Source organism: Monodelphis domestica, chromosome 2 (genome assembly GCF_027887165.1).
Source record: "Monodelphis domestica isolate mMonDom1 chromosome 2, mMonDom1.pri, whole genome shotgun sequence".
Lineage (NCBI taxonomy): Eukaryota > Metazoa > Chordata > Mammalia > Didelphimorphia > Didelphidae > Monodelphis > Monodelphis domestica.
In genome coordinates this window covers 230,951,726-231,013,403 of record NC_077228.1, presented here as the reverse complement: position 1 = coordinate 231,013,403, position 61,678 = coordinate 230,951,726, and the positions used below count along the sequence as shown (strand labels likewise).

General features: G+C 42.3%; 3 protein-coding genes across 17 annotated transcripts; all 3 read right to left on the bottom strand.

Annotated features, from left to right (window-relative positions):
* Positions 1-6,839: 6,839 nt before the first annotated feature.
* PCYT2 (phosphate cytidylyltransferase 2, ethanolamine) lies at positions 6,840-20,371 on the bottom strand. Of its 14 annotated transcripts, none has more exons than XM_056817325.1 (14): positions 20,274-20,371; positions 16,144-16,232; positions 15,458-15,619; positions 15,085-15,151; positions 12,823-12,907; positions 12,385-12,429; positions 11,785-11,838; positions 10,953-11,091; positions 10,497-10,579; positions 10,182-10,259; positions 8,998-9,063; positions 8,622-8,687; positions 8,189-8,277; positions 6,840-7,997 (listed from the first exon to the last, which is right to left on the bottom strand). In XM_056817325.1, the coding sequence occupies exons 1-14, from the start codon at positions 20,348-20,350 to the stop codon at positions 7,871-7,873; spliced, it is 1,227 nt and encodes a 408-aa protein (XP_056673303.1). In that variant the 5' UTR covers positions 20,351-20,371; the 3' UTR covers positions 6,840-7,870. The 14 variants fall into 14 exon arrangements, with proteins under 14 accessions (XP_056673303.1, XP_056673304.1, XP_001379677.1 ...); XM_056817326.1 differs by having other exon boundaries at positions 6,840-7,994; XM_001379640.4 differs by lacking the exon at positions 20,274-20,371 and adding an exon at positions 19,829-20,116 and having other exon boundaries at positions 6,840-7,994.
* A 390-nt stretch (positions 20,372-20,761) lies between these two features.
* On the bottom strand, positions 20,762-29,860 carry SIRT7 (sirtuin 7). Its single transcript, XM_001379626.5, has 10 exons — positions 29,702-29,860; positions 29,479-29,616; positions 28,903-29,007; positions 27,023-27,093; positions 26,790-26,862; positions 25,790-25,888; positions 25,470-25,706; positions 25,268-25,348; positions 24,383-24,489; positions 20,762-21,537 (listed from the first exon to the last, which is right to left on the bottom strand). The coding sequence occupies exons 1-10, from the start codon at positions 29,792-29,794 to the stop codon at positions 21,327-21,329; spliced, it is 1,215 nt and encodes a 404-aa protein (XP_001379663.4). The 5' UTR covers positions 29,795-29,860; the 3' UTR covers positions 20,762-21,326.
* Positions 29,861-29,929: 69 nt separating this feature from the next.
* Positions 29,930-42,038, bottom strand: MAFG (MAF bZIP transcription factor G). Of its 2 annotated transcripts, none has more exons than XM_007482845.3 (3): positions 41,548-42,038; positions 35,740-35,801; positions 29,930-35,622 (listed from the first exon to the last, which is right to left on the bottom strand). In XM_007482845.3, exons 2-3 carry the CDS (start codon positions 35,773-35,775, stop codon positions 35,170-35,172), a joined length of 489 nt encoding a protein of 162 aa, XP_007482907.1. In that variant the 5' UTR covers positions 35,776-35,801; positions 41,548-42,038; the 3' UTR covers positions 29,930-35,169. The 2 variants fall into 2 exon arrangements, with proteins under 2 accessions (XP_007482907.1, XP_007482908.1); XM_007482846.3 differs by lacking the exon at positions 41,548-42,038 and adding an exon at positions 38,887-41,363.
* Between the last annotated feature and the right edge of the window lie 19,640 nt (positions 42,039-61,678).

Below are 61,678 nucleotides of genomic sequence, written 5' to 3'. Positions count from 1 at the left end.
GGAGCAGCTCCTTGAGTGTTGGCTCTGCATACATGCCATGGCTTTGCCAACAAGGCTCTAGAGAATCAGTAATGGAACTCAAAGCATTTTAAAAAATGAATGCTAAAGAAGTTTTTACATGCAATAGGGAAAAAATAAAAGATTACTTTTTTAAATTTTATTTTATTTTCAGATCCCATTCTCTCCCTTCTGATTCTCCCTCCATCCCTCCCTGCCCTCCCTCCAATTTGAGACAGTATATAATCTGATATTGGTTTTACATGTTTTACATTTACATTTGCCTATATTCTATAATCCTTTTACAGAAGAGATCTCAAAAGGAGAGAGCCCTAGATCTCACTCAAAGGAAGTTCTTCCAAGTCTCTAAGGTAGCAATCTGGGGACAGGGACAAGATGGAGACTTCTAGTTTCTCTTGTGGTAACCTCTTCAGCAGTTTTGAAGTGGGACTGGCATCTTCCAACTTCTCTCTTGAAGCCCACCCTTCAGACACTTCAAGTCTGAAAAGACTCAGGGTCTCAAAGCTTAAAGGAGATTGGAGTGCTCCTCTCTCCAGCTCTAACCAACACCCCGTCCACACATATACCCCATGCAGACTCAAGATACTGATCTTCTTCCCCGCAATTGGGGAAATTGACTAAACAATATATATTTTAAAATTTATTTTTACACATTCATTTAAAACATTTTTGAGTTCTAATTCTCTCTCTCCCTCCTGTACCTTCCCCACCCAATGAGAAAAAAGCAATATATCAGGTTTTTGTTTGCTTGTTTTTGTTTCTAAACAAAAACCTTTACCGCCCTGGAACTTAGTGTTGATTCTAAGGTGGAAGGTAAGCGTTAAAAAAAAATGGATACTAAGACAGAAGGTAAGGTTGTTTTTTTGTTTGTTTGTTTGTTTTTAAGAACTTATGTTTTATCAAGACTAGGTTTTGTTGCTGTTTGGATCTATGATTTAATTAGTGTAAGGCAGAGGTGTCAAAACTCTGTCCCAATCGTGCAGTCCCAATCGAATTAAAATGTAATACGTGGAGAGGGGGAGCAGCTGAGTGGCTCAGTGAATTGAGAAGGATCCTAGGCTCAAATCTGACCTCAAAAGCTTCCTAGCTTTGTGACCTTGGGCAAGTCACTCACTGTAAAACCTAGCCCTTTACTCCTCTTCTATCTTAGAACCAACACATAGTATTGATTCTAAGACAGCAGGTAAGGGTTCAAGATCTATATCTATATCTATCTCTATATATATAATTGGGAAATATTTAACAAAATAAATGAAAATCAAATTTATCATAGATACCGTTAACTTATGGTTTTCAAAGTCAATACGTGGCCTATAGAAATCCATTTCTATTTGAATCTGACACCACTGATTTAGGGAAATCCCAGTGAGGAGGAAACTTATTCTACCAAAGCAGATCAGGAATTCCTTAATGCCTGTAACCTCTCCAACTCCAGGGAGAATAGACTGGAATCTTTGCCCTCTGGTGGTTTTCTCTGTCATGGCAGGAGTCTCCACCCTGTGTCCAATCCTCCCTGATCTGATTGGTATTTCTTTCACCTGCTCTACTGCTTCAGGCAGGCCCCATCCCCTGTGTCACCTGTCGCATCACTCTGGGATTGCTCACCTAAGGGCAGCACCTACGACTTTGTCCCCACTCCCATCCCCTCATGTCCAGCTCTGGAGCCATGATCTCATCAACTTGGCTCAATCTCCCAGCTACAATGTCCAGGAAGTGACAGGACATGTGGACCAAGGCTAGCAACAATGTGGGATAAAGATATAAAGGAAAAGAATAGGAAGAGGAAGCAAGACTCTTGCTACATCTTCCATAAGCTCACACGTGGGGAAGAGACAGTTGGAAGACCAGGAAGGGGCAATTGGAGAGTCAAGTCAGTTAGCACCTAGCAGATTCTTGGATGGGAGATCCTGAGTTCAAATATGACCTCAGACATTTCCTAGCTGTGTAATCCTGGGCAAGTCATTTAACCCATTGCCCAACCCTTATTGTTCTTCTGTCTTGGAACCAATACACAGTATTGATTCTAAAACAGAAAGTAAGAGTTTTTTTAAAAAGTGGATTGAGTGGCCCAGAGACTGGAGGTCCTGGGTTCAAATTTGACCTCAGACATTTCCTAGCAGTGTTATGCTGGGCAAATCACTTAATGTTCTTCTGTCTTAGAACCAATACACAATATTAATTCTTAAGACAGAAGGTAAAGGTTTAAAAAAAAAAAAGGATTATTAGTCCTTCACAGAGGCAGCAAGGTAAGGTTCAGTGATTAGAGAGCCAGGCCTGGCCTCAGACATTCTCTAGCTATGTAACCCTGGGTAAATTAAGTTACTTAACTCCTATTGCCTAGCCCTTACCACTCTTCTGCCTTAAAAGCAATTATTTAGTACCTATTCTATGAGGGAAGGGAAGGGTTTAAAAAAACCTCAAATGCCATAATCTTCCAGTTACTCAGTTTACCCATTGTCCAACTGCCTTCTACCTCAGCACAACTATATACAAATCCATTTTATATTTATGAACTCTGAAATTCCTTTATCTATTGTCATTTTACCTCTCCTTCTGTCTTACACTCAAACAAACCCTTTTCTTCCCTGATCCTATGTCTGGTAAATATCTTAAAACTCAACTGTCCAAGACTTGCATTCATTAACTTTCCCCCAAACCCTCCTTTTTTCCTAATTTCCCTGTTACTGTTAGGAGCACCACCATCCTTCCAGTCACTCAAGCTTATAACCTCTTAAGTCATCCTCAACTCTTATCCTCTTTCCTGCCTCAATATCCCATCTGATGCTAGGGCCTGTGGTTTCTGATTTCATAATATCTTCTGTACATGCCCCATCACCTCACACCTAGACTACTGTGGTAGCTTTCTGATCAGTCTTCTTTTCTCTAGTCTCCTTTCCAGTGGTGAAAGTAAATTCTTGGTTCTCTTTGTCTATTCTGAGTTTGCACTGGTGAAAAGGGAATCCTTTGTTCTCTTTGCCTAGTTGGAGTTAACACTTTGGAATAACTATAACTTAAAAGTACCCTTACTTAGTACCTCCCTAGACTGAAGGCAGGATTAACTCTTTTGTCTACTTTTAAATTAATCAACAAAAGCTAATACACCCATACTTAACCCTAAAGTAAGGGAAGAATCCTGCCAGATACTTGGAAGAGCTCCACCCTTTTTTCTAACTCAGAAACTTTTGAATTCTTTGAAGAGCTCACACACTGTGTGGTTCCAAAGGTATGAATCCTAGGAGGAGAGTTGCTACCTTCAGAGGATGAGAGGTCTGACAATTTTGGAAACTGTGATTGACCCCTGTGAAGAGAGGCAGGGATAGGAAACCAACACAAAAGCCACAAAATCCTTGGGCTGGCAGTCTGGTGAAGTTGTCTTGTGGACAATGTCTCCTGGAGATAATCTTCGAGGGAACCTCATTGGAGACTGCCATGTGGATCCTGACTTCAATTTAGAATCTGACTTCTGGTTGGGCAGGTGAAAAGGCTGACTCCCTTCCTAGTTTCCTGAGACTAGCATTGGTCTTGGAGGAGGCTGTGTACCAATACACAGTATTGACTCCAAGATGGAAGGTAAGGGTTAAAAAAAAAAAAGAGTGGTGAACTTAGGAGTTGGGAAGAGTTGAATTCAAACAATGCCTATGACATCTCCTATCTGTAAGACCCTCATAAAGTCCTTTAAATTCTGACTTTTAAGCAATTCTCTACCAAGGGAAACAAATGCCCACAGAAATCACAGGTCCTTAATATATTCAGAATATTCCAGAAGTTGGTAGTGCTGTTTTAACTTTTTAATAATTGTGTTCTCCCTTCCCATATCTAGGGGCCACTTATTCCTTCACCCATATAAAAATATCCCATTTAAATATTAAAAGAAAACAGTGTAAAGGGAACTCTGTTCTTGCTACTACAGCAATAAAATCACATACTATTTTTTAAACCCTTTCTTTTCTGTCTTAGAATCAATACTAAATATTGGTTCCAAAGCAGCTTTTTAAATCTTTACCTTCTGTCTTAGAATCAATGCAGTATGAGTTCCATGACAAAAGAGCAGTAAAGGCTAGGCAATGGGAGTTGTGACTAGGAAGTATCTGAATCCAGATTTGTACTCAGGACCTCCCATCTCCAGGTTTGGGGCTCTATTCAGAGGTCCACCCAGCTGCCCCTTGTAGTTTTGCTACAGTAAATGTAGCTTTTGTCACAGTTCTTGAGTTGTTGATATTCTTGGTTGAAAAGACAACTATTAAGTAGGATAAAGATGCTAAGGAATCTAGTCTTGCTATAGGCTCAAGGATAGTCTCATTTTCAACTCCTGTCCTAAACCAATTCAGTTATTTCGGGTGATGACTGAATTAATTTTGCTCCCTTGAATCCAATAAACTGGACCTTGGAATTAAGATCCCCATCTCCATATAAACTTAGGGGCTTCATACACTCTACCAGTAAGTCCAGATCATGTTCCCTCTTCTCTGTGGCTTCTGGCTGACTGGATCTTAAATTCAGGATGTTCTGCCCCTGCCTCAGGCTCCCCCAGTCTATAAATGCAAAGGAAATGTTGGGAAATGCAGATGATTTATGGGTTTCTATCTAGGGTCTGGGCTGTGAACTTTTTTTAGGAGGGAGAAGGAAGAGGTGGGAAGTTGACCAGCACAGAGGGGTAACACCATCAGGGTAGAGCTCTGGTCTAGAGAACTAAAGACCTGGATTCTGGTGTCAACATTGGTGAATTATATGAACTAAGAATATGGCACTTTGAGCTTTTAGCCATTCCATCTCAGAGAGTACTGCACCCACTAATAGCCTCTGACTAGATCTTGGAGCTGGGATTTCATCATGTTATCAGATAATTGATGGAGGAAAGCTTGGAGGTGCTTTGGAATTAGTTTTGTATGCGGTGGAGAGAGTGCCGAGAACACACTGTGATGGCAAAAGGCTGTGAATTCATTTAACTTGTTTGATTTATGAACAGAAATTTCCATCTTTACAAATTTACATAGCCCTGGAGTCTCCCACCCTCTTGTTTTGTTTTACTTCTCTGCCTTGGGGCATGAGGGCACAGGATGTCCCAGGTTTGTCTAATGAATTGGTCTTGGCTGTATTCCTGGGGAAGAGAGACTTCCAATTCTAAGCTTGTCTTTTCCAGGGAGGTGCAATCCTGAGCCCCTTAACCCTCCACAGACCAGAGACACATATATATGGAAGTACCTCTTCCACATCTCTTGTTTCATCCAGTGCACCCTCTCTCTACCAGGCCAGTGACAGTAAATAGAAACAGGGTTCTTCAGCTTTTATGGGTCCTGGACCCCTTTGGTAAGTTTGCTGGAGTCTCTGGATCCCATCTCAGAATGTTTTAAAACATATAATATAAAGGAATCATAGTGAAATAAAAAATTTAAGTTCCCCCCAAATTCAGATTCCCTGGAATCTATCCACAGATCTCCCATGTGCCCTAAATTAAGAATCCCTAAATTAATAAGTTGATGCACCTGAGGGGATTAGTTCTAGATCATGGCCATTTCATCCTGATAAACCTTAACCCAAGCTCCTTTGCCCTGGTCCTTTATTAGGTCCCTTGGGAAAGACAGGGAAATTGGAGCCTAGGTCTCCCTTTGTAATTCCTAGAGTCTAACATTCTAGGTGCTGTCTGAAGAGAGCTGGTGTCTCCCTGGCACTAGGGTCTTGGGTATATCATTGATTATGAGGGCAGAGTCAAACTCACAAAGAGCCACCACTGAGTCTCTGCTGGCCAATTCTTCTGATTCTTCAGCCCAGAAGCATGGCTCAATACTTCTCATCCACACTGCCAAAGACCCTAGGGAACTTTGTCATGAGAGGAACAGATTTTATAGTATAAACTTGACTAAAGGGATTATTAGGCACACAATTGCTTGAACAATGCCAAGTCTTGGTCCAGGAACTAGTTGCCCCTGGAACCCAAGATGAGTATCCTGGTTGGAATACAAACAGGTGAGGATGGCTGATTTAGACCCTGCTGTGTCAGTTTCTTTGGCAGTGATCATGACAGCCTTGTCCTGCAATTCCCTCCACACCATGGCTGTTCAATGCATAAGATCATAGATGTGTATTCTACACCCTTAACACTTGCTATAATGGGCTAGCTGGCCTACAGACCTCAAGACCTTAGAAAGTAAGGTAGATGATCGTTTACTCTGGGACCATCTCCTCTGTGGGAAAATGGAATACTCCAGAGATGTAGAATAGTTTAAACCCTTAGGATCTAAATCATTAGAAAGGATGAAAAAGGGGCAGCATAGTGGAACATAGATGTAAGGATCAATGTCCAGTTTTAGAAAGAGGGGAAAAAATAGCTGTCCATCAGGGCAAAATAGATTCTATTACTGGGATTGCTAGAACTGAAAGAAGTATTGGCCATGGTAGGAAAAAGAAATAGTCTTAGTGCATCCCATACATGGGATATCCAATAGGCAGAACTAGTTCCTTGCCAAAGAAGCCAACTCTAATTGGTTGGTTTTCTAATTCCCTTTGTTGTCTGAAGGAGCAGTAGGAAGTTCAGTGCTGAAGGGTAAGCTGGATCCTGTTTGGTATCTGGAGAGCACAAACTCACTTGTTCTCCCCGCTCCTGTTTAATAATCAGACACTGCTGGAGTAGTGACAGAGTCCTAGGGGAGACTGGCATTTCTGTGTGGTTAATTAAATAGCTGTCATCAAGGTAACATCCATGGCAACCCAGAAGGGGCTCTCAGACAAAGAAGAGTATAGCATATCTGTCACCTCTGGTGCCATATTCTTTCCTTGTTACTCCTCAAGGGTTGGTTGGAAGAGAGACTAAAAACTGAGAAGTGTTTTTCTTTCTTTATCCAGGACAGGGATACTGTGGGAATGCTTAGTGGATCATGCATCCCTATCATATTTATTAAGTTCCACTGACAGAAATTTACAACAGTAAGTTTGATACAAAAATCAGAATACAAAGTCTACACAGGGAGCAGCAAGGTTAGGGGAGGAAAATGGAGCCCTGGGCAGCAAAGCTGGAGGTGAACATGAAAGGTCCTGGAGCTTAGGCTGCAGGCAGGAAGCTTTGGAATATAACTTGCGTGAAAAAAAAGATGGAAATTGAGGAGGGAAATCTGGGGAGGTGTGAGCCCCCTTCTAATAAATTATGGGAGGTCACCATTTGGATCATTCCCCTTCTTGTATGGCTGACTCTCTTGCTCTCCCTGAATTGCCAGGAAGCAAGTTTCACCAGGGGTTACCCAGCCTGTAGGGGACAGTGAAAGAAGGCGCTTCATAAGCCCTAGGGTTGTGCTTAATGTCATGAGAGCCACATGGCAGCTGGGACTTACATCCTTCTCCTATCCCACAAATGTTTCAGCTCATTTCACTTGGGGTGGCCAGTGCCAAGCAAAGGGAAGCCAGGATTAAGAGCAGCCAGAGTCTGCTCATGGCTCCTGCCAAAGACCTGATGTAGACACCCCTCCCTCCCAGGTGGATTTCACAGGCTCATAGTGCCAGCGGGGTCTGTTTTCCTAAAAGTCAGATCAGTAGAGCCTAAGCAGAAAAGCATTATTAGGGAATACAAAGTCTCCAAAAAAACAGGAGAACATAGTACCAAGTGTTCATTTCTGCCAGTACCAGGCAGCTCCGGCTGGCCTGGTTGTATAAGGTTCCAACAGTTACTCCAAAGTCAGGGTAAGTTAAAAAGGGGGCCTCAGCTTCATTAAAACGGTGGGTATGACATTCTAAAATCAGAAGGGCAAGAGAAGGTGAGGAGAGCAAAGGGGAAGGCAGGCCCTCAGGCAAACCTCCAGTTTAGGATGAAGGCAGGTGGAATGGAGGGACGTATGCTGCTCCGGCTGGTTTGTGATTAGGCCTCCTAGGATCGCTCCACTTGCACTCCTGCCCCTTCGGTCATTGTCATTGTCTCCTGTTTTTTTATGGCCTCCAGGGCAGCTAGCTCTCGTGCTTCTTTCTTTTGATTTCTTGCTTCATACTCTAATCTGCTAGGAAAGAAGTGGAAGTATTGAACTCTGAGGTCACAAAGTCCAGCCCCACAACCTGGATTCCATGAAATAGATGGCCTTATAAAGTTCTCCTTTAGTTAAATTTTCATTCCACTTCTGAAGCATGAAACACTTAAGCACAGAGATCCCTGTGAACTACCTCCTGGAGACTGGTCATGGAGGAAACTCACCTGTTTTTAATAATTCTCTGTACAATGAGGTCTGTGGTAAGGTCATTACCACTATCAATCTGATGGAAGATCCCCCTTCTCTTGGGTTCCTGTGGATACAAAGGGATGCCACCATGGAGTGACTCATGGACTGCTGAAGGCCAAACCTCTCCTATTCCTTCTTGCAGTAAGAGTATGTTTAAAAAGAGCAGAGTGAGAGGTGGGGACAGAAGTGAGGGAGGGAGGAGAAAGGGAAGGGAAACCCATTATTCCCCTTGAGGAAAGATAGTAAGTTTTCATTCTCCCAAGAAAGGACAGAAATGTATGCCCATGAAGCCCAACCTACCCATGCATGTGGGGGGAAATGACTGAGAGGGTCAGTGGGCAAGGAGAAATCTGGAAGGGGGAAGGTTCATGAGAGGTAGAGAACCAGCAAGCATTCTGGGGCACTCACCTCATAGGGATCCGAACCGTCCTTATCAGGAATCACTTCGGTCTTCCCGTGACACACTAGGTCTACCTGAGGAGAGGAGCTGTGGGGGTCAGGAGTACCACTCCTGCCTAGAAACTCCAGGGGCCCTGAGAGCAGAGGCTAGTCCCTGACAGAGGTGTCTCATGACCCACATGGGCTCCTTAGTGCCTTGGTCAGACATTCTGCCCCTACTCTCTTCAGGGTGGGCTGCTACTCTTGGGCAGGCAGCGCTGAGGATGACGGGATGGATATTCTTAGTAAACTCAGAAACCCTTGGACACCTTTTTCCTTCCCTCAAATTAAGATTCTGGCAACCTTCCACTCTGCCCTGTGCTCCTGAGTCACCAGGATGACTCACCTTGAAGTGATCCAGAAGGTCAGCTGTGACAGCATAGGGAGCTCCAATCACCACCTCAGCCACATACTGGGGAGACAAGAGAGAGCAGTGACCTAGCTTTTCCTTCCCTGTTCCCAATGCCAGGAAGTGGCTCTGAAGACCACAAAGTCCCATGTTAAGCACTTTACAAAGCAAGAAAGGAGCCCAGCTAGTCATAGACAGTTCCACAGATAGCACCTCTCTTCAAAGGCTATTAAAACTAAGGGGAGTCCTAGAGATCAATGAGTATCTCCCCTTCTCCCATCACACTGATGAGGCTTAAAGGAATTAAATTAGTTTCTCAAGATTTCACAACTAAGCTGGGCCTTGAACCCATATTATCTGAATCCAAGTCCAAAGTTCTAAGATAGTTTACAAAGCGATAACCCTGATAAGGATTGTAGTTGCAACAGCTATTCTAAATTTCCTCTCAAACCTTCCTGGGAAGAACAGATCTATTTTAGGGTCTGGGACAGAAAGACAGGAAACTGGTCATAGGAATCACTAGAGAAAGATGCAGAGAGGTTCAAGAAGCAGCAAAATGAACGGTAAAGGTAGAGAATGTCAACTTCTTCTGAATTCTTCCCATCATAGCCCCAAAACAGGTCTCTGTAAAACTCAGGGATGCCAATGATCAAGGACACCAGCAGAAGGTGTTGAGGCAGAACAAGTAATGTGAAATTTTAGATTCACGTAATTAAAGGCACTACAGAAAGCAGTCTAAGGGGCAGCTGGGTAGCTCAGTGGATTGAGAGTCAGGCCTAGAGATGGGAGGTGCTAGGTTCAAATCTGGCCTCAGACACTTCTCAGCTGTGTGACCCTGGGCAAGTCACTTGACCTCCATTGCCTAGCCCTTACCACTCTTCTGCCTTGGAGCCAATACACAGTATTGACTCCAAGATGGAAGGTAAGGGTTTATTAAAAAAAAAAAAAAGCAGTCTAATATAGTTAGCATCATGGTTAACATCTGCATTCGAATGTGAAAACAAAGAGGCTGGAGATGGGGAAAAGACTTTCTTTGCCAGTGACTGAGTGAGCTCCAGAATTGAGACCAGCGAACAGGATCCCAAACCTTCCAGTAGGCTTGAGTTCAGAGGTGACTTGAGGCCAGGGTAGATGCCTAAAGTATTTCTGTGTACCTCACTGACTAGCCCTCTGAAACTCACCCTGCAGGCCAACACACTTAGAGTTCTCTCATGCACATTCATGATGGGGTAGTTCTTTCCCTTGTAGTGATTCACCTCCTAGAATAAAACAGAGATGTCAGTCAGCCAGAGCCCATGGAAAGGAGGTTTCTCAGAGTAGATTACTGACAGAAGGCCTATTCCACCCCACCCCCTCCCAAATCTTGCTGTTTGGCTGAAAAAAGTTTTTTTTTTTTCCAAACAGTATCCTCCTGCAAGAGGGAAGAGAGGAGTATGCACTGAGATGGGCCATACATTCTTGCTGCCTTTCTCACCATATCACTGAGTAGTTCATACCTGGTCAAAATGTAAGCCTGCAATGATGTAGGGTCGTTCTGCAAGCTGGTAGACCTTCTCCAGAAAAGACACATGCCCAATATCTGTGCCCAGGTTAAGAGAACAACTGGGAGAGAATGGGGAGTCTGACTCCACAGGGCAATCCTCAAGCACCCTTAGTGGAAGACTGGGAAAGAGAACAGTGATGAGGAGCTTCAGGAGGAGGGAGTTCCTTTACTGTTTCCCGTGGTTCATTCTAGCCAACTGTTTGTCCCTGCCCACTTTGAGACAAACTTTCCCATCTTTTTTCTGTAGCCTAAAAGAACCTTGGTGGGCTTAACAATGTAATCCCTTGGGCCCTCCTAATGTTTCTTTCAATCTCCCCAAAGAGGTCTGTGAATAGTGAAACCATTTCTAGGGCAGACATCATCCACTCTTTTCTGGGAAGAGCAGGAATAGTGCCAGACAGAAAGATACGGAACAGGTCAAAGGCCCCAGCCACATAGATGATGGTATCTCCTGGCTCAGGCTCCTTCCCAGAAGCAAACTGGATGATCTTCTGGGATGTCTGTAAAAACTGTGACACTCCAGTCCATGGGCTGTGGCTCCTTGGGCACTGGGGACCAAGCAGGGGGAACTGGTTAGACATTTTCAAAATCATATACTCAATAAGCTTACCCTTCTACCCACCAAAAGGGACTGCTCCCTAGGGGGTATATTTTGGGTCCCCTCTTCCCAGCCTTTTGAAGCTGCTGGTCTCCTATGGGATTTTCTTCCTTCCCCACCCACCTCCTTCATCCATTAGCAAGTCCCATGGTTTCTCTTTCCACATAAATAAAGAGCCAATAAAGGGAAAATTCACTGATCTGGCCTAGGGTGCCAAATTCACAGCTCTTTTTCTAGCCTGAAGAAGCTGGTAGGTACTGTTCCTGAATACTATTCTTTTAGCCCTTAAGGAAAGAGGAGAAAAAGGCTGGGGCAGGGAAGAGTCAAGAGAAACCAGTGAGTAATAAAACCTTTTTCTTGGTACCAATTTGTAGGCAGGCTAGCTGAGGTGTGTGGGGAGAAGGGATAGGGGAACAGTGACTGATGGAAGGGATATGCAAGAGGTAAGACCTAGCTTTAGCCCAAGAAAAGTTTAATTTGGTAAGAAAGGACATGAAGATGACAAAAGTTGGAAGTGTTTTCAACATGGCCATTGAGTGAAACACCAGCATCCTGGTCTCCACCAAAGGGCCCCAGATGGTCAGAGAAGTAGACAGCAAATCCCGACACATTCAATAGGACCCAGAAGCCACTGTCTTGTCACCTGGGAGAAGCCTTCTGGGCAAATACCTGCTCCAGCAGGTACTAGGTGAAGGGGCTACAAAGGGAGAGAGCCAAACTACTGTTAGAAACTTCAAATAGGGACAATCTCACATGGTAGTGTCTACTAAAACCCAGGGTTTGGCATGGGCAGGCTCAAATAGGGAGCACATGTTGGATAAAGATATCTACTTCCTATCTGGCCTTCTTAGCACTTGCTGTGAGCACTAAATCGAATCTGAGAACTTACTGGGGGAAATTCTAGAAATTGTGCCTGATACCATCACGTCCACCTGAGGGCAGGTATTTTCTTTAGTTCAGCTCTAATTGGAGTCTATGGGGGAAATGCAGGGAAACCCAAAACAAATTGGTAAAGTCAAATTCAGATAAATCCTGGAGTGAGGACAAAATATGCTTAGGAGAGGAGAGCAAAAAGACAGAGCTAGTAGGGGCCAGGGACTGGATCTTTTCCCTATCCTCACTCCATTAAAGGAAGAATATCCCTCGCCTTGTTGCTATCCCAAAGCCTCAAATACATGTGAGATACTAGGTGTTTGCCACATTGTGCTTGGGTGCTATATAAGAGTTCTTCCCAAATGCTCACCTTGCCAAAGCTGTCGGTGTATTCCCGGTATTCTGAGGGCAATTCCTGCACAGAAAAGTGGAGTCAGGCCCCCAGGGCCAGTATGGCACCAGAATTCCAGACAGCATTCCTTTCCATGGCCCACTGACAGGGCTCTCCTCCCTGATTTGGAGATGTCCCTGTTGAGAAGCAGGAAGCCTGCTGCTCCCTACTTGCTGACCAGTTTCAGGAAAGGAGAGTAAGAGTTTTGTTTCTCAAGGCCTATAAATATCCCAACAGTACCAAATGGAAAGAAATATTCACTCCCTTCCCAACCAAGGTCTTGGCTTTCAGAAAGCAACTATATCCTAAGCCCCAGGTATCAATGGCAAGGAATAGGGAAGGTCAGGAGAGTTACCAAAGGCATCTACTTATCAAATTCCCAGAAGATCACTACCCACTGGGTCACTATGAACTCACTCGGCTGCTGTGATGAGCTTTGGTCATGAGCAGCATCCGGCCAACTAGATCAGTAGTAGAGACTCCTTGGGTTCGCTTACATTCTCTGTAGGAGATGGGCAGGAATAGGATCAGTGCAGAAATGGCTATTCTTCTGGTGAGCAATACCATTAGTGAAGGCTTCAATTGCCCAGAGTGGGATTATTTTGGGAAGGTCTATGTATCCTCCCATCTCTAGTTAGGTGGGAAAACAGAGAGTAGCTCGTTCGGCAGAAGATCTTTCTGATTCCCAATGAAAGATTGGAACAATGAGGTACCATTTACGCTAGGGGGACAAAGGACATTTAGTTCTATGCTGTATGAGAAGAATTGTCCAAATTGTCCAATTGTCTATAAGAATTGTCCAAGCTTTCCAAGGACACTTTACCCCAGGGGCAAAGTGGCCTCATCTAAGGCTATCATATTTGGGCTTTCAACTTTTCCTCTTCCTTCAATACCATTTAAGGCAAAAACATCCTGTTCCCATTGTTGATTGAAAAGTCAACAATTTCAACAACCTGTCAGAACTGACAAACAGGGATACAAGGGACCTGATTTAGATCCTGTTTTGAGTGACCACTAGATGTCTGTTTCCTGCTTCCCCCCCCCCCCCCCTTTCTAAAAACCCTCACCTTCCATCTTAGAATTGATACTGTGTATTGGTTCCAAGGCAGAAAAGCAGTAAGGGCTAGGAAATGGGGGTTAAATGATTTGCCCAGGGTCACACAACTGGGTAGTGTTTAAGGCCAGATCTGAACCTAGGACCTCCTGTCTCTAGTCCTGGTTCTCAATCCACTGAGCCACCCAGCTGCCCCCCTGCTTTGTCTTTCAACTGAAAAACCAGTTCCTGAGAAAGGAGTTAAGACTTAGAAGACAGAGAACTAGCATTTTACAGTGCAATGGTTGGGTGTCCATATAATAAGTATTTTGGTTCTGATCTTTATTTTGATCTACTGCAATCTACATATCACTGTTTTTCAAATGCATGTAGATTCTGAAACAATAAAATTTTATTCTAAAGTACTACTTTAGAAACCACAGCAATTTTTATCATGTATTTTCCTGGTCAATGATAACAACTTAAAATTTATACAGCATTTTAAAGTGTTCAAAGAGGTTCATGTATATTATTTCATTTGAGCTTCACAACTCATTGAGGAATTATCCCTATTTTACAACTTAAGAAGTATTGCTATATATACTAGCAGTACAATTAGTATAAGTATTCTAATGTAGTTTGCTAAATTTTTTCATTAAAAAGGAGTCTTTCCCCTTGCTTGACAATGGAAAAGAGATGCCAGACACAGCTGATGTTGTTAGTTTTAATTTTTAAGCCTTTGTTACAAGGAATGGCACTTTTAACAGGTAGAGAAGGGACAAGGATACCCAAAAATGAGGATTCTAGAAGAACAAAAGCATCAACAGAAACAAGATGGTTAAAACTGATGCTCATTCTCAAAAAGGCTGAAGGCCACTAGTAGAGTGGGTTTCACAGCATGGACTCTAGTGTCAGCTTTGTGTGACTTTGAGCAAGACATTCATCCTCGTGAGTATTACACTCCTTATTTGTAAAATGAGGGATTTCTACTAAATGATTTCTTAAATTGAAATGGCAAAGGGGTGCAGAGGAATTGATGCTGGATTTGGAGTCAGAGGACCTGGCTTAAACCCTAGCTTCTTCATTTATTGTCCATGTGACCTTGGTCACCTCTCCTGGTCTTGATGTTCTCATGTGTAAAATGAAGATATTAAATGAGGTGACCTGTGAAGTCCTTTCCATCTCTAACTCTATGACCCTATTATTCCTTTCTGCTAAAAAAGCAAAATACAAATCTCTGAAATGCTTAGTGTTAGTGTGATACCTATAGCACAACCTAGTGGTCACATCTAGAAAAAATGAAAACCTTTCAATAGGCTGTCCCCCTACTTTGTAGCTGGGGCAAATTCTAGCCAATTAGAGAAAAGAAATGTAGAACCCACCCCTTATCAGCCTGATTGAGAAGCCCCTCTCAGTGGCTACCAGGAATCAGGGAATACACTATGAAATCATTTATAAAGTACTACATAAAATGGTAAGGAGTCACCAATGGAAATGTCAAGGATGACATTTTACCTTCATAAATTCATCTTTACCTTTGAATCAGTTCAGCAAACATGTATAAAGTAGTCACTCCTCTCTTTACAATCCCCTATACTCTGTCCTCCCACCACCACCCCATGCAGGGTGGGGCAGGGGGGCCTCACCTGTATCTTCCAGCCTTCTTCACTTCTTCATAGGTGTCCCGTCCATCCACAGTTAAGGTGATGTCATCTAAGAGCAGCACAATACACAAACACACATACATTAGATGGTCAGCCTTGCCAGGACACCTCAGGACAGCCTTGGCCAAGAGCCTCAGTCTCAGAGTCCACACCTTCATATACAAAAACTCCAGGGTCAAGGAAAATGCTTCCAGTGTCTCTTAAGATTTCCTAGGTCTGTTTGACATACAACTTTTCTGAAATTTAAAAAAAACTTTCATCTCTGAAGAGTTATTTAGGGCCTACCCCCCTCCCTCTAGTTGCTACATTGCCACCTTAGGACTTCCAGGATAGGGTGTGCAGCCAGGCCACTTACTGCCATGAACACAGAAATCACAGTTGTATTTGTCCAGGGTCTCCAGGGCAGTGACGTAAGGAGCACCAGGCACAATCTCATCCACCCACTTGATGGCCTGGACCATTTTGTATCTTTCCTCCTGAGTGAAGACAGGAGGGCCCTTGTGCTTGGCAATCTCCTCTAGGGCAAGGCAAAGAGGAAGAAAGAGCAGAATAATGACGAACACTAATATTGATATCCTGAAGAATCCACAGCAAGGACTCTTGTTTCCAGCCCTCATCCAGCCACCCAATTTGCTAACATACTTCATTACTGAACATCTTAGTTTTTTGAGGCCTTGGGTTCAATTCCTAGATAATGGCAAATCTTGCACCTGGGAAATTAGGGAAGCAGAGTAGGTACTTAATAAAAAGTTCTTGGTAGAATAAGTCCTCTCTCACATTTCCCTAGTCTTTTTACCAATCTAGGCCACTAGATCCAAGTAGGGAAAGGGTCTGGGATACAACTACCTCAGCCCTGGTCATCATATTTTGCCTTCCACATGTCCACTGCCTGCAAGGATTGCAACTTTTGGGGGAAGGTACCATGTCTATTTGAAATCTCCTTGTATCACCTGACTGAGAATAACCAAAATTTCAGGCCTGTGCTACTGGATGGGGAGGCAAGAGAGCTAGGAGAGGATCTGGGGCACAACAGCCTCTTACCATCAGTGTGGACCCCTACGACAAGGTAATCTCCCATGGCCCGTGCCTGACGCAGCTGGTTTGAATGCCCATAATGTACCATGTCATAGCTGTGGAAATAAATGGAGGTATCAAGCTTTGTTGAAAGGGAGGGACAGATGTGAGTTGGGGAAGGAGGGTCTTCCCCATTTGTTGCCTCTTTGGGGTAACCCCCCAAGGAGCTTAGAGCTACCTCACATAACTGAGGATGAGTAGGGAGGGAAGATCTTTGTGTGTTGAAGATTCAGGAAGTAAAAGCCACGTTGCTTAACAGCTCGACACTGAAAGTTTTAGAAGTCACATCAAAGTCAGGTGTAGCCTGAGAAATTCAAGTGTAACAAAGGGACAGATCCTTATCGACAAACCTAATGCCAATATGAGAATTCATTATTAGTTTGGTCATGTGACCAAGTCTGACTTATAAGGAGTTTCACAGATCTCCTGAGGAGTGGTGAGTAGCATTGTGACTCCTAATATTTTTCTAGTTTTAAGACTTCAAAGAGGGACTACATAGTATGTTTATTTCTAAAGTTTAAATCCAAATTAATTTTGCAATACTCCTTAAGGTTATCAGAGCTATCCTGGGAAAAACAAAAGACAAGAATCACTGGCTTAGAAAACCTGTAGACCAGTAAAGAAACACTATCCATGGCTTAAGGAAGCTTGGAATCTAGAAGGAGTTTTATTGTTTTGGAGTCTGTTCTCAGGATAATTGGGGTACACCATTCCCTTCCTTCACTAAGAATGCTCGCCCATGGCCTATCAGGCCTTACCTAAGGTTCACAATCAAAGACCTTGTTCCAGGGTAGGCAGTCAAAACCCAAAGAAAGTTAATTAAAATGTCCCCCAAGAAAAGCAAAGAGGATTGAACTGAAGTCCTGGGGGTTAGGGTAGGGTAGAAAGGTGAAGTTAGAAGGGAAGCTGAAGTGGAGTGTGCATGAGGATTATTGAACACACTCAGGGGAATGAAGTCCCAGGCCCAATGCAAGCCTGAGGATTAGATCAAACAGAAGCCATTTCATAAGTAAGGTCAATAGGGTCTGCTCCAGAGTTCACTTGATAAAGGGGCAGATGGTAGGATCCACTTCTCACTTTCTTTGGCCCAACAGAAGTTAAGGGAGCTGCTGGTTTTGCTTAACAAACTCTAGACTTAGAGTTCAGTAGAGCATAGTACAGGAATATGAAGTACTGATACAGTTTTGTTCTCAAGGTTCTTACATTTTTATTAGGTATAGGACATTTTTAGTCCCTTAATACTGCCATCCATTGCTCAGAAACCCCAAACTAATTACAATTGATTTAAGTAGAAAAGACACTACTGAAAGGCAAAAAAAAAGGGGGAGGGGGGTCATTTTTCCTATAGGGCAGTGCACCTGTTATTTGGGTTGTTTTGGTACAATCTTGTTTGGGGCCCTGGAAGTGCTCCTAGAATATACTGAGAATGACATTATGACATGATTCTGGTTCCGATAATTAAGCAATTCTGGCCAAATACTCACTGACTACCTCAGAATACTTACTGGGATGAGAGGCAGAATACCTGGTTATAACCCTAGCTATCCTATTGTTAATGGTATCTTGTTACAACATCTCTAAAGAACATTTGTTCTTTAACTGAGACATTGGGTGTTTTGAATGCTAGAAAGGAAAAAATACAATACAGGCACTTTTCACTTGGAGCAAGCCTAATATCTACAAAGTGGAATTTACATAGTTCATTATAATTTGTAAAACATCTCTATAATCTCATTTGATACTCTCCAAACCCCTTTGAGGTCTTTGGTAGCATTTCACAGATGAGAAAACTGAGAAAAGGAGAGATTAAGTGACTTTTTCAAAGTTTCACCGCTGGCAGAGCTTGATTACAAATCTAGGAATCTTTCTACTAACCCACAACTGCTTCTGCCTAAGAAAATCCAGATTTTATAAACTGTTGAGGTGTGATTAGTTCCTTCATTGGAGTATGATTTCATATCTTCTATAAACTAGAGTGAATAGAGCCTGTATAGCATTTTAAGTGGTAAAAATGACCAAAAAGTTGATTCACACAAGCAGTTTCTGAAACATAACACAACTGCACAATATAAAACATACCAGCTGAGTCAAATAATGTTTTATATTAGTACAAAAACAAATGGAACTTGGCCAGGCCCTACTAGAAAAAGCCAAAAATCCTGAATGTCTTAGGGAAACATTTTGGAGCCCTCTAAATGCTCCCCCACAATTTTAAATATTCTTAATCTTAACAAATACGACTATATTGTTTTTTTTTCTTCCATTCATCTGATAACAGAGTGCTTAGTGTACTCATAAAGGTCTGGCATTAAAAACCAAGAATGCTCAACTTCCCCATTCACTTTTACCACTGTCTCCCTTTGGGATAATGGAAGTCAATCTCCTGATCCAAAATGTTTTCCTATGTTTACCTCAATCTGAATAGTCCTAAGTGTAAGGAGAAAAATTTTGTGCACCCCTAAGTAATACTTCAGAAAAAGTAAAGAATCCCATGCTTCCACAGTTGCTAGGGATTTGTAGAAGCACAAGGGTCAAATTCCTCAAAAAAAAAAAGACAAGGCATCAAAACCGTGTTTCCACCCACACTTTCCCAACCCAAAACATTCCTTTTTCCCTGGACAGACCCTCAAGTTCAAAGGTCTACAGCATGAGATAATCTTTTCCCTCAGTTAGACGAACTGCTCCAGAACTAGTTCATCTGATTTTTAAGTAAGGAGCTGGTCCAAAAGTCCACCTTATCTAAAGCTGATAATCTCTTAATATAAAGGACTAAGTAGGTTCTTCAATAGAAATTCAATCTTTTACAACAATAAACCCTTTGTAAATGCCTTTTCTCCTTCTTAAAGACTTTAAGGTTCTTGCTAGTTATAATCCAGTTTCCTTTCCCCAGGTCAACTCTCAGGTTCTCCATGAATAGACACACAGCTGTTTCCATGACTTTCCCTTGGCTCTACCCAGCCCTCAAGACTCGGGACTCCGGAGGTCCGGCACCTAAAGGACCACCCTTTTTTGTTCAAAGGCTGTTGCTTTAGTGCGGAGGGAGGAATGGGAAAATACGTGGACTTTTCCTAGCTGAGTAGTCCCGTGAACTGCACCCCGGCGCATCTAGCCAGGAAGGGCCGTTCTACGGAGGCCGGGGAGGAGGGGAGGGACGAAGGGATGGACACCAACCGAACCTGCCCGGGACTCGCTTCCGAGGGGGCGGCAGCCTGCTAGGAATCCGCTGGACCCTCCCAGAGAAGTTCGGAGCCCGCCGGCTGGCAGTCCGCGCCAATCGTTCGGGCTCACCCGGGTCTGGGTCCTGGCTGGGCTGGGGGCTGCGACGGGACCCAGCTGGGCAAGAACATCGCCCGGCAGACCCGGAGTTACCCGGCTCTACAGCGTTTAAAGCCCCGCTGCCTCGGGCAGGACCTGGGACACTACTCTCCGGGGGGTGGGGGGCCCAGACGGCGCAGAGTGAGGCAGGGCGGGCCGCAGGGCCCTGGGGCGGAGGCTGGGGGTAGAGGTCTGACGGACGGACTGATAAAGGGAGGCAAGGGAAGGAGAGAGAAGGGAACGGGCAGGAGAAGACTGGCACAGGCGGACAGCCAACCCTGCTCGGGGGTGGGGACTCGGGCCCCCCTGCTCTGCCCTCTCTGCCCCACGCTCTCACCAGCCGTCACACCAGACCCGCACGGTGCGCTTGGTCCCTGGGCCAAGTTTCTTGGAGGGATCTGCGATCCCGTGTCCGTTTCGGATCATGTCCCGGCGGCGGCAATGGTTCTAGCCCTTTCGTGTGCGGCGTTGCGACCGTCCAACGACTGACTACCGACTCAGAGCGGCCACAACCCGGGGTGCCACGGCTCTGGAGCCGCTGCCCCCGCCCCCGCGCACGCGCCCACTACCGTCACGTGGGGGCTCACCCTGCCGCGCTGGGCCAATTGTACAAAGACAAGCTCCTGGCCCGACAGGCCCGCCCTCCCTCCCGCAGTAGGCCGCGCCCCTCAGCGCGCTGTCACTCCCTTCCCTTCCACCTATGCGGCAGCCGGGTGGAGGACGCCCCATGCTCCTCAGGCCCCGCCCAAATAATGTATCGGAGAACTTGGGCAGATTTGTACCAGGCTGAAGAGGTCCTCCTCCCTCCAGACCGCCTGCAGGAATTAGTCCGGTCGGATATGCTCGGTCCAGTGTCCATAGGGCTTATTTCATCTTCTCCACCTCCTGGAATTTTGGAGCAAGAAGAGAGTGGAAGGGTTGGCTTCCTAACTAACCTGGTATTGGAGACCGGGTGGGCCAAGGGACTTGGGAAAGTTAGTTTAGACTGCTAGTTGTCAACTTGGGTGAACTGTGATCCTGACCATCTGACTGCTCCAGACCCAGGCTTGCTCTCACATTGTATCCCTTTTTCTTGGGAGCCTTACTAAAAGTACTGTTCCTCTTTTCCGACTTTTACATTCCTGGTCGAGGTCACAAGGCTTCTTGTTTTCATAGAATGCTTAACCAAAGGAGTCCAAGGTATGGGAAAAGATAGGGGAATGGTTTACAGATTGTTTTTCCCCTAGCTGAGGCCTCCCCCCCCCAAAAAAATACACCAAAATAATCAAGGTATTGCAGAGCTGTTTATTTGAAAAAAAAAATGAAAGGATTTTGCTTAGAGCTTATAGAGAGGTAAAAGCCACCCTATTACTGTATACCCGAATACAGAAAAAGATAACTAGAGTTAGCAACGTTTTTAGTAACAAGTGGTAGAAATACAGTTCAGGGCCCTAAGCGCAGTCTGGTGAACTGAGGTAAAGGCAGCTGTGTATTTCTTCATGGCCAGCCAAATGTGAAATATCACCAAGTCCTTTATCTTACAGAAAATTGTTAGTCTGCCACTTCCTCACTCAGGGACTAGATGAACTGGAGATGTCATCAATAGACCCCATTCATGATTGAGTGCATTTTGTAGCACAGAAAGTGGTACAAAGAGCTAGGAGATAGGCTTTGAAGAGGGGAAAACCCCCAGAAAAATTGCTAAAAATCCCAGTACAAAAATTTCATCCATTATTCCCCTTCACCAGTCAACATGGAGGTTAACTTTACCTTTCATGGTGACTTTTGACCCCTGAATAAGGTTTCCTGAAGTTATTTTCAAAGTGCCAACTGTCTATTCCCCAACAGGTATGAGGCTACACTTTTTTCCTCTTTATGCCTTTGGTACAGCCCCTGCCAAACCAGCCACCTGAGCATGGTACTGAGTTGAGAGGAGCCCCTTGCTCCTTATGCTCCCTGGATTGAATTTCTTCTGCATTCTGTGGGGGCACCAATGGCTTTCGGCTGTGGCTTCCTTCTTCATCAGCACGAAGGGGAGTTGCCAGAGAGAAGATGGGGTCTTGCCACCTATCAAAAGGGAAAGATATAAGGCAAGCACTTGAATCTGATTTAAAAAATACTCCATTAAAATGTGTGGTTGAAATGGGAATGAAATGAGAATGTCAGAAATAGTAACTCACTCTTGCTACTTTTTCATTTACCTCCCTCCCTCCCCCATCCCCACCAAACCAAAACCATATTAATTTACAACAATGGAAAGGAAGACCAGTGTGTTAAGTATAGCCTATGGGAAACCCTTACTATCTTAGAATCTAGTATAGGTTCCAAGGCAGAAGACTAGTCACGGCTAGGCAATTTGGGGTTAAGTGACCTGCTCAGGGTCACACAGAAGTGTCTGAGGTCAGGTTTGAATCCAAGATCTTCTGTCTCCAGGCATGCCTTTTTCTTCTGAGCCACCTACTTGCCCCTAAAATAAGTTTACTTAGTTTAGATAAGATACAGTCCCTGCCTTCATGGGAGCTTACTATCTAAGAAGGGAAAGCCATAGATAATTGTAATATACGATGCACAAAAGTGCTATGTGAAGTTCAAAGGTGGAAAGGGCTTCATAAAGTAATTTATATTTGAGTTGGGCTTTAAAGGATGGTTCCATGTCATGTTTGTACTATAAACTAAGAACACACACACACAGAATCTGTTTGTAAATGACACTGTGTTGATTGCAACAAGTTCCAGGCATTACGAGGGACCCAGAGGAAGGCCTTCAGCATACCAGGCTGACCACCAGATTGTAAGATCTTTAATCACTGAAAATGTTTCAGCCTAACTATACACAAAGGGAGAAAGCAAGTACATAAAGAATATCAGTTGTTAAGGCTTATGATATTACAGTTGGATGAACAGTCCATAAAATTATCTATACATAGTGATTAGTATATTACTCAGTATGACCAATGTACAAGATACACACTGATTAGTGCATTCTGTAATACATACTGCTTAATAATATACTGAGCAGGATCTGTTGCAGTATATGTGAGGAGCTAGGTGGCATGGTAGCTAGAGTGCTGGGCCTGGAACTCAGGAAGAGGAATATTCCTGGATTCAAATCCCACCTCAGACACTTCCTAGCTGTGTGACCCGTGGCAAGTCATTTGCCCCATTTGCCTTAGTTTCCTCATCTATAAAATGAGCTGGAGAGGATAGGACTGAAACTGTACATAAATTATAGTACATACCATATATCAGGCATACCTATTAGGGTATATTACTAATAAATGGGCTCTAGTGACTGTTCATATCCAAATGTATATCATAAAGGTTTTTTTTTTTAAAAACCCTTATCTTCAGTCTTAGAATCAATACTAAGTATTGGTTCCAAGGCAGCTCATACTTTATAAACTGGTCTTCTCTCCCATTGCTACAAAGTAATGAGGTTTTATTCATCTCAGTACTCTTTACTCTGTGAAGATATTTATGAGGAATAGGTCAAAAAAGTGTTTTACAGTAAAATGAACGGGTTATTTTACTACTCTGGTAGTAAGTTAGTCTGTCTTGGATGGACAATGAAAGATGAACCATAAATTGGGCTTAGAGTGAACAAGAAGGGGTTATAGACTGCTTCTGGGAAATAGTACAATCTTTTAAAAGATTTCCAAGCTTCTCCTTGGATAAAAAAAACAAAACAATATTCTTCTGGTAATACTTATGTCTTTGAACTCTGGGATATCAGTCTTGAAAGTATTAAAGTTACAAGTTACCCAGAAAGCACTGATGGTCAGAAGTAGGCTGCAGCATATTAACAAGGAAGAACTGCATAACAATTAAAAGATATTGTCAGAGAATGTACTACTGGAAAAGAAGGTGGGTGGGATTACAAAAGGGAGGAAAAGTAATGAGTAGCCTGTGAACTCTGCCAGTGCCCACACAATGTAAAGGGGGTTCAGAAGAAGGCCCTCAGCATGTTGGGCAGACCGAGAACAGAAGAATAAAGAAGAAAAGTAGCACAGGATGAAGTCTGTGATCTGAACCATTGTTAGTTCTATATCAATGTGATCATTTATTCATCAAAGTACTGAAGTTTATAAAAACTAAGCCATGGATAGATATTAATAAAATGTGCTAAATTTTTAAAAGTACACAGTCCATATTACACAATACCTGGCATTACACAACACCATTATACATGTCCTTTAAATATAACAATTACCAGGTCCAGAAATTGAAGAAATAATTTATAAATGAAATTCTCTATTTTAAAAAGCTACTAATTTTAGAATGGATTCTTCTTGATTAAAAGAAAAAATCTACAGAAATAACCAGAACCAGACTGTACTGTAAAACTGGGCTATTTGATTAAGTTGTGAAGAGAATGAAACTCATAGACCTTCCAAAGCAACTTTACTTTTATTTCCCTGAAGTATAAATCTTATTTCTACTAGCAGAAGACATGAATGGATCATCAATATAAAATTAACTACAGGTTACATTATCAAAATCTATCTAAAACTCCCAATGAGATTTCAGTCTTCAAGTGCAACTACCCTTAGAAGCAATTCCATCAAATGCTTTTGAACCTCAGCCACTCCCTTAGGTTTAAACCAGCCTTACAACTTCATTAACAACCAGGCTGCAAGGAGAGAACAGGAGGAGGTTTGGAGAAATACATAAACAAGCAGGACAGTTTTGAAATAGAGTAGGCAAACTATCTCCAGTAAAGATTTGCTGTTTTATATGAAATAATTATTCTTTCTTTATGAGAAAATGCTCACATTAACCACTGCTTTATACATTAAAAAAATCAGTGAGCCAGGAAAGGCTCACGTGATCATCTGTACACATATAACAGGCAAGGGAACTAAAGGCTGCCCAGATCAGGCTAGGGAACCTGGGTCCCAGTCACACCACTTACCTATTGTAGGGGGGAATCTCAAGACCCAGTTCACCCATTAGCAGCTGCATAACATCATCACATTTCCCATGAAGTTTCAAGGCAGCCAGGTCATCCTTTGGTGTCCACTGAGGACCAAAAAAAAAAAAAGAATGCATAAAGGCATTTCTCAGTATGGTAAACCTACTATGACTTGGAAGGAGTTACTAAAATGGAAACCCTTTCACCCTCTTCCAATGCCTTAAATTCTGGAATCCTATCTCCCCGTACCTTATAATCTTTGTGTTTTGACAGCTTACTTATCATCTGAAGCTCAATGTAAAAGCTACTTCCTTCATTAAGGCTGATCCCCACCCCCACTCCTAAACTGGAAATTTTTTTTCTGTCATCAAACTGTATGGTATTTTACCTTGCTTTTATGTATTTATACTTTGATTTGTATATTTATGAACATTTATTTTCCATGCCAGCACATAAACTCTATGAAAGCAGGGACTATGTTATCTATGTTTTTACTTCATCCTATGCTTGGCCCACTTCTTTTTTTTTTTTAATCCTACTGTGTATTGGTTCCAAGGCAGAAGAGCAGTAAGGGCTAGGCAATGGGGGTTAAGTGATGTGCCCAGGGTCACACAGCTAAGAAGTGTCTGACACAAGATTTGAACCCAGGACCTCCTGTCTTCAGGCCTGGCTCTCAATCCTCCGAGCCACCCAGCTGCCCCTTTGGCACATTCTGACTGCTCACTAAACAGTGTTTTGAATGGATGAACAGATAAACCCTTCCTTCTTCTGTATTAACCACCCCACCCTCATCACTCCACATTCCTATTTCATTCAGCATTCCAATTCCCCTACACATGATATAGTAGGTGCTTCCAGTCACATTTCAATTTTCTCTGATATTACCTGTAAATTTACTATGTAGAGTTTAGGTCGCCGGCTAGGGGGTTTAGTCATGCACCAGAGACATGGATACTTCTTCAGCACCTATCATAATCCAAAGAAACAAGACTACTGAAAATTGAGATTTAAAACTGAGCCTAAATGTTGGAAGAAAGCAGAACAAATTTTGAAATGGAATCTGTTCATTTCTTTTCTCATCTTGTACCTTTAAGCTGGATCCCAAACATAGAATAGTGTCAGCTTTGCTTGCTGCCTCCGTTGCTGCTTCCCAGTTCAGAGGCTGCCCCAAAATTCCCCTCTCACCAAAGTGCACAATAGTATCTCGTAGTTGTGACCCACATTTATGACAGGACCGGCCTGTCTGGTGTCTATGCAGGGCTGTTCGTTCAGTCACATCAAATACCCTCAAGTACTCTCGGTTCGGAGTGCAGGAGGTGCAGACCTGAGGAGAGAGGAGGCCTGGTGAACTGGAGTTTAGTGTGCTTCTCCCTCAAAGTCTCCCAAGCCCTGGCCATGGCTGCTCACCTCAATGTACATGTTCCCATGAAGCTCTGAAATTGCTGAGCGGGGCAATCCACTCCTTAAATGAAGTCCATCACAGTTCTGGGATACTACATGCTGTACCTTTAAGGGAAGAACATGGGTGGGAAGACAGCAAGATGTTCTGAAGAGTCTTCCCACCTTGGCTCAAGATCAGCACTGCAAAGAGCTCACAACACAAAGACCTAGGGCAACATTAATCTTGCTGAAAGCCTCAGGATATGAAGGAAAGTGTGGCCAAACTGTAAGACTGTTAGATCCCACTAAAGAAGCAGGATTGAGTCCAAGCACAAATTGGGTAAGACATGTAAATCTTGGCAGAATTCTTTTAGAATAGAGGTTTCGGAGGTAACTGGCAAATCTCACCTGTATGCTGAACCAAAATAATAACCAACCTGCTGCTGCCTTTTTAGTATCATAAGCCATTAGAGGAATCAAGTGTATCGTCTGCTTTCCCTCACTGTCACTGAAGATTCTCAAGGTTTTAGGTGAAAGTTAGGAGTTATCATAGTGCCTTAGGGGAAAGCTCTTCTGTGTCATTACATCTACTTTCCTGAAAGGCCCAGTTAGATTTACTCCTGGCTTCTTGCATGAAGTTGCTGAACAAGGTCAAAGGAGCCTCTTCTAAAATGGATATGGCTCCTGAAATCCATGGGAGTAAGTCAAGAAAAGCCAGAGGGATGCTGTTACCAATGGCCTTAGTGCTAACCATGGAAACCTGAAAGATGTTTCAGAGTTCCTGCTGGAAGAAAGGTTTCCTCTGAATTAGTCATTTCAGCCTAGGGGGTGCCTAGCTCACCTTGGTAGCCAGGCATCAGAGAGGATTCAACCAGGATGATTAAACCAGCACAAACCTAGAAGTTAAACCTATCTAGGAGGGCTTCTCAAACAGGGAGAATCAAAAGGTTTTAGAACAATGGAGAAGAGTTAGGTCATCTCCTTCAGGCCCTAGAAAATAGGAGTGCTAGAGACCCTGGACTCTTACCAGCTTCTGCTCATGTAAGCGGGCGATGCTCATGTGGGTGAGGGTAGGCTCCGCCTCACTCAGATCGGCAGCACTGCCAGATGGAAGGGAAAAAGGGAAAGGTGAGGAGGAGCTGCCAAGTTCAGGTTCACACTACATCTGAAATCCCTCCACTTCACAGGGAAGGCCTCTGTAGCCTGCCTAGGAGGTAGAACAGGGGCAGAGAATTAACTTTTGCTTTTTTGCTTACTTACCTAATGCTCCTCCCTTTCTGAAGCAGGGTCCACACTCCATTAGGGCCCCGATAATCTGGGATGGAAGCTGCCTGCATGGCCAGGAAACACATGAAAGGAAAGACAAGCATGAGGAAGGGTATCAGCTGTAGCTACAGGCAGAACTCCAAGAAGATGTAGGAAAAAAAAAATGGGCTGCTACAAAAAAGCCATTATACCTCATTTCTATACACACATTCAGCTCCTTGAGATGATGGATTATTTCATGCTTTGTATTTTTATCCCCAGCACTTAACACACAGTAGGTGTTTGATAAATGCTCACTGACTAATGTTTTCAGCTTCAGGACAACTTGTGCCTTATGAATCCCTAAGTAAGGGAGGATCGTGCCATCCAAATTCTTACCATCAGACACATTTTCCTTCAAGTAGTTTCTATTCACAGGGTTGTGGTAAAACTCAAATGAGAGGATATTTATAAAGCATTTTCCAAACCTTTTAAAAGTATCAGCGATTATTATTTTATCCCTAAGCTGACACTTTACACATTGCCAAGATAGAATGAAAATTAACTAAATTTTCTGATCTTCTAATCTAAATTGTACTATGTATATCCATCTTAGAGAATAAGATGTAGGAATAGGGCATCACTTGGCCTTTGAGCTTGATTTCATTTGACTTTTGAGGAGGCTATTCATTCTCACACTGCTGCTGTAGCCTAGATGATTTATATTACAACGGGCAACTCTGGTTCTCCCAGAGTAGAATTTCTAAAGTGGCAATACTCAAGACTCCAGCTCTCTCATGTGCCACTTAACAATGCTTCAAGGCCTCTTATTACTGTATTAAATATTAATCTGACTATAGGGAACATAATAGCCATGTGATTCTTCTGGTTAGTTGAGATAACAAAAGTTTGACTCACACAGAATTGTCAGTACTAGAGTTAGAGCAGCTATAAAGAAGTGAACAAGCCAGTAAGCTAATAAATATTTCAAAGGACAGTATATGGTAAATGACAATCTATAACAAGGTATGAGTTGACCTGACTAACCCTCTCCTCCTTATCCTATGTATTTTGCTCCTTATTCAATGTCTTTTTTCAATTTTAAAAACAGTAAGTAATGGAAAATCCAGGAGTTTTTTCTCCATACTTGGGGGGCAGAAAGCTGAAGAGTCAGCTAGAAGCAGGTGTTCTTTCTACTGTATCATGCTTTAGAATGTAGAAGAGAGGTAATTCTAGTGATTTTAACTTCTCTGGGCCTGTTTCCCTACCTACAAAAAGAAGGTAAGAAAATGAGCTAGATGATGATGGTTCTCTATTCTTTTATTGTTATCATTTTCCTTTCTCTCTCTTTCCCCTAATACTTAGTTATAACCTTTATTATAAAATTTAAGGCCCTGAGCTCCTTGAAAGCAGGAACTTTGCTTTTTTTTTTGCCTTTCTTTGTATTCCCCTTACTTTGCACAGTGCTTGACATCGATTAGGTGCTTAATAAATGCTAGTTAACTGATTGGATTTTTGCTTTAATTTACTAAATCCAATGCAAACATTTAAATGTCTACTATATACAGGTACTGTGCTAAGTATCTTAATGAAATTTAGTTATAAGAAATAAGTTCAATATTTTATATTGTTCTAAAGTAATATTAAGTTGTTTTTTGATTATGAGCTTTAGCTGATTTGATGTGGATCCCCTTAGTTAGGAAAAAACATTCCTACAGCAAGGACAAACCAATGGTCTCTAGGGGGCACCATCTACAAACCTACTATTCTACCTGTGTAAGACAAGTGAGCCTGAGAAGATTTCCAAGACCAAGTCTCTTATTGGCTCTTCCAGGAAGAATCCCTGACAGTCAAGTAAACTGTAATGAATACAATAATGTCACTCAATTCCCTACCGTGCTAATTCCGGCTCCTGTATAGATGACCAAATGTTTGGCATTTTGGACAGCTACAGCCAACTCTTTGACTTTCCTCCTTAGCTCCCCTGGGTCATCACACACCTGAGGAGACACAAAAAAGGTGGTCAAAACCCCCCCACCCCTCCCAGAATATAACACACAGAGGACCAAGGAACTACAAATGATTTGGGGAGGGAGTGCTGGGGGGTTGGAGAGTTGTGGTGGTGTCAAAGACCCTTCTGTCCTTTTCCCAGAGTCATTATGTTTTTCTTCCCGCAAAAAGCTTGCTCTCAACTTAGGGAAAAGAGAGCTCTGTGAGCCCAGTAGGGCTAGTTCAGAAGCAGCAGAGGAGTGCCCAAGGCTCCAGGGAGCCTCGAGATCGTATTTCATCGCCCTCCTTTGGGGGGGGGGGGTGTGTGGCCAGGGTCAGGCTATGAAGCCTAGAGGTTGGGGTCTGAGCCGAGGGCCTGCAGGGGGTCAGAGAGCAGGGGCGGTGGTGTGGTGTCCGGGATCAGAGTTGGGGGGGGGGGGCGCGCAAAGGCAAAGCCGGCCGGAAGCCGGACGAGCACTTACCTCCTGCAGCCGCCGCTTCAGGCCCTCCCGCCGGCGGCTCCTGCCCTGCAGTTCCTTCACCAGTTCTTCGCTCTCAGCCAACAACCGGCACTCCTCCGCGCTCCGCTCCGCCACCGCTTTCTTAAGGATCCGGGACACCTGCGGGGGGGAGGGGACCCTGTGAGGGAGAGTGGGGCTGAACCATGCGCTCCCGGGGGGACGCCCCAGTCTGTACTGGGCCTACCTGCCGGAGTCGGTCTCGCTGTTGCTCCTCCCGAAGGATCTTGTCCCTTTCGGCCGCTTTCCTTTCGGAGCGGCTCAGGCCGCCGGCGGCCATCGCTCCCCTAGGCAACCGGCAGCAGCCGCTTCCGCCCGAAGTGAGAGGTGCGCCTGCGCAGCTGAGGCCCTCCGGCCCCGCCCCTCTCCCCTCCCCTCCCCTCCTGCCACTCCACTGAAGAGAGGGAGGCGGTGGTCTCTTTAAAAGGTTTTTATTGATCATATACAAAATAAAGAAAACCTTATATATCACAAACATACACTATATACAGCAATAAATACCCGGGGGGGCCCGGCCCCGGGCCACCCCGCCTGGACAATAATTTAGCAATAAATACTGAGCCGGGCTGGGGGAGTAGGCACCCAGAGATCGACTCTGGTGCCCAGGTCTCCCCTACCCATGCCCAGACCCCAGCCTTGCTCACTTCAAATCTGTAAAAAAAAACCCAAAGCAAATTCCAAGGTGGCTCGCCTATACCCGCTCTTAGTGGCTTCAGCCCCAGGGAGAAGCCCTTGCTCAAGGCTGCCTTCTTTCCCCTCAACCCCATCCCACTCATGGCCAAAAGCAAGGAAGCAGCAGATGGCACACCAAGGACAGCCTTTGTCTGGCGGCTGGAAGTGCTCAGGATGCTACTCTACTCTAGCCTCCTTCCCATTTGGTAAGGCTTAAGAGCAGAGGGGAGGAGGGTTAAGGGATGGCACGGTGGGGCAAAATCCCCTCTAATGTGCCAAAGAGGGCTCACAGCACCCAAGATGGAAAGCACCCACCGTGGGAAAAGGCTTAATTGACGACTCACAAACCCTATCTCTCTCCTTTCCCGCCAGTTCTCAACCAACTGAACCTGGAGTTTTGGGTGGCTGTGGCTGCTGCAAAGACAGAACGGGATTCAGATACTGGCAAACACAAACAAGCAAACACTCAGACACAGGCACACAAGCAAGGGACAAGTGGAGAAGCAGTCTCAAGTGTACAACCCAGTCCAACCTTCCCCCACACTATGGGCTTTCCTCTGGACCCATCTCTGTGAAAGTCTCAGCTTTGTCCTTAGTAAGTTCCATGTACTTATGCCCATGCCACTGGAAACTGACAGGAAAGGAAGAAAAAGCCATAAACTATTATTCAGTGGCTTCTGGGGAGAAAAATCGTTAATGTGTCAGTTCCTTCTAACAAACCACAGTCTAAAAAAGTAACTCAAAAAGTCCCAGTGCGGAAACAGTCCTGCAGGCTGAGGCCTCAAGCTCCTCAGCCAATGGAAAAGGAGCTTTGGCCAATGTTGGCTGCCACAGAGGAGTGATCCAGAATGATCTTACCTCCAAAAGCTGCCTATGGCCAACAAAAGCCATAGAGCCAAGCACTGGGAAAACTCAAACTACTGAAGGGCATTCCTGAATCATGAATAATAATAGTAATAACTAAATTGAAAAACAGCTGTCAAGACAATACATTTGGAGACAAGGGGAATGTGAAGAATCTAAGACTCCAGGAAGCACCACACACCACACATATAGGTCATGTTCTTACACAAATGGCAACACATCCCCTGGAATAGCAGCAGCCAGTGGCCCTTGGAGTGTATCTGTTCTGCAGCCAGGGTCCCTCACTCAAGAATAAACCTATTCTTTGTCCCACAAATTAATTTAGAGGCTTGCTGTGAGCCCCCTGAGGTGGGCTAAGTGGGGTTTAGAGCAGGGTAGGAGGATGGGAGAAACATACATCACGGTATTACTTTGCAGATGAGTTTGGAAGAATGGCCCCAGCTGAAGCCCTCAATTCGTTGTCAAGAAAATTCAAAGGAAAAAGAAAAGGAACACAACACCCTCACAGCAGGAAACTTGAACAAATGAAGACCAGGAAAACACAAAACACCCACACATGGACACAGTATCTATTCTAGAAAAACCAAGATGAAGGACAAGGCACACCCACGAAAACAGGGTGACACCTCAGGCCTGGCTGAGATGGGAATGGACAAACTCCCCTCAGTCTGGGGAAAACACTCCCTTGAACATGTCAAAAGAAAGGAAGCATGTATATCTTGATATGTCACAATTCCAGAAACAGCAGCACTAGACAGGAGACAGGGACTCTGGCTTGGGCTCTAACATGCAGAAGAAGCCTCTTCTTGCCTCAATGAAGATTAAAAATCCACATTCTTGCAGACTTCCCTCTCTGGTTCTGCATGCATCTCTCTCCTAGCCCCATAAGGGCTTCAGTACCCAAGCTGAGAGGCCCAGAGAACTATTCAAAACTGGCAATTGCATTTAAAAAAAGAGGGGAGGGGGCGCCAGTCCCTGCCCTGCCCTGGCATGATATAATGAAAGGAAATCTGGACCAAGAGTCAGTAAGACCTAGGTTTAAATCCTGCCTCAGGAACTTACCATCTGTGTGACCACGGGCAAGTTATTTAACCTCTCTCATCTCAGTTTCCTCATCTGCTAAATAAGGGAGCTGGATATCCTAAATCTAAATCTCTGATTTCCCCTCTCTTGTCCCTCAAAGTCAGGTCTACACTAGACTCTAAAAGCTCTCTTTTGGGTAACTTATTCTTTGACCCTGCTGACAGCCAATGTGAGCTGTTCATTAGTGTGGAAGAAAATAGACTATCACAGGTTACTTGGATCAAAGCTGGTGATTTTTTCCCTGGCCCAGCTTACAATGTGCAAGTTTCTAAGTAAACATAGTCAGGAAGGGTAATTCAACCCTTCCCTCCCTGTAGGGGTGCCCCTATCCCAATCCTACCTCTATGTAGAGGAATAGTCTAGTCACACCTTTATATAGCTATAATGCCCTCAGCAAGACCCATCTTTCACCCTTTAAATTGCCAGTTAGGCGGAAGGCTTTACATTTTTTTCTCTTACTGGCTCTTCCCAAACCCCATATATTCCAGAGGGAACCTGGGGGTCCAGCTAGTCTGAAGTGCTAAAACAACCCAATGGGAAGAGGTGGACAATGCCCATATTGCCAGAATTCTGGCTAAGGGCCCACCTTCAAAATGGGCATTTATATTCATGAGCAATCCAGTTACTGCTCAGAGTTACTGCTCAGACCCCTATCCCAATCACTAATAAGAGCTTGCTGAGCCAAGATGGAGGGGACCAGCTACCTCTGCTGTGAGGCCAAGAGAGAATATTTGGCTCAATTCCAAGAGGGAGAATTCTCTGAAAGCTGAGTGGCTAATCTCTGGAAGACACAAAGACTAAAAAAGGGCAAGAAGGAGGATTCAGGTCCAAAAGCTGCCAAGATGTTTGAAGGTGGTGGCATGGGTTGGGGGAAGTAGATGGAAAAAGGAACTAGACAGAGCACTAAAAACTGTTTGGCATCAAGTGAAACTTAGAAGGCAGAATAACAACTGAGGCAGAGGTGAAGAAATGTGTTATTTCATATACCCCAGAGGGAGTATGTACAAATTCCCCTGAGGGTAATTTACCATCACTGATCCTGTTTGGAGATAACTATGGGATGACTTCCTGCTCCAGATTCAAGTTTTGGCTACAGGATTTCAGCCTGAAGCTTCATGTCTAGCTTCTTCATCTGAAGTCGAGGAATAAAGTAGTAGCCAGACTGGATACCAATTAGAGCTTGCATCATGTCAGGGAGATAACGAGGAAGATAGCGAGGAATACCCCAAATTTATACCTATGGCAACTCCTTGGTCCCTGAAAGTCTACCACCCCAGGATATAGGGAGGAGAATGTGGAAGCTGTAAGGATGTCTGTGCAGACAGTCCCTGAATGTCACTTCTTCTGCCATGGGCCATCAGAGCACAAAGGAAAAAAGCCAAGGTATCTATTCATGAGTGATGAGAATGGTCCAGCCCTACATCTCATCAACATGATACATCCCATCCAAAGCCAAAGTCAAATCCTTGCCAGCCCTAGAGAGTGTTTATTCTGGCCTTTGGTGTTCTGCCAACAGGGGACTCAGAATGGATTAGAAAGGGAAACAGGCAGAAAAGAGAGACTGGGTAAGCACAGATCCTGTATCCTCCATATAACTACTACAACTAGAGGCTCTGGATAGCCAGTGCTGGGAATCCAGAAAAAAGCAAAAGCAAAAACAAATCCAAAAAACAAACACGGGAAGAACAGACACAAGAGTGACACCCACATGTCAAAGGTCACCAGAAGCACCAGCACGCTACCGCCGCACAAGACCTCACCAGGCACGGACGACACCACGGCCACCGGCAAAGAGACGGAAGCAGAAAGGGCAAAAGAGTAAGTCACTTTTGGTACAATTGCAAAAGAGATATCAAAGAACGTTAGGACTCGCCTTCTGGTCGGTTTTGTGGTTAGGTTTTTTTTGTCTTTTTTTTTAAACTAAGTTTTATAAATAATGTCTGATAACTCTGTGTTTATAAAAACTAAACTCCAACAGCCACAGAGAATTGTCCAAAGAAAGGATTTACAACAAAGGATCCCCCCCCCCCCCAAGTTCCTCTCTCTCTTTTTTAAACTAACAAAGTTTCTAGGATACTTTTTTTTTTAACGTTTTCCATTTCTATGGTCAAATACTCCTATTCTGTTTTTAAAAAGACAGTTTTATAAATACTCTGCAGCTTCTTCTTCTTTAGTCTTTAAATTTATATAATTTAATAGCTTCTTCAAAGGAACTTTTCTCTTTTAAATAAAGGACCATTTAACCACACAAATAGGTTGTGTAAACAGTGACACAGGACCCATTGCTAAGACACACTGTACACACCTTTCAAATACGTTCACAACTAGTGATTTTGGTCTTGTTCAGTGCAACGTGTCAGGCACAAAAGCTGTGGCTATTGGCTCACAGCCACCATATGACACTCCATCCTCCCCCTCAGGACCTCTCCCCACCAACTAGGGAAGCACCACTTCACTCTCCCTGTCAAACTAAGACATTCTGCACTTTCCCCATTAGAACAAGGCCCATCTGTTTCCACAAGGCTGAGCTATTTAACTTGGGTTTGTCTTTAACAAACCATTCCTGACAGAACAGTTCCCAAGGTGGCATCCTAGCTCCTGACAATAGGGGTAGTGAGGACAGCATTCTGAGGTCTGGGAGGCAACCTGGGGCTCAAGAATAGACAGGTCCCATCCTCCCAAACTGGAACCTCCCCTCCCCAGATACAAAGGTGTCCTAGCACACTCTTTCTATGCCCAGAGGGGCACACTGGGACTCCATGTCCACATGGCCTTGGTACCCAGAGGAAGAAAGGGGGCCACCCCATGTCACCGCCGCACCGACCAATCCCAACGCACAAGACACATGACGATAATGATGAAATCAAAGGGGGGTTCAGCCCGGCACCCCCGGGGTGGGAGGTTGTGCTTTGCAGGGAAGAGGTGGGAGAAGAGAAGAAAGAAGAGAGGTGGGGACAGGGCTGTTGAAATTGCCTTGTGCCTAACCACCCCACATATACCCGCTGCCGCAGCTGGGGAGCACACACACACGTGTCACTACGACCTCGCGTCCGTTTTCGACTTCACTATTGTGATGACACTGGTGGCAGCCACCTTGCCAGGGACAAGGGGCCCCATGCTGGCAGTGATGGGGCCCCGGGCTGGGGTCACAGGGCTTCGGGCCACGGTCCTCGCAAAGTTCTGCAGTGCCTCGTACTTGGAGCGGAGGGCATCCAGCTCCAGCTTCATACTGGCATTCTCGGAGGCTAGCTTTTCTACCTCTTGCTGGAGCTCTGCCTTTTGTTTCTCTAGCTCTTCTTTCTGGGTGACCCTCTTCACTCGGCAGCTGGCAGCATAGCCTCGGTTTTTAAGTGTGCGACGACGTTGCTTCAGCTGAATGATTTCCTCCTTAGAAAGGCCTCGAAGGTGCTGGTTCAGCTCTCGTACAGACATCGTAACCAGCTCCTCATCTGTCAGGCTGGTGCCATTCTCACCTGGCTCCCTCTTCACCTGTTGGGGTAATGAAAAAGGTACAATCATTAGCCCTGGGAACTCATTCCCCACCGTAAGATACAAACTACATGCTGTTCTCCCTCACATTTGGCTCCTTACCCTTTTACCACTCACCTTCAAGGCCTTATTTCCTTTACTGGGGGTCGTCATAACCTGGGAGCCACAACAGTTACTCTCTGTAAGAAAGAAAAGTTGTAGAGTTAGAGAATAATTCTAAGATCCTTCATTCTACCAAAAAGAGCAACTCAACTCTCTGGTCAGTTGACCTCTTCAAACCACAGCTTCTCCCCTTTTCTTTGCCCCATTAGGTAGTTTTATATAGCTATGGTTTCTAAGATCCCTTCCACATCTAAAAATGTGGATGGCCACACCACAGTTTCATATTTCTCAATCTGGCTAGGGCTACTTTCTCACTACTACTACTACCACTGGCCCAATTTCCAAAATACCTGAGCCACCCACACCAGAGCAGATCTCTGCTTGGCTCCTCTAAAATCTCGATGACCTTCTGCACCTTTCTTTTGAGAATTGGGGCTGGGGCCAGTAAGGTCAAATGGGTATAGAAAGAGTAAGAAGAGACTGAGGTGGGAAAGGGAGACAGATCAAAGGGAAAACAAGAGAGGTGGAAGGTAGAGATTAGGAGGAAAGAGATCAGGGAGGGGCCAGCCTAGAAGGAAGCCAGGAGCTTTAAAAATAACTTGGCAGCATCAGAGAGCGGCTGTTCCTAGCGAGTCATGCTGACTCAGCAATCACTTAGCTCTCCCTTACCCACTTTGGCAATCCCAAAGCCCAATCAGCCAGCAAGGCCCAAGAGACCCAGACAGCCTGAGTCCATAAGCCTGGGTCCATATGTTAGGGAATGGAAGATCAGTCAGCAAAAGGCATCATGCATGACAGCTGAATGAAGGAATGCATACCCCCTAAATGTTCATCCCCTAAACACCTCTTCTAGACCACTGAAGGCTGCTCCTGAAGGTGAGAAGGGGTATGGGGAGAAAGCCTTGCCTTTGAGATCCTTTGTTTTAAAGCTTAATAACCATATGAGTGGCCCAGACCAAATTCTACTTAGCTTTTAGGGAAGTGAGATTTGAAAGTTTTCTACTATAGCCTTTACAACAGAAATAAGCTTTGGACAGAGTTTAGCCTGAGAGATGACACCTGACTCCAATGGCCCTTATTTTGGTGGACTTCACAAGACCATATGTAGATTCAGAGCTGGCAGGCACCTCAAAGGTCATCTAGTCTACTTCCCTTACTTAAAGATAAGGAAATGAAGACCCAGAGAATTAAAAACTGCTTCTGCTTAAAGTCTCATAGGTAATATAAGTGTAGGGAGGTCAAATGTAATGTACCATGAAGCCTACCAATCTTAGACTATCTTCAAGGAGATCCCTCTTTGCCCATCCTGCCAGGTCCTGTTAGTTCATGTGGTAATTGTCCCAGCTCCTGTGGCTTTGGGTTGCAGAATCTTAGAGCTCCCACTTCCCCACCACAGTTTCACTGCAACCAGGGTTATTTCATAAGGCCCACCTAGCACTAAACACTCAGAGGCCCTGCTTGGACATAGGCTAGCCAAAGACTGGGGTGAGGAGGTGCCATTTGGGCCACTAATTACTCTCTGAATAGTATCTGCTGCACATTTATACTTGACTCCTGCTGGGAATAAACTTTCCATGGTGCCAAATAACACAGCAAATAGAGCACAGGCAGCAGAAACTAACACCAAATAGCCTGTCATTTGACAGCCTTTTCCAATACTAAGCTTTTTTTCCTCCTGAGAGAATTTAGGTACTTTTTAAAATCACCTTGCCACAGCATGCCATGATTCCTCTCCTCCATCAAGATTTGCACTTTTGAAAGCATTTTTAAATTTGTTATTTCCCTCTAGCCCTGGGAACATCTAAAATCATCAGAACTCAGTTGCAAGTTCTTAGGTCTACCAAAATTCAAGTCTTTACCTACCTTTCTCACCAAGCTCTACTCAGGGCTGGCAAATGGTTTAGACTTAACAAGGAAAAGAAGATAGAAGAGATATATTCATCTCAATAAGACTGTTAAGAGAATGGGTTTATGGAGAGGGAGATGTGTAGGAAAAAGAAAAACTTTAGGAAGAGATGGCAAAGCCTAGGTAAAGGAAAGGCATACTCCTGGTTTTGGAGGCCTGCCTCAGGACTAATAGGAGTTGCAGAACAAGGTCAAAGTATAGCACGAAGTAGAATCAGGACTCCTGGGCTTATATTGTTGAATAATTTTTTTGACAGCACACAAAATATCTTAAAGCAAAAGGGCTCTAAGGGAACCTTGGTTCTATAGTCTGCACTGGTTCTTTCTGAAAATACTGGCCCCATGAGTAGGGGAAAGATGCTAAACTAAACCAGAACTCCTGAGTTCTCCCCTGCATACAATGAGGCTACATTCCTAACTTTATCTGGGGTCTGAAAGATAGTATAGACTAGACTCCACAAAAAGGAAAAGGATGACCAGTTTGGAATGCCTTCCACAATAGGGGCCAAGGATAGGTACTCGTAGACAGCCTTAATAGCAAAACCTTCTCTCCCTGATCTGCTGAGTGCTCAGCACAATGATGACTCCTTGAAGAAAGATCACACTGAAAAATGCCGAGTGTGATGCCTGGGAGCTGAAAAGTGCCTGCTCAACAGATTTCACCTTACCACAGAAGGCCTGAACTCAGCACAAGTATAGCCAATCCTCTTCTAATCAAAGGGGTGTGTGTATGTGTGCGTGTGTGTACATGAGAACACTGGAGAGTATACTCAAACTAGAGGTGGGTGCTTAGGGTAGAGACTAGGATTAAACCTGACAGCCTTGGGCCAGGGGAATGCGAATGGGTGTGCACACGCACACTATGATGTCACCCATAACTTCTTGACAAGGAGATTGTTCTCCCAGGGAAAGCTGAATGGGGTGGGGTAGGGGGGATAGGGGGGCGCAGCACAAGGACAAAGAGGCTTGGTCTCCGGGAAGCTCTCCAAGGTTCCATTGGCATTGATGCAAAGCAAATTATTCCATATACAACTGGAGCAGGCTTGAGGAATAGCAATGCAGAAGCCCAAAGAAACCAGGTATTCCTGGACTAGGGGACACCCAGATGGTCAGTAAATGAAAGAGTCATTTTCAGGGAAGAAACTGTACTACTCCTAGCCTCTTCTCTGTCCTTCAAGCAAATTAGGCATAAATTCCCTTATCATCTTTTTTGCTTGCTAGAGTCCTGACCAGAACTGAACACTGGATCAGACTTACCCTCTTATACTCTCATATGACAGATCAAAAACTTCCTTCCTGAAAGGGCAAGGAGAGATGTTATATCTTCATCAGGATCTTTTAAGATTGTTCATTCTGGAGTTCTGCCCCATCCCTTTCAATCAGTTGGGTCAAATTTTAACTATAAGCCACAGTTCCAAAGAGGGCCAAACTCCCAACCCTGATTCTCCTGACTCACATTTGTTCCAACAAATTCAAGTAAAGAATACATCTACTTTGTCTAAAATACTATTCAAAGAAAAGAAAGGATCCAAAAGCTAATGGAGTCCCTATCAACATCAACTGCCTCTCCTAGCCAGTGGGATCCAGCTGAAATCAGGTCAGACAACTGATGGACCTTTCTTTGTTCACCAATTAAAAGGTCAAAGCCTTGGACAAGATCTAATTCCCAGGGGGCAGATGGGTAGCTCAGTGGATTGAGAATCAGGCCTAGAGATGGGAAGTCCTAGGTTCAAATCTGTCCTCAGACACTTCCCAGCCGTGTGACCCTGGGCAAGTCACTTGACCCCCATTGCCTAGCCTTTACCACTCTTCTGCCTTGGAGCCAATACACAGTATTGACTCCAAGACGGAAGGTAAGGGTTTAAAAAAAAAAAAGATCTAATTCCCCCTTAATTTCCAAAACCATGTGACCAGTATGACCAACAAAAGTTTCTGAAAACTTCAGCACCACCAGCCTCCTACATTTGTACACCTTCTAAATCCACTCCTACCTCTTCCTCTGTGCCATCTGTACCCTACAAGTTTCCTGGTATCCCCAAGGGCTTTCTTTCCCTGGTCAAAAACTAAGTTCAGGGAAGTAAATTAACTACTTACACTGAACTAAAGTTGAAATGACTTTAATAAAGATATATGTATTTTAACAGAAGGAAAATGCCTTGAGCCAAAGCACTAAATTTCTGGGGGCAGATTGTCAGTGATTTGCAGTAGGGAAAAGTGAGAGAGGGGAGGAAAGAAAAGGTCTTCTTGGTGAACTCTGGCCAGACACCTAGGTCAGTGTGTGTTTCCACTATCAACCCATCCACATCCAGGAAATATTCACATACATCTTTAAGAAGAAATACTCGATGCCCCAAATAATTGAATAATTGCCTCTAAAGAAGTGAGCACCTTTCTCTTGCCCCCCTGTTCTACAAATATTGGCCTCACAATCCCATGGGGAAGTACTCCCTCACATAGTTCATGGCCTCTGTGACCTTCTTGCTCCTAGTCACATAGCTCTTTGCTGTAGCATAAGCATATTCTAGACCACTCACTTTCTTCAATCCAGGTCTCAATTCACTAACTATAGACCAAAACCTTGCCCACCCTAAACACACACAACCTTCCTGGCAAGTTGTGCTGCTTTCTTCATTTGTTCCCAGAATATCAGTTTTCTCATCTTTGCTCTCCCTCAGAGCCCACTATTACTACTTTTCAACTCTCGGTCTCCATATACCGTCTTCTCCCCACTCCTTCCTTCACAGTCACCCTGCTCACCAGTCATGTGGCCAAGGTCCCCTGCCACCTTCTTTCAGATGTGTCCCTGAACTACTGAAGAGTTCAGGAAATATCCTTGACCTGGGACTAGTTGTGACAACTAAAAAAAAAAGGATGAGAAAAGGCTGTGCCCCAATTATCTGTTGGGGTGAAAGTATATGAACTCAAGGCTCTAGAATTTGGTATATTAATCTATGAGGGAACTTTTAACTTGACACATTCTAACCTTCCTCACTCTGCCCAGGAAACAGCCTTGATTTTCTCAATTTAGGGGTTGGATTAAATGATGTCTTTCCAGCACTAGCATTTGTTGATGCCAACTAAAACTTACATAGCTTGGTCCACAAAAACAACACCCTTAGGCTGCCTTTACTCCAGTTTCAATTTTTTCCCTCCACATTTCCCCAGTTTGGCTGTCACCGACTCCTTCAAATCCCCTCAGGCATGAGGATGAGCCTCCAGTGACCTCATGCTGATGAGTCAGCAAGTCTTTTGGCTCTAGGCTCTGGCACCAGCTTCGCACCGGGAGCATATTTGGCTTGGGGAGGGTGGTCTTTAGCTCTCCTTCCTCCCTCCCCACCTACCTAGTCCTCTTTTCCTCCTGTTCTCCCAACAGGCCCCAACACACGGGAAGATGCTGACACAGACACCTGATGAATCAGCAGCTTTGTTCGGTCAAATCTCTCTGCAACCACACTGTGCTATGGCCTTTTCCAACAACCTGCACGGGACCCACCTCCCTCGACCCTAGTGGGTCGGCGCAGGTCAGCTCTCTGGCACCGCACCCCTGACATATACTTTCCTCCATTTACACCCCTAGAAGGGACTTAGGCAGGTCCGCACACCTGGGTCCCCCCCTAGGACTGCAAATCGGATTCATCCTGCTCCCCATTATCGAAAACTACGGGGAACCCGAACTCGGCTCTGGAGGAAATTGAGGCACGGGGCTCCACTGGCTGGCGCGGTGGGACTGGACGTGACGCCCATGGGCACAGCTTTCCCCCACCCCTGGGGCCCCCCGAGGGCGGCTCTCAGTCGCCCCACCCGGCTCCACCCCAGCGGCCGCCCTGACCGGCAGGGGTGCCCTGGCCACTGCCCTGCCCGCCCTGCCCACCCGTAGCCCCGGGCCCGAGCCCGCCCTCCAGCCCGCACGGTACCCACCTCAGAGAGGGGCCGAGGCCCGGACCGGGCGGGCGGGGGGCAGGGGAGGAGGGAGGGAGGGAGGGAGGGAGGTTGGGCCCGGGCAGGCGGGCGGAGACTCGGAACCCGGGACGGGACGGAGGACTGGGCGGCGGCGCCGGGCCGGTGCTGCGCTGAGGCTGGGTAGAGCGAATTGGCGCCGCGAGGCGCTGCGCGGGTCCGGACCGTGGCGGACCGGACCGGACCGGACAAGGGCTGAGGCCGGGACGGGACCAGGTTCACGGAGCCACAGCCGCCACAGCCGCCGCCGTTCCACAGACGTCACATGATGTTTGGTCACGTGGGTTCCATTCATGAAGCGACGACGCGACCAGCCGGGAGCTTAAAGGGGAAGGAGAGAACGAAATGGTGATGAGGAGGAGAGGGAGGGGGGAGTGTGTGTTGGGGGGGGGGGGGGAAGGTAAGAGAGAGCGGAAAAGAAAGAGGGCGGGGGAGGGAAGAGAAGAAACCCTGGTTGAGGCCACTGCGCCTGCGCACTCCAAAAGCCAGCCCCTCCTTCCTCCGCAGCTGAGACTCCCCCTCCATTTCTCCCCCACCCTCTCCCAGTTTTCCTCCTTCTTTGCAAGCTAATGCAACTTTTTCCTCCACCAGACGTTGCCTCTATTCACCCCTCCCCCTCATTATTTATACTTGAAGGCGTTCCTTCCCCAAGGGTTGGGTAAATGTGATCTCCCCCAAATCAACAAGCTCCCCAAGTACCAGAGTGCTGTGTACAAAATAGAAGCTTACTTAAAGCCTGTGGATAGATTGATGGTCACACCTCTTTTTCCTTTTTTTTTTTCTTGTATACCCAGTGCTTGGCACAGTGCCTGGCTCCTAGAAACAGCTTAATAAATAAATGGTGGTCTACTGATGTGACATCAGGCTTGGGTTTGCTGACCAAAGAATATTATCTACCATATGCACACATAGATACTACCAGTCGTCAGGTCTGGCTCAGCATTGCAACATATTTATACAGGGACTCCCAAAAGTCTTTAGCAGCACTAATACTTTTGGGACACTGGGTATGTAATTGGCAAACAGACTTCCTCTCACGTGTGTTTTAGGACTTGGTCTGATCACTGATTGCTAAAACATCAAAATCTCTATCTCTTAGCCTTATATTGCTAACCCAGATTCTAAGGGAATCAAGGGGTGTGTTATATTTCCTCATACATTAATAGAAAAAAAGACATTCTCAATGAATTAATTATCTCCATGCCCCTATTCCAGCTTATAAGGTTTATAAAAATCTGAGAAATCTTACAGATCACGATGGCAGAGTCAGAATACCCATTGGCCTTCATTGCTGTTTCTAAGCTTTCTTCAGTTCCTTAATTGTCATCACTCAGTAATCTCTCCTCTGTTAAGACTCTTTCAATTCATATTGAGCACCTAGTCAATATTCTAGTAGCTTTGTCCTATATCAGTGATGGTGAACCTATGGCTTAGGTGCTGTAAAGGGTAAATTTTATGGTGGGACTGAATATATTTTTAGTTGGTCGCCAGGGATTTAAATTGTAAATCTCAATGTAATACTCATGTCAGAATGGAATTTTATGGTGGTTTATTTATAATAGAAGGAAGAAATTAAGAAATGAGAGAGAGAGAGAGAGGAAAAGGGAAGGATAGCTGCCCCAGCCTGGTCTGAACCAGGCAGGAGTTCAGAGGCCTCAGCCAAAGGGTCTCTCCAGAGGCTAGTGACTCCAGAAAGCCAAAGGAAAGGGAGTCCCAAGAGATGGACCTTTCCAGAGGCTGGTGCCTCCAGGAAAGCCAAGGAAAGGAAAGGCAGTCTTATCATTCACCACATGATCGTCTAAGGGAAATAGTCTGAGGTCTCACACAGGAGCTCCTCCAAGTCAAGTTCCACCGACCACCCCTCTCAAAGGAAGTAACACGAAATATAAAGGCAGTTCTTCACATCACTTCGTATGTCTTACATGTACCAATGGTGGCTTAAACTTGGCTTTGGATGGCCCAGGGGATCAGCCAGTTGTTTCTGATTTGTCACTTGCTAGCACATGTAGATCATATACCTTCCTCCCCCACACTTAATCCATAAGTGGGAATGTATACATTCCTGGTTGCTAAAATTCTAAACACTAAACAGGATGGAGTTAATCTAAAATTCACAATCTCCCTGATGATGACTGAGGGACTAGTCTCCCCAGTTGATCACTTGACATAATCATCTTGTACCTCTAAAATCTTCTACAGGTACATACAAAATTTCACCTTCTAAGAGGAAACTACAATAGTTAGAGATAAGAGGGGAATAGAAGAGAGAAAAAGCAAAACCAGTGTTTTCTGGGCGCATTGACAAAACCCAATTAGGGGGCAGTCCCCTTTGGCATAAGAGTGTACATTCAAAATAAATGTTCAATCAACATTCAGTTCAATCAACTGCACCCCAAAGTTCATTCTGGATCTTCTTGATGTAGTGTACGTTTTGCAGGCATCTTTCTGCAAGCAGTTCATTCTCTGGAATTTAGGAGTTAGCAAACTTCTTCCCTTGAAGAATTTTTTTTTTCCGAACAAAATTTTTAAATCTTGGATTTTTATAAAAATACAATCCCCCCTGAAGTGTATGAGTCAATTATCAAAAGAAAAGAAAAACCCCAAAACATAAAAGAAAAACAAATGGAAGAAAAATTAAACTTTTGGGAGAAAGAAAAATTCAAAATCAAAATATCAAAAAATCTATGTATATAAAATTTCGAGTAAAACAAGATAGGCCTTTGTATTAGGGTTTAATAAATTTCTAACAGGCCCTTGTATTAGGGTCCAATTAAAGTAATTTCTATCCCACAAATCTGTAGGACAGAATGCAGTAATATTTCACTTACCCATTTGCAGCCAAGACTACAGGAAGTTGCAATACTACAAGAGAGAAAAAGGACTAGATTTTTGTGTGATAGGGAAGTATCATTCTCTGGTCTGATTTTTCATCATTCTCAGGGATAGGGGGAGCCAGGATGATTGGCAAACTTCGCTACTTGTCTGTGAATATTTCACAAAGAGTGTGGATACAAGGAGTCCTATGTCTTAACATTTGTCAAGCATCGCACGAGTCTCACACTAGGTTCAACTCCTTTTGTATTGGCTTAGAAGTTCATCAATCACACCTGGATTGATTTGGTCCTTGTTGACCTTGTGCTCCTTGGCACTATATAGTGGCTCTATTATTCCCTTCTCCTGGAATCAGACACAATTATTAATCACAGTCCCATAACATTTATCAATAAATGGCAGGTTTTCATAGTCTAAAGGCTTTTTGGATATACATTAATATTATAGCAAGTGTATATATATTCTATATAACTTATATAGATATAATATAACATTCTATATAACTTATATTACTGCAGAATAAAAAAAATAATATTGATTGTATGTACTTTAAGTACAAGAAATGAGAAATGGGAGAAAAAATCAAATATTCTAATAAAAATAAAAGAAAAGCTATAATAAAATAAAAATTCAGGAATTCAATGTGTTCCCCAAAACAGGATCCACTTGTCAATGGACTATTATGTCCAATGCATGTGATAGGATACAGTCAATCAGTTTCAATAGAAGATGCTCTCTTTAATGTGAGCAATGAATCCAAGAGTCCTTCTCTCCAATTTTTATAGATGTTGGAGTGGTTAGCAATATTTGGAATGGCCCTTCCCAGGAAGGCTGAGTTGTTCCAGTACACTGGAAGTTCTTTATATACACCTTGTCTCCTGGGTTCAGGTCATGAAGTGAAAAGTCTAGTGGTCTGGCTTGTATTGCAGCTCCAGATTCATGGAGTTCATGTAGTTTATGCTGTAATTCCTGTATATAGGAAGTAATAGAAGTATCTCCCCCTAATAGTGATGTATATGCAGGGGAGAAAGACTTAGCCTGTATAGGTGAATGTCCAAAAAGCATCTCAAATGGTGAGATGTATAGGTTTCCCCTGGGCCTGCTTCTGAGATAAAATAGGGCCAGAGGGAGAATTTCAGGCCATTTTAAATGTGTCTCAGTGCATAATTTTCCAATCATAGTTTTAAGTTCTCTGTTCATTCTTTCAACTTGACCTGAGCTTTGGGGATAATATGGTACATGGAATTTGGGAGTTATCCCCAAAGAAGAATATATCTGAGTTAGAACAGAATCAGTAAAATGACTTCCCCTATCTGAATCAATATGTGCTGTCAGACCAAAGCAAGGAATCTCTTTTAAAAGCACCTTGGCAACAAAAGCCACTATGGCTTGGGCTGTAGGAAATGCTTCCGGCCATCTGGTCAGTTGATCTGCTATAACTAGACAAAATTTAAAATGTCCAGCCTTTGACATTGTTATGAAATCTTATCTGTAGGTGCTCAAAAGGTGTGTAAGCCAGAGGACACCCACCAAAGGCTTTGCCACAAAAGGCATGTTGGTTATATGCTTGGCAGGTAGAGCAGGCTGTACACACTTTAGAGACTATAGTAGTTATACCAGGGGCTATCTATACTCTCTTAACAGAGTCCATGATGCCCTGGGTGCCAAAGTAACCATTTTTATGAATAGATTGGCAAATTTGGTGATAGAAACTTCTAGGGAGCAGGAGTTTTCCTTCAGATGACACCCATACTCCATTAATCTGTTTTGCTTTGAATTTTTGCTTCCATTTACCCCCTTCTTTTTATATAGGAAAGTGATAAATTTAACTCATTAATGGTTATTAATGTTAAAATTAATTCAAGGCCTTCTATGGCTGCTAGCTTTGCAGCAGTATGTGCCAGGTCATTTCCCCTAGAGACAGGGTCAGTGCCACTTGTATGGGCAGAGCAATGGACCACAGCTAGGGCTTCAGGCAGCTGGAGAGCAGAAAGAACATCATTAATAATTTCTGCATAACCTATAGATTTTCCAACTGGGTTAAAAATCCTCTCTGGAACCATAGCATACTGTCTTAAAAAAAGATAAAAGGGAGAAGTTTTTATACCCTGAGGGAATCTTGGACTTTTGATATGGAGAGGGGGAAAGAGATGAGAACCCCCTTCTCAAAGCAGGGTTCAGGGGAGACAGCAGATGTAACGGGTTGTTTCAGAGAGAGGAGAGGGGGTTTGAAGATTTTCCCCATTCTGCCTTCCCTCCTTAACTAAAGGTGCTCTCCCCAATTCTCTTTTGTCCCTCTTGTCCCCCCATCCACTACTCGAGACTAAAAGGTCTCTCCTTGATCCATTCACTCACACTTAGCTTGGGGAACAGATAACTTTTAATATTAACTCAATCAGGTAATACAAAAGGAAGAATGGGCAGGGAAGAATGGGAAAAGGAAGGTGGGAAAAGGGGGGTCCCTGTCTCTATCTAAACCCTTTTCCTCCCCTCCTTGAGTCTGGGGGGAACTCAGGCTTTGGCAGCCTGAGTCCCCTGAGAGAAATTCAGGTTGACTCATCCCTGGGCAACAGGAGCTGAGGTAAAGTCTATTCAGTTTTCTCTTCAGAAGTCCCTTCAATTGGGAAGTGTTGAGGGGAAAAATTTCCAGTCACCAGCAGGGAAAATGGGTAACCCTCAGGAGAAAGTCTTTTTCCATCTTCTCTCTCCAAAGTCTCAAGACCGAGAGACCCTCACTGCTCTCCAAACCAGAGTCTTCTCTCCTCAGGATTCCACACTCCTCTGCCCCTCCCCCGTTGAGGTAATCAATTTCACAAACTCTTCAGTCTGGCACTTTTTATCTAGTGCCAGCCTCTGTCACAATACCCACTGAATGACAAATGCCAAAAACATATCTAGAATCTGTATAAATTGTTGCCTTTTTATCCTTGGCAATTATACAGGCATGTTTCAGGGCTATGAGTTCTGCACCTTGAGCACTAATATTTGAGGACAGTGAAGCTGACCACTCAGTGGCAAATTCTGTGACCACAGCAGCTCCAGTGTAGTGTATGCCATCCCTCATAAAAGAAGAACCATCAGCAAATAAGACTAGATCTGGGTTGTCTAAGGGAGTGTCCAAGAGATTATCTCAAGACTTTTCTGCCATGGAAACTAGTGTTTCACAATTGTGTAATTGTTATCCTGAAGTTGGTAAATCTGGAAGCAAGATGGCAGGGTTAAGAGTTGTACAGTGTGTTAAAGTGATATTTTTGTTGTTTAACAGGGTTATTTTATACCTTGTAATTCGCTGATCAGAAAATGCCTGTGTTCTATGCCTTAGCAACAATGCTTCTACCTCATGTGGGAACATAATTGTTAATGGGCATCCCAATACAAGATCAACAGTTTTTGTCACTAGTAAAGCTGTGGCAGTTACCTCTCTAAGATATGGTGGTGCTCCAGAAGCTACTGGGTCTAGCTGGGCCGAATAATAAGCAACTGGGCACTGATAAGGTCCCAAAGTTTGAGTTAAAACACCTAAAGCTACCTCTCTCCACTCATGTACATACAAATTAAATGGCTTGTTGTGATCTGGGATGTCTAGAGCAGGGGCAGACAGGATAGGTTGTTTTAGATTTGACAGAGCAGACAGGTGTTCTGACTCTAATTTAAGTGGTTCAGGGACTGAATCCTTTGTTAGTGATTTCCCTATAGCAGGGGATCCATTGTCTACAAAACCCTGTTGCTCCTAAAATTGCTCTTAACTGTTTCTTAGTGATAGGAGTTTTTTTCATTATTTCAATATCATTAATAGTGATATTAATTTTTTAATATTTTCAATTTGCTTGGGAGAAATGGAATGGGCACCAGCATTGGTGATCCCCAATGATCCCCAAATATTCTACTTTGGGGAGACACCACTGAACCTTTTCCTTCCTTATGCCCTCCTTTATGCCATTCCAAAAGAAGATACTTACTATCTTCTCAACATGCTTCTACATTTGTTGAAGCCAAGAGTAGATCATCTATGTATTTAATAAATTTGATGTTTTTAAATTTTATGTTATCTCTGTGTCTTGGCTCAAAATTTGTGCAAATAAACTGGGGCTTTCCACGAACCCCTGGGGCAAATTAACCCATGTATATAAAAGCCCTTCCAGGTGAAAACAAAGATATACCTGGAATCCTCGTGTATAATTATAGAAAAAAAGGCTGAGCACAAGTCCACTACTGTAAAGTATGTAGCTATGCTAGGAATAGAAGAAATACTAGCATTTATGTTGGAAACTATGGAGTGTCTCTTTATAAAGTGATTGTTCACAGCTCTCAAATCCTGTATGAATCTATAGAGGTGCTTGCCATTGGGCCCCAATTTTGGTTTTTTAATGAGCAGGCTGGATGTTTTGTATTCAGATTTACAGGGAATTATGATGCCCTGGTCAATTAATGAATTTATTACCGAGTTAATACCCTCAATTGCCTCCTTTGAGAGAGGGTCTGAGGAATGGAAAGAGGTGGGCTAGATTTAATTTTAATCTGCACAGAAATAGCTGATTTAGGTAAGCTTACATTGGAAGAAGATGTGGCCCAAAGAGACTCTGGTTTCGCTGCAGGTTTTGCAAAGGTGGGAGGCTCTTTCATCTCCTGGCTCTCTGACAGAAGTACAGGGAGTAAATTTAAAGATTTCTCAGGCACTTCCAATGCCATAGAACCATATGGGGTGCAAATTATTGTGGACTGTAGTTTGCATAGTAAATCTCTTCCCAGCACATTTGTGGGGGAATCCAAGCATTAAAAGAAAATAATGTTCAACACTTAGGGGTCCCATGCATACCATGCAAGGAGAAGGTTTTGGGACCTTTAATGGTGTTCCTGATATACCTACTACATTTAGAGAGCCAATAGTGTCACATTTTGCATCTGGTTTGCTTTCCAAAACTGACCTAGATGCCCAAATGTCCAAAAGACAATCATAGTATGAATTTCCCACCTTTAAAGTTTCATGAGGTTCCCTACTATGTGTGTGTGTGTTTGTGTGTTTGCATGTGTGTGTGGAATATTGTGAGATTTAAAATGGTTGAGGTCTTAAACTGTAGTGATTAAAATAGTGGAAGATATAAATTGTGATAGATATAAGAGAGGGTGAGTAAAATTGACTGCAGAAAATATGTTTCACTACAGTGTCTTGGTTTTAAATCAAATATAAGGTGGTCGCCAGGGAAATATTCCCAATTATTCAAATACCCAAGTCAACTGGGTTTTATAGAGATTTTTAATTAATAATATAATGAGGAATTAGAGAAAGAGTAGGAAAGGAATAATTATGAAGGGTCTCAAGCCAATATGGCCTTAAGAGAGAGAATCAGTCAGTCAGTCAGTCTTTTAATACTCACCACAAGGTCTGCCTAAACAAGGATTCTAGTGACACCAGGCCAGCTCCATCTTAGCTGACTTCACCAGAGAGCCTTCCAGCCAGAGACTGTTCTAAAAGGCCTCTCTCCAGAGCCTCCAGAGGGACAGAGTCCCCTTAGAGGAGCTCCAGCGAGACCTCCTTAGAGATTGTCCTCCAAGAGCTTCCCTTCTCCAGAGCCTCTCTCAAGAGATTTTTCCCAAGCAGGCCTCATCAGAGATCCTCCAAAAGGAATTCCTCCAAAGGGATATATCCTCAAGAGATTCTACATTTTCTTATATAGGGGTTTTTCTCCCATGTCACTTCCCCTAAGTCCCTACATCTACCAATTACTGTTGACGCTTTCCAAAGGACTGCCCATCTGAATTCCTGCTAAGTCGACAAATCTCCTCAGTAAGTCTGAACCAGTGAAAACACAGCTGAGTCAACTAATCTCATTAAGACAAAACTTGCCTGACCCTTTTAGGTACCTAGCATCCCATTGTATCAATTCTAAAAACAGGCCTGGCTCAAAGAACTCCTTGCCCCACCATAAGCATGGATCCAAGTACTTTCATTGTTTAGCAGGGAGTTTTTTTCCTCTAAAGCAGTCTTCAGTATGGTTGGAGTAGAGGTCCTCCCATTTCTGATCCTGGCGAGTTCTCACATCAAAATGGGGAATGTTTCTCAGTAGGAAATTTGTTCCAATTAAGTATTCCATGATGGGGAAATTTTTTAACATTCACAAGTCTGAGAGATTTAAAGATTTACAATATATAGGGATAATTGGCATTAAAATATCAGGGTCTGGAAAATCAAAGGTTTCACTCTTTGATTCCAAGGATTGTTTTTGCTTTTGTATTAGTCTTTCCAGCCTGGTGCCTGATTTACCTCTTCCAAAAGATTGTATATTTTAGGTGGGTCTGAAAAGTTATAAAACTTAATGTGTACGTTGGGGAACTAAAAATAATATTCAATGAGAACAGTCTTCCTTAACATGTTAATCTTTTTGCTTTCAATTTGACTTCATATCTTTGACCCACAATCATTAGACCCCTGTTGAAGAGTATACCTTTCTCACAATGTCCCATTTCTCTCTGTTGAGAGAATTCCCCAACATGGGTACACAGTAAGCAGTGAATAAATACTTTAAAAAACTTTTAAATTCAAGATTAGGGGTAAATTACCTTAGAAATCTAATTTTGATTAACCCAAAGATCCCAGATTTTGGAATAAAAACTCACTATTTGACAAAACCTGCTGGGAAAACTGAAAAACAACATAGCAAACATTAGATCTTGACCAGTATCTCACACCCAATATCAAGATAAGGTCAAAAATAGGTATATGATTTAGACATAAAAGACGATACTATAAATAAATTAAGAGAACATAGAATTTACTTTTCAGATCTATGGAGAAGAGAATTTATCATCAAACAAGAAATAAAGAAATTATAAGATATGAAATGAATAATTTTAAATATATTAAATTGAATGGTTTTTATACAAACAAAACCAATGTAACTAATATTAGATAGGAAACAACAAACGGAAAAAATTTTATAACACATTTCTCTGATAAAGGTCTCATATCTCAAACCTATAGAGAACTAAATCAAATTTGTAAGAATACAAGCCATTCCCCAACTGACAAATGGTCAAATAATATGAATAAGCAGTTTTCAGATGGAGAAATTAAAGCTGTTGTAATAACTAAAAATAATAATAATATTTCTACTACCCACATACATATATTATAAAGTTTATTAGGAAGGATAGACAATCATTCTTAAGTAACCTGACCACGTGGGGCCTATCCTGCCAGTCTCTTCCTCATTTCCCCTTACCTCGTGCTCTGTCTCTTCTCCTCATGGTTCCCTCATGGTCCTCTCGCTGGTCTCCCCCAATCTTGCCCTAAACCTCAACTTTTATTGATGTACAGAACGTACACTGATGCAACCCTGGTGCAACTGTGGTATGTCAGGAGTGTTTGATAGACAGGTAAAGTTACTCAGGAAGGGGAGGGGATGAACTTCCTTGACATAGAATCATATAAAAAAATGCTCTAAGTCCTTCTTGATTAGAGAAATGCACATTAAAACAATGCTGAGGTGCCACTCACACCTATCAGATTGGTCAATATAAAGAAAAGTGAAAATATTGGAAGGGATATGGCAAAATTGGGACACTAATGCATTGCTAGTGGAATTGTGAACTGATCCAACCATTCTGGAGGGCAATTTAGAATTATGCCCCAAAGAGGTATAAAACAATGATGCCTTTGATTCAGTAATACCATTACTGTATCCCAAAGAGCTAAAAAAAAGGGGAGGGATGACCTATTTGTACAAATATATTTATAGCTGCTCTTTTTGCAGTGACAAAGAATTGGAAATTATGGGAATATCCATCAATTAGGGATGGCTGAATAAATTATGATATATGATGGGGATGGAATACTATTGTACTGTAAGAAATGATGAATGGGATGATTTCAGAAATGACTGGAAAAGATCTACATGAGTTGATGCATAGCGAAATAAGAATTGGAAGGACATTGTACACAGTAATAGCAATATTGTGGAATGGTCAACTGTGTACTCTCAGCAATGCAATAATCCAGGACAATTCAGAGGGACTAGAAGGAACTGTTGGAGTTGGAATGCAGATCAAAGCATGCTATTTTTCACTTTAATTTATTTGGGTCTATGATTATTCTATATGGAAATATGTTTTGCATGATAATACATGTATAACCCAGATAGAATAAGTTGCCAGCTCTAGGAGTGGGAAGAGAAAGGAGAGAGGGAGACAATTTGAATCATATATCTTTGGAAAAAACATGGAAATTTATTACGTGTAATTAGTAAGATAAAAAAACTTTATTATAAGCCATTTATTCATTTCACTATATATAGGTATAGATATAGATATTTTAATAAGAAAGATCACAGCTATAACCATTTCTAACCTTCAGCTATAGCTGATGACTTAGTCCTAGAAAACTGGTTCACCATTCAGCTTTTTCAGTATGGTAATTAATATCTCTTGTTAATGATTTTATTCATAATGATTCTTTAAGAAAGAGGAAAAGTGCACAGAAATGTTTATAGCAGGTATTTTTGTAAAGGTCCAAAATTGGAAACCAAGAGAGTATCTTCCTATTGGGGAATGCCTAAGTAAACTATGGAACACAAATATATAGAATAATGTTCCATGAGAAATGATAAAATCAGCAATTTTAGCAGAAATTTGGAACACCTTTATGAACTAATGCAGTTTGAAGTGAGTAAACTTGGAACAATTTTTATTCAATAGCATTATAGAGAAAAATTTTTTGACTTTAGAACTCTAATTGACATTGATAAATAAATCCAGAAGAATGAAGGTGAAACACACCATTAAACTCCTGACAGAGAGGTAGTAAACTGCCTAGCCCTTCCTTGGAACTAATACATAGTACTGATTTTAAGTTATTAAAAAAATTCTCTTAGTTCTTCACACCATTTCTCTCAGGAAAGAAGTCCTTTTAGTGTTTTATTTCTGTGCTGTCTCTCCAGTCACGACAATTAACAATGCCTCCAGAATGCCAGGTGAATTGCCACTCTCTCCAATGTTCTATTTCCTCTTAAAGATACAGAAATAAGATGACTTTTCTAAGCCTTTGACCTTCTGTTGTCCTCCACTGTTGGTCTAGGCTCCTGCATTGCAGCCCTTCTCCGTGGTGTATCAAAATGTTATTTAAAATGCTTGGGTTCCATTGAAGTCCTTCTATATCCAGGTATACCAGGATCGTGATATAAGATGTTGTTTACAAAATCAGTGATACTAATTAAAAAAAAACAAAACAAAGACTTGAAAGAGTCAGATTCAGCTTCTCCTGCTCACAGACCTCATTAATTAGATTTACTTTGGGATCATGCAAAATATGAAACATCAGGTTGGCTATAAATTTGGGTATTTGACAATAGAAGAAGACAAGGATTTCAAATATTAAAGTGTAGAAATTGTATACCATGAAATTAAGTCATGTGTGCAAGGTGATTATTATGTTTTAATTCAATTAAGGTAGCAATCTTTCTTTTTTTTGTTTATTTGGTTCTCACAATTTAGATTTAATTATGCATTGCAAATTCAGCATTTGTTTTGTAATGCATTAAAATAAAATTATTTAAATTTTTGGAAAAAATAAAGTAACAATGTATGTGAGTAGCTTATTGAAGTTAGGATTATTTGCCCCATCATGGTCAAAAATTCTTGAGTCCTGAAAAATTATTTGGAATATATAAAATCCATGTAAATATACAAACATGTATACATATGTGTATATATATATATAAATATATAATAGGCAGCATCACACAAGCTAAGTGTCTAAAATATTTAGAACATATGATGTATACATTATTATGCACATAAGTTTATATACAATAGTATGTGCAAAGAGAAAAAACAATAATAGCTAAATATAACAACATATTCATATATTGTAAATACACATCGAAAAGTACAAAGCAGAATCATAATTTTTTTTAACCTTTACCTTACATCTTAGAATCAATACCAAATATCCAAGAGTGGTATAGGCTAGGCAATTGGGGTTAAATGACTTGGTCAGGGTCACACAGCTAGGAAGTGTTTGAGGTCAAATTTGAACCCAAGACCTCCTATCTCCAGGCCTAGTCCTCCATCCACTTAACCACTTAGCTGCCCTTGGAATCATATATGATAAATTAAGAACTATGCCCAAGGAGGAAAAAAATCAATTTAAATACTGTGGAGTTTAATTCAGAATAACACAAAACTTAGCAGTCAGAACATTAAAAGAACACAGGACATGGAAAATAGCGTTTCATAGCACAAAAGAACTGGGCTTACAAACAAGAATATCATATCAGGAAAAATGAGCATAATCATAAAGGTAAAAAAAGTGGATATTTAATGAACTAAAGGAATTTCAACTATTCCTGAGGGAAAACCCAGAACTTAGAAGAAAATGTGTTCTATAAGAAACATACAAAGTGTATAATTAGAATTTTGCTCCCCAGAACTCTCTCTCCCAGCATCCCATTTTTGTATCTATATTAAGTAACTAACAGGGAAGATATAAATTTTGTGTAGCTCCACCCTCTCTCCTCCCAGAAACATGGCTGTGGAGGTAAGGGGAGGGGAGAGGCAGGAGAATTCTACTCAGGTGTTTTTTTTACTCAGGTTTTTACTTTTGTTCTTTTTATTTCTCCTACTTCATGTGATTATTAATAAACTATAAAATATAATACTTGGAGTTATTGGATGTTAATTTTAATCTTACAAAAGGTAATGAAAGAATATTCATTAGCAGTCCAAAAGGTCAAATTCTTTGATTCCTGTATGGTAAAATGCCATTGATGGCTCTTGGGAATGGCATCATTGCTTGGGTATTTTGAAAGGGCATGCATATATGGAAGACTCCAGGTTGAGGTGAATGGAATGAAATGAGCCAAAATGGTGGTGAAATAGATCAGGAGGAGATAAGGTGGAATGGCTATCTCATATGGAGGAGGAAAGAGTGGAAGAACTGCCAAGGAGAAGAAAAGAAGGGGGTGGAGGGTTGGTAGTACTAGAACCTATTTTTTTTTTTACCCAATTGTGTATGTTGTTCTCTCATCAGACTGGGATAGAGAGAACAACATACACAATTAGGTAAAAATCTTCTTGATATGCAAAGAAACAGGAAGGAAGGGAGATGAGATAAGGGAGGGACAAGCAGTTCCCTTGGGAGCCTGAGGGAATAAGAAGAGAGGTGGATTAAGAGAAAGGTGGGCAAGGCAATAAGTAGAAAGAGGAAAAGGAGGGATACCTAGAGAGGAGTACATATTAAGAGGGAGAGAGGTAAGGGAAGAGAAAAAGAAGGGACTCAGACAAAATGGGGATTTTCAGATTTGATCTCATTAAGAAGTAGGAGGGTCTAGCTGGGGGGAATAAGGAAGGGATTTTGGGAAAGGTGGATAGAATAAGAAGGAAAAGGTAAGGGGTGTATGGAATGGGAATTTTTTGTTGGTCTTGATATAGCAAGATGCACCCCCTTTAGTCACTCAAATAATCAGAGAGGCCAATATAAGATGGAAGACAGACAGTGGCTTTATTGCTTTCATGCAATGGATGGGACATTGCTCTCAAGTGAGAGACTCAAAGGTAATGCCCAAAGATACAAATGAGTTCTCCAATTTATAGGAAACCAACACAATACCCTCCACCTGTGCAAAAGAGCTCCAATTAAAGGTCTATATGAAAGCCTGGGAGGGGGAAGGGAGAGTGAAGCTGTATTCAATTAAGCTAATGCTTTAAACTTAACCTCTACAGGGATATTAATCTTAAAATTCATTGAGAATAATACATGGATTTTTATTCTATACAGAAAGGTGGGCCAATTTGGAACTAGGAGAGCAAGGGAAGAGGATAAAGGAGGATTTTTAGGAAGGGGTATGATTTGGAGAGATATTGGTCAAAAGAAATTGGACATCTGAAAAGGGATATCGAAAGAAAGGAAGAGGGGGACCAACAGTGAGGAGGAATTGAATAGATGGAAATTCATAGCTAATAACTATGCCATTGAATGTAAATGGGGTAAAGTCACCCATGGGAAGAAAATGGATAGCAGAAAGGATAAAAAGCTGAGACCTAATAATATGTTGATTACAAGAAACTCACTGAAAATGAGAGAGACAAGTTGAATGAAGGTGAAGGGCTGGAGCAGAATATACTATGCCTCACCTGATTCAGAGAAGGCACGAGTAAGCAGTTATGATCTCAGACAGAGTTGGGGCTAAGAAGGATATAATAAAAGGATGAACTATTATGTTGGGGATACTATGGATAATGAAACATTATTAACACTGGACCTGTATGCACCAAGAGTTATAACATCCAGATTTTAAAAGAGAAAACTAAATGAGATACAGATGGAATTAATTTTCTCTTCTCAGAATTAGATAAGTCTAACCCCAAAAATAAATAAGAAGGAGGTTAAGGAGATAAATATTATAGATATCTGTAAAGCCTTCTCACACTTGAATGTGACTAATAATAGAATACACATAATTTAAATATAGTTTGTGGTAGGATAACAATGGTTTAGAGAGTATAAATATTCTGCAAAAGCCTTATTTAAGATCATCACACTGTGGAGGTAATCTTGCATTCCTGAGGGATTGTGGCATTGAAACAAAAGTTCCACTGGGCATGACCAAGGTGGAAAGACTTGGTTTTGGAAAGTATATGGTCCTGCCAAGAGACTGAGTTGACTGCCTAAGGACCAAGCTAGTTAAATATGGTCCAGATAATAGTATGTTGACTGAGAACCAGAGAAGTTAAGTTTATCAAATTAAATACTGATAGGAACAAGGAGAAACAAGGCTAATGTAACATTGCTAGAGCAGCTGTGAATTACTCTTTAGAAAACAAATTGGAAATATAAATGTATTTGTATGTGCTTGTATTTAGATGTAAAGCTGTTCATGCTCATTAACCTAGGGATCTCATTACTAGGATCAAGCCCTAAGGGCATTATTGAGAGGGCAAAAAAAGCTATGTATGTATGAAAATATTTATGGAAGCTTTGGTTGTAATGACAAAATAACCGGAAATAACACAAATACAAATGTTGAGAGAAATGGCTGGAATAGACTGTGATATTTGAATATAATGGATTATATTATGTTATTAAAATGACAAATAATGAAGATGTAAAGAAAATGGAAACATATGAAGAGATGAAAAGAGAATAAGAATAATACATACTATGATTACATTTTAAAAAATAATAGCCACAAAATATAGAGAAAAAAGTATAAAGTGAAAGAAATCCAAAGGGAGCTCAAAGGCAGAGGATATTTATTTTAGCACACATATATAATTTACACATTTAAAGCAAATTATAAGGAATGTGGAAGTTGTGGTTTTGCAAATTTTTATGCATGTTTATGTAAATGTTTTTGTCGATGGTGGTTACTAAGTATATAATTTTCAAAATAAAAAAGGAAAAAATGCTGATTGGTTTATTTAAAAAAAAAGAAATATAACTCATTATATGAGTAACACTTCTGTGATATTATAGGTTGACCTTGGAATGGTTTAGTTCTTTTGTAGCATAATTACTATTCTGCACATATACTGGAACTTATTGATTATATAGGCTGAATATCTTTGCTAAGTTTTATATATCCCTTTTCCCTGGGGCTATCCATAATTGAGGTTCTACAGAGGCAAGATTCTGCCTCTAGGTTCAGATCCCCTCCTTGTCTGAACTGGTGTTCTCCTCAATCCTACCCCAGGATGTTAGGTTTCTTACATCATGTCGTTATCACTAGAAATATCCCTTTTTTAACTAATTTCTGGTTCCGTCAATCTAGTTATAGTTTTAAGACTGTCTCTTCTCTTCAGAGTCCAATTAACTAATTGTTTATCAATACTTATCTCTTTCTCAGCAGGAAACGTAATTCTCCTGTTGAAGGAAATTTCTATAAATTGTTTTTATAGAGCCCTGACAACTCCTTGGAGTTATTCTATATACTGACCAATTGCCCACTCTCTCAACAACTTGCTAAATGTTCATTTGTGGTTTCCTTGAACTCTAAGGTTTTTTAGTAAAATTATATAACTTTGCTGTAGTTTTTGATTATGAAAGTATTTTACTTTTTTTTCCTTCTCTGAATTCTCTTGAGCTGATACCATATATAATTGGTAAAACTTTTTTTCAGTTTCTTTTTCAGTAATGAACATATTGTCTACATTCTTTTTGTCCCTGCAGATACTCCAAAATATAAGTCAATAAGTAAGCATAACCCTTATGGTTCTTGCCCAAATATTAGTAAAATGGTATAAAACTTGTGGCATCATTTCTGCTCTAGTTATACACATAAATTAAAAATGGAGATTTTTGTTTAGTTTTAAGTATTCCCTATATGTTCATCACAGTTTGTCTGAAATGCTCAAGCTGTGGTTCTCTTTGAGGTGGTAACATGCTCTTGATTTCTTAATACTTGCCAAATCTAGCATTTCCTTAGTGAGTTTGCTTTCAAAGGCTTTAAGTTGATCAGAATGGATCCTAGCAGGGAATTTGTAGCTGGAAAAACACTTTTCCTACAGTACTCCAGCAACTGTGAATTTTCTTGTTTGTGATTGGATATGTCTATGTATATCTGAAAAAAAAAGATAGATTATAGACCTTAGAGGATATCTCCTTCAACACCCAAATTTTACATTTAAGAAAATGGAGTCCTAAAGAGGTAGAATATTGTCCAAGATCATGAAACTAGTAAGTAATGGAGGCAGAAAGATTTCCAGAAAAGATATTACTTTCTCAAGGTAGTAAAAGGTAAAAACAGGATTTGAGTATGTCTCTCAAGGAACTTTTCTACCCCATTGGATCCATTCTCTAATCTTTTTGTTTGTTTGTTTGTTTTTGTTTAAAACCCTTACCTTATTGGTTCTAAGACAGAAGAGTGGCAAGGGTTAGGCAATGGGGGATGTGAATCTTAAAAACTACTCAGGCTGTACCTTAGAAAATTTGATTTAGCTATTCTCTTATTGTAACAATGGAGATACTTGGTCTAACAAGAATCAGGAATGTATTGGGAACTTTTAAAATTACTCCACCCTACTTAGACATACTTTAGGGGAAGATAAAGTTGTAAACTCCTGTTTGAACAATGAAGGTACTTAACTCATACCTTATAGTGAAGCTACAACCTTAAGTTAGGTCTATTTTTAGATCTAATACAAAAAGTTAAGTACCTGTAAAGGTTAAATTAATCACAAAAAGGTCAAGTAACTTACAAAAGGCAAGCTTAACAAAGAGGTGTGAAGTACTCAGAAGATATAATCTAACCAGAGAAGATGAGAACCAAAGAAGATGAGAACTAAGAATGGGCAGTCCTGGGAAAAAGCGTCTACTGTGATTGGTAGATGTGAAAATTTAGGGGAGGTGACATAAGAGAAAATTCTCTTTAAAAGGAGGAGAAGGAACAGTTCAGAATTGAGTTTGGAGTTCGGAATTGAGTTAGATTCTGAACTCAGTTCAGGAGATTCAGTGGAGGACTGGAGCTTGCTTGGAGACAGTCTTGTGGTGAGTGATAAGACTGACTCCCTCTCCCTTAGGCTCAGGGAGACCACTTTGGCCTAGGCCTTTAACTACTGCTTGGCTCATCCTGAGCCAGAGCAGTTTAAATTAATTCTCTCTTTCTCTTTCTCTCCTTTCCTTAATTCCTTCTTTCTTTATTAATTAAAATCTCCATAAATCCCCAGCTGACTTGGGTATTTTCATATTTGGGAATTTCCCATGGTGACCACTTATTTAGATTTTAAGTCAAAACACTAGAAATTATCCTTACAGTTTTGTCGTTTACAGGGTCAAGTGACTTGCCCAGGGTCACACAGTTGGGAAGTGTCTGAGGACAGATTTGAACCTAGGACCTCCCATCTCTAGGCCTGACTCTCAATCCACTGAGCTACCCAGCTGTCCCCCATTCTCTAATCTTTACTAAAATCTAATTTATATTTTTATAATCTTCTAATCAGGATTAAAAAGAACAATGCATACAAGAAAGGTTTAAAATTTTACATGTTATTTTGTTGTTCAGTTGTTTTTCAGTCATATCTCATTCTTCATGATCCCATTTGGAGTTTTCTTGGCAAAGATGCTGGAATCATTTGCTATTCCTTTCTTTAGCTCATTTTATAGATGAGGAAACTGAGGGAAACAGGATAAGGGACTTGCCCAGGGTCTTATTGATAGTAAATGTCTAAAGCCAGATTTGAACTCAGGAAAATGAATTTTCCTGACAACTCCAGGACTAGAACTCTATCTACTTTACCACTTAGTCAAACCCAAATGCTATTTAAAGAATATTTAAATGTTTTCCAAATTTAAAAAATTAAGCATTTATTAACTACTAGCTACTATGCTAATCATTTAAAAAATATTATCTCATTTGATTCTCACAACAAACCCTGAAAGCTGTAAAAGGTGAATATTATGGTTGAAACTGAAAAAAATCTAAATTTAAATGATCACCAAGGGAAATCCCAAATAATAAAATACCCAAGTCAGCTGCCCAATTTTTATGGTGATTTAATTACAACAGGAGGAAGAAAATATTAGAGGGAGAGACAGAGAGGGAGAGAAAAAAAGGAGTTTAACTCAGAACCACTCTGGCTCAGGCTGAGCCAAAGGGGGAGTTAAGGCCTTGGAAAGCCAAGGCAAAGAAAGGGGTCAGTCCTTATCACTCACATGACCAGTCTGAAGGAAAGCTGTCTGCGGGGCTCCTCCAAGCTCAAGCTCCAGGATCGAACTGAACTCTAGCCTTCTCCACAGGAAGTCACGAGAACTCCAGAGGCTGTTCTCTACCTCACTTCCTGCGTCTCACATGTGCCAAGCTTGACTTAGGACAGCCCAGGGGTCTGTCCTTTTTTTTGTACATGTCTGTTGAAGGCCATTTTCTCAGATAATTAAATCTTGAGTTTAATGCAGACCTTCCTAATCTTGTTAAACTAATAAGGGAGGAAAAATGTAGTTTCCAAGACCTGATTCTGTTATTCCAAGTATCTCTATTGTTATTGATCAGAAAATAGCTAAATCAGATCTTCTAAAGAATGGTCTGATTAGGGTGGAATAGTTTTGAAATTCACACAGCTAAGTGCTACATTATCTTCACTTAATCAATGAGAAAACTGAGGCAGAGAGATATAGTAATTTACCCAGGGTCATACAGGGACTAGTGCCTGAAGCCATATTTGAACTCGGGACCTCCTGACTCCAAACCCAGCACAATACACTTTGTCACCTAATTGCCCCTATTAGTATGAATTGGTAACATTTCTTTTTTTTTTTCAAACCTTTACCTTCCAT

What these genes read in the sequence shown, in the direction of transcription:
- SIRT7 (XM_001379626.5), bottom strand. Translation starts at nt 29,794, where the DNA reads ATGGCCGCCGGCGGCCTGAGCCGCTCCGAAAGGAAAGCGGCCGAAAGG. An exon ending in AGCGAGACCGACTCCGGCAG is followed by an intron (nt 29,617 to 29,701) that starts GTAGGCCCAGTA and finishes TCCCCCCCGCAG; the next exon opens with GTGTCCCGGATCCTTAAGAA. An exon ending in GAGATTCCCCCCTACAATAG is followed by an intron (nt 21,538 to 24,382) that starts GTAAGTGGTGTG and finishes CCCTTTTGATAG; the next exon opens with GTGGCAAGACCCCATCTTCT.
- MAFG (XM_007482845.3), bottom strand. Translation starts at nt 35,775, where the DNA reads ATGACGACCCCCAGTAAAGGAAATAAGGCCTTGAAG. An exon ending in AAGGAAATAAGGCCTTGAAG is followed by an intron (nt 35,623 to 35,739) that starts GTGAGTGGTAAA and finishes TTACCCCAACAG; the next exon opens with GTGAAGAGGGAGCCAGGTGA.
- PCYT2 (XM_007482848.3), bottom strand. Translation starts at nt 19,917, where the DNA reads ATGATCCGAAACGGACACGGGATCGCAGATCCCTCCAAGAAACTTGGC. An exon ending in CGGGTCTGGTGTGACGGCTG is followed by an intron (nt 16,233 to 19,828) that starts GTGAGAGCGTGG and finishes TTATTTCCACAG; the next exon opens with CTATGACATGGTACATTATG. An exon ending in TGATTTCTGTGTTCATGGCA is followed by an intron (nt 15,152 to 15,457) that starts GTAAGTGGCCTG and finishes TGCTGCTCTTAG; the next exon opens with ATGACATCACCTTAACTGTG.